This window comes from Chenopodium album, chromosome 14 (assembly GCF_948465745.1).
Source record: "Chenopodium album chromosome 14, dcCheAlbu1.1, whole genome shotgun sequence".
Taxonomy (NCBI): Eukaryota; Viridiplantae; Streptophyta; class Magnoliopsida; order Caryophyllales; family Amaranthaceae; genus Chenopodium; species Chenopodium album.
This window is the reverse complement of record NC_137847.1, coordinates 34,784,708-34,856,796: the sequence shown is the minus strand read 5'-3', so window position 1 is coordinate 34,856,796 and position 72,089 is coordinate 34,784,708. Positions and strand designations below refer to the sequence as shown.

General features: G+C 35.9%; 2 protein-coding genes across 3 annotated transcripts; both read left to right on the top strand.

Moving 5' to 3' along the window:
• The first annotated feature begins 28,510 nt into the window (after positions 1–28,510).
• Positions 28,511–34,486, top strand: LOC145580204 (cytosolic Fe-S cluster assembly factor NBP35-like). Of its 2 annotated transcripts, none has more exons than XM_081637606.1 (4): positions 28,511–28,625; positions 30,966–31,031; positions 31,414–31,515; positions 33,386–34,486. In XM_081637606.1, the coding sequence occupies exons 2-4, from the start codon at positions 30,986–30,988 to the stop codon at positions 34,300–34,302; spliced, it is 1,065 nt and encodes a 354-aa protein (XP_081493732.1). In that variant the 5' UTR covers positions 28,511–28,625; positions 30,966–30,985; the 3' UTR covers positions 34,303–34,486. The 2 variants fall into 2 exon arrangements, with proteins under 2 accessions (XP_081493732.1, XP_081493733.1); XM_081637607.1 differs by lacking the exon at positions 28,511–28,625 and adding an exon at positions 29,436–29,452.
• A 4,693-nt stretch (positions 34,487–39,179) lies between these two features.
• LOC145579166 (phytol kinase 1, chloroplastic-like) lies at positions 39,180–42,456 on the top strand. The gene is made up of 6 exons (XM_081636425.1): positions 39,180–39,573; positions 41,250–41,317; positions 41,421–41,552; positions 41,636–41,751; positions 41,867–41,981; positions 42,104–42,456. The coding sequence occupies exons 1-6, from the start codon at positions 39,274–39,276 to the stop codon at positions 42,282–42,284; spliced, it is 912 nt and encodes a 303-aa protein (XP_081492551.1). The 5' UTR covers positions 39,180–39,273; the 3' UTR covers positions 42,285–42,456.
• Positions 42,457–72,089: the final 29,633 nt, after the last annotated feature.

Below are 72,089 nucleotides of genomic sequence, written 5' to 3'. Positions count from 1 at the left end.
TTAATCCCATTCCTAAACTAATTAGGATTAATTGGAAGCTTCTATAAGTTTCTAAAAGATCTTAATTATCCTTTTTGAAATGATAAGATCAAAGAATTTGAAATTGAATAAAACTCCTCTTTTTGAGATTCCTTGTCCTGTGCGAAATCAGAGATGATCAGATATTATTTTCGTGCCTCATAATCTTGAAATTATCTTTCCAATGAAATATTATAATATTAATTCCGAACTATAACGAAAAAGATATGAAAGAAATACGAAACTCTATCCAAAATTGACACCCTTCCACTATTTCGGCCATATCTTTTATTCTACAAAAAATTTTAATCTAATTCTAATAGAATTGGAAATTAGACTTCAAGATCTTTCCAACGACATATTATATGCCTTATTTGGACTTATGGATCAAAAGATATGAAAAAAACAAAATCCGCAAAAAACTGTCTCAGCGCGAAACGACAACTATGTCGCGCCGCGTAATTTCTGTCATTTCGCGACAGACTCTGTCGCGCGCGACAGCTCTGCGACAGAACCAGTTTTATTCCGATTCAAATTCTAACTCTTTTCTATCGTTTTCGGACTATTTTCTCTATATATAGGGTTGTATTTCCCCGTTTACAATCATCAACAAGCTTGATCATCACCAATCATCTCTCTTCTCTCTCTCTATTCTTTTTCTAAGCCTAGACCTTTTCAAAATACATCATACCTCATTCACAAGTTCTAGACACACCTAGCCAATGTCGAATTTGCCTTCGCCCTTGACGTGAAAGGTTGATAATTTCTGAGGGTTTGGTCCCAAATCTTATTTCAATTCTTTGGTTAGATTTAATATTTAATATTTTCCTTGAAGTTACTAACGTGTGTATTGTTTTGATAGAAAGAGATACGAAGCATTGAAGTAAGTAATTCGATTATTTGCTATTATTTTGATATATAAATCATGTTTATAATTTTATATTAATTCCTAGTATCATATTTAGGATGCTTCCTATTTTCTTCTATCATGTTAGTATCATGTTAGGGATGAAGTTTTGATCTTTATTGTTTAGTGACATGCTAGGATTTATTATTAATCTTGTTAGTATCATGCCTGGGATCTTGCTAATATTGTTATGCTTTATTGAGATTATTATGATGATGATTGTTGTTATTATGTTGCTTGATATATTATTGTTATTGCTTGATCACGCCCTCTCTTGCAAGATTAAAGGGAATTTGTACTTGTAATCACGCTTAATAAGATAATTAATAATCTTGTTTAGGCTAATGTGATTTTAATTCAAGTGATCACCAATAATAGATTTGTTTGTGCATTAATATTCAACCAACATAGATTAAACAGTTTTAGGGTTAATCTAATTATATGTTAGTCAGAGAGCGCACATGAATATGAGAAGAATAAAGTAGAGGCCTATTTTTAAGGCAGGTTCAATCTCTTTTAGGTTGGATTTGTACCTTCATCCCCGAATATCCAGTTATGGTTCCAGACCACTATGGAGTTAGCGATCTCATGGATCGTGAAGGGGTGTAACCTTCACCCTGTGAACGGTTTACAAGTTCCTAAAACTTGTTGACGACTCTTTTTCTCTAGCTTACTTCCCTTTAGACGCCACCATTCTTAAGTGTATGATCACGGTGGGGCTCAAGTGTGGGATGCTTGAAATATTCCCTATACTCATGGTCGAGGAAAGAGGTTCCGATAGCCATAATGAGAAGTATACTTATAACGATTTTTAAATCTCTTAAAATATTCTCATAGGTCGATCTAGTATGGTTCTATACCAATACTTGTGCAAATGATTTATGACAATCATGTCCTTTTAGCACAAGAAACGGTGCTATTAATCAAATTACACACTAATCTCAAGTGGTTATTAATCGTCCATCATTTAAATGTCCCCGATTAGGGATAATTTTTGTTTATAATATTCAATGTTCACTTAATAGGTGTTTCTTTATCCAAGACTGGTCTTGATATATTCTCATAATCGAATGGACTCATAATTTAATTCTAAACCACAATTAAATAGTTTTGTGGAATAATTAGTAATAATTTTTTATTCCACTATGAAACCTTTCAACGTTTTATCTTATGATAAATGATTTTTCCAAATGTTTTAAGAGTAACACTCTTTATAAAACATTTATAGAAATCACACCCATATTTAATATGCTTGATCTCTTTCGTGCAATTGTGAATGATGTCGTTCACTTATTGCATAGGTTTAGTTATTACTTTGCAAATCTTAGCATCTTCATTATTGATCACTTTCATAATAAGACGATAAAATTTGAGAGTGTTATGGATTATCTGTGATTTAGGATTTATTGTCCAAGTGATGGCTTCCACTCATTTTCATGATTGAGATCTTCAACTTGATAACCTAAAATCATCAACGTTCAACAACGAACTTTCCAATTAATATCTTCCTTATTATTGCCTTTAAGGCAACAATATTCTCAATATATATTTTAGTAGACTTCCTGATGATGCTTTGCTTGGGTTTCACACCAAACGACTCACAATGATTTGGGATACCCAATCCACGACGCTTGGGTATCGTGGAAATTTACCTTAAATTTCCGCACATTACACATGGATGCACATCCACGTTACCATTCTCAAGCCACGACGCTTCTTAGCTCGTCCTTATAAATGGCTTCCTTGTTAAGGATCTGATCCTTGTTAAGGTTTGTGCTTGCAACATCAATGCTCAGATTATATTTGTTTCCATGCGTCAAGAACTCATCCTATTACTTAACCAAGTGCTTTGGATATTCTTGATCATAATCTAACGATCCATGACTTAGATTTATTTTGATTGGTACTTTATTCTTCTCATGCTTTAAACATGTAAATTGTGTGACGACTCCATAGCATACATGATGGTATCAATTGCAAAATTATTCTCAATTTTATTCCATTCATGTGACCTTTTAGCTCATCCAATTTCACCAAGTCTTGCTAAACTGTTGCTATGTGATACAGTTGAAAGTCTCTACTAGAGTCTTTCTTGTTTGACTTCGTATTTAGCCTAGCTTAGCCCATACTTCGTTCAAACAGTTACTTAGTTTTATACATATGGGTCGAAAGCCTTTCAAAGTCCTTCAATTCATGTTTAACACGGTTAATTCCTTTACTCGTTCAAACATTTTATTAAGTTTATACAATATATCTTAATTCCCAATATGTACTAATTATCGTCTTTAGCTTGGTCCATTGTCGAAAATACTTTCAAATCTAAGCATTTAGCATTTGATAGTTAATTCACAACAGAGTTCGTAAACTTCTTGTTGGACCTTACAAGATTGACTCTTGCTCCCAATAAACTTCTTATCCATCAGAATTTCTATGTTTCTTCATAAGACAATCCTTTTTATTAACTTTATGAGAAAACACGTTCTGATTCCTTTATGCAATGCTTCCTTCAATCCCATAATGGATTTCTTGAGCTTGCTTTCAAATTTAGCATTATTTAGATTTTCAAAACCCTTAGACTATTTTCATAGTCACTTCCAAAATCCTATTTTAGGAAGGTGGTTTTGGTATCTATTTTGCCATATTTCATATGTGCAATTTTGCTAGAATAATCACGAAAAGACTTGAGTATTCCGATTGGTGAATAGTTTTTTATTAAAATCAACTCCGTGAATTTAATTATATCCTTTTCAACCAATCTAGCGCTATGTATGCATATACATTTCCACATTTGTTAGTTTTCTCTTTGAAATTTATTTGTGATCGATGGGTCTTTCACCCTTCATGCAAATTAAACAAGTTTTAAACATGATTCTCAAACATGGAATCTATTTCGGATTTTATGGCCTCTAAACACTATTCAAAATTTGGATTTGTCGTAGCTATCTTACAAGACATTTATTCCCTTACTAACTAATAGTAAATAGTATGCTTGTAAGTCTTAGGTTTATTTCTAACTTAATAGAAACTTATAGGATTCAATCCAAGCCTTTGGTGAATTCTATACCTATACGGGGTAATTGCATCAAGCACTGAGTTTCAAGGCACTTTCAAAGCCCTTTGATTATGTTGATCTTACTCTAACTTTTCAGAAGTTTTGTGAGTAATGAATTCTCTTTTAAGGCACTTGTAAAGTCCTTTTGAGTATTCTTGATCAATCATTCTTATGAAGCTCTTTTAAGGTCTTCCGAGATTCTCACTTCTAGTTTGTTGCTAATCTCGATGGTCATCGATTTCATTTTCCTCCCACTTGTCGTTTTGGAAATGTGTTACTTTCCAGAAAGACACCACTTAGAGCAACAAAACATTATGTTCTCAATTAGGTTGTGAAGGTAATGCATGTAGTCTCACTTGAATGCTTACAAAGAGACATGTATATTATCTTTGGGTAAAAGTTCGTTGTGAAACAAACAGTTAGCTCCCATTTGAGCTATCTTAGCCTTTAATGAGCCATTAAGCTCCCACTGAGCCACCTAGCTCTTGCTAAGCCGTTGAGCTCCCACTGAGTCACTTGGCTCCCACTGAGCCAGTGAGCTCCCACTGAGGCTAAAAGTTTTAGACATATACTTGAAAAAATGTTTAGAAGTTTTTTTTTTCTATCCATAGCTGAATATGGCGTCCTTTCTTAGCTTCGACATTTTATTTAATGTAACATTAGTCATTTGTGCAAATCTTTACGAACTTTATAGGAAGGGATGTGATCCATCATCGTTCAAGTCATTTTCAAATGACATCGAGGTCTTCGTGAGGACATATTATGATCTCTGCGGAGTTATTTATGAAAATTTCCATTCATAACTTTGAGATGGTCACACTTGGCTCAAGCAAACATCGCTCGATCTAATCTAGACGTTTTGATATATTGACAAGTCGATTCTGTACTTCACTAAACTCTTGAGCTACTTAAGTCAAGTTTGTTCACATTTGATGAATATAGCCATATTCTTTCAAATTCTTTGTGAGACGTTGAAGTAACTGAATCCTCTTTAGCTTTCGAAGTCAATTGTCTATACCAAGAATAATAGCTCTTTGCTTTGTCGGTTTCAACAAGTATGACTTGCTTGTCTTAGAACGATTCTGAATCGATCAACTGTCAAGAGCCTATATAGCCTTGAGTACGTTCTTGTTAATGTGACATTGCTAAAGATGTTCGAAACACAAATCATTCCCATGACTTGAACTTTGTGAGTTTATCATGTTAGTTTATCATGTTAGAGAAATGTTTGTTTATAATCAAGCATTCTTGACTCATGGCTTGGATAACCATGTCATTCAAATAAATTCGCAACTATTGATTTTTACTTTGAATGTGAGTCTTTCCGTGTGTTAACGTATTGTTTGCTAATTATGGAACATAGTAACCATTTATTTGTTCCAGCCTTATCTTAAAAGGTCTTTAAACAAAGCATGTGACCTTACAACTGATGTAGCTCTCTTCGCTTCATTCTAAGCTTGTAAGTCAATAACTTAGTTTATCTTCAACGGTTTGAGGTCACTTTAAAAGTGGAACCCTCAAGCATTATCCGATACTTGTGAAGATAATAAGTTGCTAAATTAACTATTATAACATGAACTCTTTAGTAGAAATGGAATCTTATTCCTTTCCTTTGTTCCTTGTTTTCTATATTTCTTGTCATACTTCATCTCATAATCTTTAAGAACTGTTTCTTTAATTGTTTTGACTTTTATACTTTGTTAGGCATAATTAAGCATCTAGTCCGCCGTATAACAAAGTTCCATCTTTTCCTTTAATTCATACTTGAATTAATATATCAATGAGTTGTACTCACTAGTGTATAAAGAGAAAAGATATGTTGGTTGTCGAGCATTGACAATTTTGAGTTTCCAACTCAATGCTTCATGTTTATCAAAACTACCTAGTATTTTGAATACATGATGTCCAACCGTCCTTATAGACTTAGTTATAAAAGTCATTTATGAGAATTGTATTTTAGAAATGTCTTTCCTTTCTTTGAGAACTATTCTCCAAGATTTCCTTTACCAATCATTGAAAACAATATAATTTGATGATATACCTAGTATTTTGAATACATGATGTCCAACCGTCCTTATAGACCTAGGGTTTCTATGTTGGTTTATTTAAGTGAACTTAATTAATCATCACAACATTCAAAATCCTAGACATGCATCTAACATATTTATTCATATATATAAGCATAAATATATATCGAAAACATAAGTAAATGATGCATTTGGCAACTAGCATGACCCCTTGAGTCTTCAAGGGTCTTGAATTGCAACTTCATGGCTTCGTCTTCCAAGAAACTCCGTCTTCAAGACATAACCAAAAATTGCAAATACTAATATCTATGATTAGGACTTTATCTAAATATTAAGGTACAAAAATACTCAACGGTTCGCAGACCGTATTTAGATTTACAAAAATACATAACGGAACGCAATCCGTATTTCTATCCTAATCGAGCCCCACTAGTTGCCATTTTATAAAACCCGTGAGAGAATATACATTCCATTCATCGATTCACTATATGTGAATGGCCCCATGCATTTTACAACGATAAACAAGTAACAATGCACAAACACGCGTAAACTAGTAACTAACTTAGGTGGTTAATCTGATTAAAACGCCTAATTAAAACTAATCAAAGTTGTTTAACCGATTATGTGATTAAGCGCAATTAAAAATTGAAGCTCCCACTAAATTTCGCATCCAACTTAATTAATCCAATTAATTAAGCCGGTTAACACAAAATTTTGCCAAATTTAAAATTTCCAAGTGCCGCTCAAAACCCAAGGCCTAGCCTCCAAAATTTAATTAAAATAAATAAACATAATTAAATTAAATAAAATTGGCAAAACGCAAAATTAAAATTGAGAGAACTAAAGTGTGTCGGGTTGGCCAAGGCTAGCAACCTCGGCCCTCGTACGCACGCGTGTGCTGGGCACTGTTTAGCAGCTCCAGTCATGTGTGCCGAGGAGCTGTTGGGTGGTGCCTATCAGCCCGCACACCACGGCGCACCAATTCTGCAACTAATATGCTGCTGCCGCACCATGATACTCTCTCGCACATCCCCTTTCTGCACCAAACTGCACCAGCCACGCACACACTATTGCGCGAGAACCGCATGCCCCGAGGCACCACCCCGCAGCCCTTGGCAGCCACATGCGGGCTGCACGAGCAGCCTAGCTGGCCGAGGGGTTTGCGTGGGTTGTGTGCTTCGGTTTGGGTGCTCTTGCCTCTGGATTTTATCCCGATCTTGTGTGGCGTATATAATTAATTCTGAATTAATTTTAGAACTAATATAATGAGAAAAAATGAAAATAAAACAAGTCTAACTTAATTAAATTCATTTAAGTGCACAAAACCAAATTAATTCCAAGAACTAGTCTTTAATAAAATTTGGTTTAACATGATGCAACAAAATGAAAGGGCTATTTCTCACTATTAATTTAACCAACATAAATTAATCATGAGATTTGACAAAATTAAAAGGGATTTGGAATTATGAACATAAATATTCAAATAAAGATTCCAACTTTAACTTGTGAATCCTTGAAAAATTACATCTTCCAATATGAAGATTAATTAATGAAAATTCTATCACAAGTTTGAAACTTTATGATTCCAATCAACTTAATAAATGATTAAATCAAAAAATTTCAATAAACATACGTGGAATTTAGTAACATAAAGTTCCAATCACTTAAAATAATTAAAGATTGAATCTTTAGTACTTAAGAGCCTCAAGATACAAACTTTTCACACTTAAAGAAATATATTTGCAATTATGTGAAATTTTAAGCCAACTATTAAGCACCAATTACAACCAAGTAATTATGCTCAAAAGTAGTATAAAATTGCAGAAGCATAAAGGAAAGAACAAAATGCATAATCACAATTAATATGCCATTAAGATTCAAGGTTTAAAAGATTTAAAAAATTTCGTCAAAACAAAAAAAAATCCCTTGAAATAGGCATTTCTGGGAAGAATTTGGCTTTTTCGCAACCCTACAAGGATCAGAATGTTTCTAGAATATCGATTCCACCTAAAATTCACTAGTATTAGGCGAAAAATCTGGGTTCTGTAGCCAAAATTCTAAATAAAACGAGATTAAAATTAATAAAATCGAGCTACTAATCTAATTAGCAACAACAACCAAAAATTAAGTCCATTTTAAACACCTTGAAAATTTTAGTTACAAAAATAAATGAGCAAGGCTCCGATACTGCTGTTGGGTTTCGGTAAGTCTAACTCACCGCGGAAGAAAACCCGACCCTAAGACCCGCTCACAATTAATATAACTAAATGACATAAATAACAAGAAAGATAGAAAAGCAATCTTACCCTTGTCGCGTGCTTCGCTTACACTCGGAGCTCTTACTTCAAAGCCAAGTCTTGCAAGTGCGGCGACCTCCTACGGTATCCACCCGCAACTCGACCCGATCGGTCTCTTACTCGGAGTTTTGACGAGTCGGACCAATACACTACTCGAGTATTATATGAACTTAAAGGTTTTCTCTCAAGTGGAGATGCCTTTTTGAGTTCTTACTCAAGTGGACAATCCCAAGGTATGCCTTGGCTATTTATAAGGAGTGCTTCCTTGTGAACTCCTCTCATCTTTCAATGTGGGACTTTTTCTCAAAAAGATCCCACATGGAAAGAATGTTGAATTCAATTCCTAGTTAAATAAACCAAGGAATCACTATGTAACAAGTGTCACATGGTTAGGTGAGGACCACTTCCTCACTTGCTCCCCAAGGCAACTCACATCCATTGTCAGCTAACCATGTGGCACCCAACCTTGAGCCCCAAGATGGGTTCGGTTGGGCCTTTACCCTTTGGCCCGCGTCCATGACCCGTCACCCGAGTCCGCGGCCCATTTCCACGTGGCACGCTGCCACTTAGCGCACTGCAAATGTGGCACGCTGCCACATGGCGTGATGCCATGTGCGCTGCCACGTGGCTCGCTTCTATTTGGCGCGCTTCTCTAGCCTTTCGCGTGGTTAGGGTTTTTACTTGTTACTTGAAGCATTTTCCCGTCTCGCCAATTCCTAAATTTTGGCTTGACTTTTGAGATTTGGTTCTGACGCTCTAAGCTCAGAATCCGACGTCTTTATTCATAGTACTCGAGTGACTTATTAATTCCTTTTGGATTAATTCGTCGTGTTGGATCGTTAGTTGCTTGGGTGTGACCCGAAGGGTTCAATCAAGATTAAGCTGTAATATTAATTATATATTAATATTACTAATCGAAAGCGGCCTCCAACTAGGCATTCTGATCACTTGACCTCACTGAATAATTAGCTTTCTAATAATTCCAAACCCTCTATTGGAATAATACACTTGTTCGAAGGACACCATTCCTAACAAGCACAAACTAGATGAACAATTTGGCAAATTCATAGTGATGCTTAAGCAGCTTCATCTTACCCTCCCATTCACCGATGTCATTGACCAAATGCCGAATTATGCAAATTCCTTAAGGACATCTTGAGTGGAAGAAGAACTTGTGATATGGCGAAAACAGTTAGCTTGACCGAGAATTGTAGTGCAATCATTATGAACAAGATGCCGCCGAAGTTGAGGATCCCGGAAACTTTTCTATCCCTTGTGCTATCTATAAGATGCAAATTGATAATGCCTTGTGTGACTTAGGAGCTAGTTTTAGCCTTATTCCATATTCGGTTTATCAAAGACTTGAGTTAGGAGAACTTTCACCTATCAACATTACCTTACAACTAGCCAATAGATCATTTAAGATTCCAAAATGTAAGGTAGAAGATGTTCCTTTGAGGGTAGGAAAGTTTGGAATTTCGATTGATTTGTTGTTCTTGAAATGGATGAGGATTCTAATATTCCTATCATACTTGGTAGACCTTTTCTTGCTACATCGGGTGCCATGATTGATGTTAAAAGTGCTAAGATTTCTCTCAAGGTTGGAGAAGAAGTTATTGAATGTGATTTGAATGAAAGCATGAAATATCCTTCTTCTTCACTTGAAAATTGCATGAGAGTTGAAATCTTGGATGATATTGTGAATTCTATGCATGAGCACTTGCTCACCTCTAATGATCCACTTGAGTGTGTTTTGTTGAACAAGGAAAAGATAGGTAAGCATGGCAAGGAAATGGCTTTCTTTTAAAGAGTCATTTATGAGAGCATGGAAGAGAGAGATGATCACATTTTTATGGGAATTTCAAGCCAAGATGCATTGCAAGTGGCCTTAACCAGGGAAGGTAAAGGTGTTCCAATTGTAGAGCTCAAACCTCTACCATCATACCTTAGGTATGAATTCTTAGGCCCCAATTCTACTTATCCCGTCATTGTTAGTTCCTCCTTGAGTGAGAGTCAAGCTCAAAAGTTATGTGATGTTTTGAGAAGGCACCAAGGTGACTTGGGCTATATAAGCCTGGCTTTATGTTCACATCATATCATTCTTGAGGAGGGCGGCTCACCTAGCATTGAAAGGAAACGGAAACTACACCCTCAAATGAGGGAGGTAGTTAAAAAGGAAATCACTAAGCTATATGATGCGAGAATCATATTCCCCATCTCTAGCTCTAGATGGGTTTCCCCGGTCCACGTTATCCCAAAGAAAGGAGGAATGACCGTTGTAGAGAATGAGATAGGTTAGCTCATTCCTACAAGGACGGTCACGGGATGGCGAATGCGTATAGACTATCGACATCTAAACACATCCACCAAAAAGGATCATTTTCCCCTTTCCTTCATTGATCAAATTCTTGAAAGACTAACAAGGCACAAGTATTATTGCTTTCTTAATGGATATTCCGGATTTTTCCAAATTCCTATTCACCCGGATGACTAAGAGAAAACAATTTTTACTTGTCCATATGGAACTTTTGCCTATAGGAGAATGCCATTTGGGATTTGCAATGCCCCGGCCACTTTCCAATGATGTATGATGAGCATATTTAGAGATATGTTGGAAAAAGAAATGGAGGTGTTCATGGATGATTTTTCGGTAGGTGGTGTTTCATTTGAGGTGTGCCTTGAGAATTTTGAGAAATGTTTGGCTCGATGCGAGAAGGTGAATTTGATTTTAAATTGGGAGAAATTTCATTTCATGGTTGAGGAAGGCATTGTCCTTGTTCACAAGATCTCTCACAAGGGCATAGAGGTGGACAAGGCAAAGATTGAAGTAATTGAGAAGCTTCCACCTCCGGTTAATGTGAAAGGAGTGAGATCTTTCTTGGGGCATGCCGGGTTCTATAGAAGATTCATCAAGGATATCTCTCGTATTGCAAAACCTCTCGATGATCTTCTTCAAAAAGATGTCGTATTTGTGTTTGATGATAGATGCTTGGAGGCTTTTAACAAGTTGAAAAAAGCTTTGATCTCTACTCCCATTGTCCAAGCCCCAAGGTGGGATTTACCTTTTGAATTGATGTGCGACGCTAGTGACACGGCCATTGGAGGAGTTCTAGGTCAATGGGTGGATAAAAAGCTCCATGTCATCTATTACATGTCAAAGACCCTTAATGGAGCTCAAAGGAAATACACAACAACGGGGAAGGAGTTCTTGGCAATTGTGCATGCTTTTGAAAAGTTCCGTTGTTACTTGTTGGGTTCTAAGACTATTGTCTTTACGGATCATGCGGCTCTCAAATATCTCTTTTCCAAAAAGGAATCCAAGCCAAGGTTGATCCGTTGGGTGCTCGAGCTTCAAACTTTTGACATGGAGATTAAAGATAAAAAAAAGGAGCGGAAAATGTTGTGGCGGACCATCTTTCTCGCCTTGAAGATTCCCAAATCCAAGATGATGGTTCTCCAATTGAAGATAAGATGCTTGATGACTCCTTGTATGCCTTAATATGAAGGAGCTTCCATGGTTTGCCGATTTGGTAAACTACCTTGCATGTGGGAAGTTTCCGCCTTCATTCTCCAAAAATGAGAAGAATAAGTTCAAGAGAGAGGCTAGCCACTATTTGTGGGATGATCTCATCTGGTACAAAAGAGGAGTTGATGGCTTACTAAGGCGTTGTGTTCAAAATGAGGAGGTGCCAAGCGTTTTGAAGATGTGTCATTCGGATCCTAGTGGTGGTCATATGGGTGTTTCTAAAACCGCCACTAAGATTTTTCAAAGTGGTTTGTGGTGGCCTCATCTCTTCAAGGATACATGGGGTTTTGTCAAGTCATATGATTAATGTCAACGTACCGGAAACATCTCTAAGCGCAATGAGATGCCTCAACAACCAATCCTTGAGTTGGAAGTATTTAATGTTTGGAGAATTGATTTCATGGGACCGTTTCCTTCTTCTTATGGGAACCAATACATTCTTGTGGCGGTGGATTATGTGTCCAAATGGGTGAGGCCAATGCCTTACCAATAAATGACCACAAGGTGGTGATGAAATTGTTTAAGAAGATCATTTTCCTAAAGGTTCGGTGTTCCCAAGACGGTGATTAGTGACAATGGCTCACATTTGTGCACAATGCTTTTTGGAAGATGTTGAAAAAGCATGGGGTTCATCAACGTTTTGGCCTTCCTTATCATCCTCAAACAAGTGGTCAAGTTGAGGTGTCAAATCGTCAAATCAAGTTAATTCTTAGGAAGATGGTTGCTAGAAATAGAAAAGATTGGGAGGACAAACTTGATGATGCCTTGTGGACATATCGAACCGCATTTAAGACTCCCATTGGCACCACTCTATATCGTCTTGTCTATGGAAAATCTTGTCATCTTCTGGTGGAACTTGAACACCGTGCTCTTTAGACGATCAAGAAAATCAACCTTGATTTAGCAAGTATAGGAGAGCAACGGTGGCTAGATCTCAATGAGTTAGAGGAGCTTCGACTTGATGCATATGATTGTGCTAGCATCTACAAAGCGCGTTTTAAGGAAGCTCATGACAAGATTATCGAGAAAAAGGAGTTTTGTGTTGGTGACAAGGTCCTCCTCTGCAATTCCAAGATGAAGTTGTTCCCCGGAAAACTCATGTCTAGATGGAGTGGTCCTTTCATGGTGCTAGAAGTTTTTCCTAATGGAGTTGTGGAAATTTCTTCAATGGATTCATCATCTCCTTTCAAATTCAATGGTCACCTGCTCAAGAAGTATTACGATGGTATTTTTGTTGGCCTTGTTCATAGAATGACTCTTTATGATCCCCCTTAAGAAGGGGTGGAGAACGTCAAGCTAAAGACGTTAAACAAGTGCTTCTCGGGAGGCAACCCGACAATCTAACTTTCTTTCTATTTTTCTTTTGATTTTATCTTTCTTCTTGATGATTATGGACTAACCAATTTTCTATGTTTGTTGTGACTTTAGGTAGTTTTGAGATTATGGAGGTTAGTTTGCCAACAATCTTGGTAGCAAATTTTGAAGATGAAGTGTCCTTGTGCTTATTGGAAGGTTTGAGTAAGAATTGAGCTTTGGTGGGTTCTAGAATTATGGTTATTGAACCCATTGAAAAGGGGTTTAAAAACTGCCTATGTTCGTGTTTATCATTATCATGGGTGTTGTGCGCATTGGTGTGCGCACCAAATTTGCTTGAGGGCATGTGTAACCCAGAAAGGCGCAGTTGCGCGCGTGGCCTGTGCGGGCGCGCAGTGGGCTAACGCGAGTGGGCCGAGCGCGCACCTCTGCTACATTCCCCCCTAAACGCACCCCTCTATTTTCTCTCTCTCTCTCCTATTTCAGTTTGCTTCATTTTTCATTATAGAGTTCAAGAATTTTCTCAATTTTTGCTGCTATATTTCATCATAAAATCATCATTTTTCAATTTTCTTGGTTGATAATCACTTCAAATACTCAATTTTATGCTTTGAAATTGATTTTCTCTCTCCAAAGTTCAGAATTTGGGTATTGTTGATTGGGGTTTTTGGAACTTGCAAGTTTGGGATTGTTTGCTAGTAGTTGTGCTTTATACTCCATTTCATTTGAATTAAACCATCATTTAAGGTATGAATTCTCTATATCAATTGATTTTCATGATAAATTTCACACCTTGTATTGTGTTGTTAGATTTGAATGTTATGATGTATGCTTTAATGGTGTTTCTACTTTGCCTATTTCATGTCCCCAAATTTTGCATTCATAATGATTATTGGTGAATATATGAACTTGTGATGCTATGGTTTTGCTTGATTGTGCTACTATCTTGCTACCAACATTGTTGGTCTTCACCTTATTTGAAATGGTCATAGTGCTTATGAATGTTGTTCACCCTCTTTGTATGAATGTTTTTGCTCACTCTTTATTCTCAAATGGCTTATGAATCCTTGCTTACATTGTGGTTTGAATGTGCTTACATATTTTTTATGTGCCAAATTATTCATTCTAGCTCAATGATTGTTGTGGATTCATCCATTTTGGTTATGCAACTTGTGGTGAGCACCATATCTTTCTTGTCTTTGTAATATTGTCTTGGCTTGTTTGTGTAGATGGCTCCCCTCCGACGTCTTAAACGAGCCCGTGGCTCTAGTTCATGTGAGGTGGTGCCACCCCCGCCAAATGTGAGTGAGACTTACGGTATTGAATTTGCAAAGAGCGGCCATTGGGAGAAATTTGTCCGGCTTTCTTCACGGAAGCTTCTATCAACAAGGTTTTATGATCGATCAACGACTACAAAGCTTGGTATTAATGAGGATGTGAGGCGTTTGGCCCGGAATCTTGGTTTGGAGGATTTCATTGGCTTAAATGCTCCGACTTACGCCCGTCTCACTTTTGAGTTCCTCTCCTATCTTGAAGTACATGAAGAAAAAGTGGATGGTGAGCCTGTTTGTACATTGAAATTCCAGATGTTTAACAACGACCATTCCATCCCTCTCTCATTCCTTAGCGAGATTTTCAAGCTTCCCGCCCCTTCGGAAGATTCCGAGTATATCTACCCGGCTTTTGAGGTGTTGCAAAACAATCATGATTACAATGAGAGCTGATGGTGGCGGCACATCTCAGTTGAGAGATCTTATCAGCCTCAATACTCCAAGGCAGCCTCGATAATTCACCCGGCCTTGAGATACTTTAATCAGTTGCTCACCTATGCCTTTTTCTCAAAGGAGTCTCTTGGTGCTATCTCGAGGGAAGAACTCAGTTGGTTGTGGCTAGCAGATCATCCTTCTGATGAGATAAGGGTCATTGATTATGGGACCCAGTTGATTGATCGGTTCGTCGACATTCGAGATGGTGTATTCCTCTCCGGTAGCATCCAATTGGGTGGTTTGATCACCATCATTGCCCTTTCTCTCAACAAGAAGTATGAGAAGATGATCTTGTCTCTTGAGCCCATTCGGGATCGTCGGGAGAAGTCCCCCTCTTATCTCCTCAACACATATGCTTTGATCAACCAAAAGTGTTTGGAGCGGACTACTAAAGAGGATTAGTTCATTTAGAAGGTTCTCGGACTACCGATTGGTGCCCTATCCCTCATCCGGAGGCCACCACTCGGTGCTTAGGCACTCCTCTTCCTTAGAGGCCCAACAAATGGCCTATTGATCCTTCTCTCAAGCGAGCTCCTCCGCCCAACCTTCGCATCAACCCTTGTGTTCCCGTTCATACTCTCCCTCAAGATTTGCCCCCAGTGTCTTGGGGAGGTACTCCTATGATCTCTTCCTCTTCATCTTCTTTTTCTAATTTTGATTTGTCTATTATGCATGCAAAGATTGATTCCATTGCCAATGTGTTGACTTTTTCACCTTTAGGAAATGACTTTGTGCTAGGATATATGACTATCATGCTAGACAAATCTATGACTTGTATGTGATGAGAGGGGAAATTGAGCCTTATGTGAATTACCCATACGTCCCGGTACAACAAGGACCCGTACCTTAATGGGTCCCACATGACTCGGACCAAGGGTCTTCTTTGTGTTATCCTTATTGGGAGGGGCCCCTTGTGCCCCCCAATGCAATTAGAGGGACTACTCCGGCCTCCTACGATTATAAGAGGCCCGGAGGTTGTGATTTTACCTATGATCCGGCTAACCCAAACCCCTTCCCTAATCCCGAAACCTTTGGTCGATAGGGGCTCTCTAGTGAGCCAGTTCTTGATGATTGGTCTCTCTATTTTGCTAGGGATAAGGCTCAGAAGGAGGTAAGTTAAGAGGTAAAAGGCCGATGGTGGTCGATGATGTTGTTAGCCATGTCTTTTCTGAGGTCGGTGAGGGGAGTACCCATTCTACCCTTTACCATAGTATCGAGTGATACCATATTGACTACCCTCCCTTTTATGCTTGTTTTGCATTGATGATGTTCTTTTGCCTGCTTGTTGCTAGGTTTTAGCTTGGGGGGCGGGGGGTAGCTCACTTTAGGCTTGGGGGAGTATTCTTATGATTTGTTGTACTACTTTGGTCTACCCTTTGCTTCTATGGTTCATTGCGGTTCTGTCTTTGAGTTTCTGTCTCATTTCTGCTGATGATTTATGATGATGATTTTTGTCTGATGAGGTTATTTTATGATGATGATGATATGAAGTTAGTCTGTTGGTTTATCGTTGTTTTCTTGCTGATTGATTGTTTTCTGGATGGATGAGTTTTCTCTCTGCTAATTCATTCTACTGCTCTAATTCTATGATCATTTTTGCCTCAGTTTCGATGTTTTGAGTTTTTGTTTGGAAGTAACTAACAATTTTTCTTTGTATATATTTCTTTTTATTTCTTATTTGGTGTATTATCCTTGCCTTTGATTTTGGAGCATCATGAAGGTTTATGCTTCTTCTTATTTCTCTTCATTAGCATTGCTTGGAGTACCCAGTGAGATCTTTCTATTTCTTCTTTTCCTTTTTCTTTCTTGTTTGCTTAGAATAGGTTTAGTATAGGAAGAGATGATTGTTCGAGGATGCTTGCCTTGTAACACCTTAGAGTGTTTGGGGTCATTGGCGATGTTGCCGAATGACCACTTGTATGTCGATTGGGTTTTACATGTCTTGCATGCATTCTTGCGCATTTCTTTTTCTTTTTCTTTTCCTTTCCTTTTTATTTCTTTTCATTTTCCCTCTTGTTTTCTATTTTTAAACCAAACATGAAAAAGTCAAAAAGATTTTGAGGCTTTGTTTTCATTTTTTTTTAGTTGTTTAGCTTTTGTATTTAGACATAATACCATCCGAGTCTTTGCATTTGAATGAATAATTTCCTATGTCGTATCGGTGTGCATGTTTTGAGAGTATCTTTGGTTGATTCTAGGATAGGGTATGCTAAGGTAGCGGTTTAGACCTTTTGGGGCCTTGAAGCCGGATTCCATTGGTTTGTGGTAAGAAGGAGTTGCTCCCTTTAGTGGATTTGAAGCTTATAGTAAGTTTTTGCTACAACCATGTGAGGTTTTATTTCTTCTTGCCTTCAATATTTCTTGATTGAGCGGCGCATGGATCTTTGATTATTGTATGCTTTATCTAGATTTGACTTTCATCTCCCGAGATCGCAGCCAAGCCATTTAGGAAGGACAAAGGCATCTTTTCGGGGTGGTAATTTTTACTTTTCTAGGATAGTTTTCTTTTCCTTATTTTGGGTTTACATTTGCTTTCTTGCTAACCATTTGAGCGTTATACCCTTCTTTTCAAGCCACATCTTTAACTTTTGAGCCTTTTGTTTCATTCTTGTTCCCATCATTGGTTTTTGTGAAGCATTTGGTCTCTATTGTTGGAGTTTTGGTGGATGAGTATGATTATTTGGTTCTTTTAATATAAGCAAGTTTAAGTTGTAAATAATTTGTGAATAAAAAGAAAATGCAAAGTTGAAAAAGCCGTCCATATTTAAAAGAGGCGAGGACAATGAAATAATGTGAAAAATTGAAAAAATGAGAAAAACCAAAGCATTTTCAAAAGCATTGACAAAAGTGAAAAAATGTGAAAAATGAAAAAGTTCAAAAATGTTTTGATGTGAGTGTTTTCTCCCTAAGCATTGAGGACAATGCTTTATTTTGGCTTGGGGGGAAAAGTTCTTACGCTTTTTGTATATATGATTGTGATTTTGGCTTTGAATAGGCTTGGGGGTGTTGGTGTTTTTTGTTGGTGATTACTTGGTTTTGGTGTTGAGATTTTGGCCAATCTTTGCTTCACAATTTAGGTATACTACCAAATTTCAAATTTTAGCCTACCTTCACCCTTTTCGCCCTTACATTACAACCCTTTTCAAGACCTTTTGACCTTTGTGCTTGAGTCACAAGTCGGTGGAGGGAGATGTAGGTCAAGCCTATAGAGCGGTATGCAATAGTCGATATGTTGAGTAGCCTTAAACTTCTTTCTTTTCCGGTTCCTTCGAGGAACCATTGAGATGCTCACTAAAGGTAGATTTGAAGCTAGTTGGGAGAATGCGGTAAGATTTGTTGGGATGAAGGTAAATTGTGCTTCATTAATTCTCTATGCTTAGCATATCTTATGTTTCAATCAACCTTGGATATCTTGGAACATGCATACCCTTATTGTATAGAAAGTTTTTTATTCACTTGCATTTGATCATTTGCAAAAGTCCATGTCAAAAGCTACTTGTTTGAATTTTTGATTTTACTTTCTTTTATTGATTTGCCTCATTTTACCTTCAAGAGTTATGGGTCAAACTCTTTGGATACCCTTATGAGACCTCACTCGTCCTCATTGGCGACTTTGGGGTTTAAAGGGCTTGTTGTAGCTAAAAACAACCGTGATTCCTACGAAAGTGAGTCTTAGAGTATATTCTTATCTCTTTCTTCCCTTTTCTTGGTTTGAATAAGTCTTTCATTCTAATTATTCTTGCTTTTGTTTTGCTCGAGGACAAGCAAAAGTCTAGCTTGGGGGAGTTTGATGGGTGTCATTTATGGCACTCATTTAGCTTCTTTTAGGATGATTTTTTATTGCTTTTGTATCTCTTTTATCTCCTTTTCTCTAGTTTTACTTGTAATTTCTCTATTTTTAATTTTCTTTAGTTGTTTCCTTATTTTCTTGTTTTTCTTAGTTTATTTTGCGTTTTCTCATTTACTTGTTTGCTTTTCTTTGATTTTAAGAGAATGGTGATGTTCGAGAAGCTCATTGGCGTTCTCTCGGGGCATACAAAGCCAAGGATGCAACCTGGTTCTTCCTTTTAAAGCTCAAAGGTGTTGGAGTGCAAGAGCCAAATCCTCAAGGCCACGCTCTCATGCCGCGTGAACATTAAAGTCGGTGTTGAACCTACCGTAAAGGCCTCAAGTGACTGCCTCCCCAACATGCATCTTTTGGAACGCACGGGAGCATCATCGAGCGCACGAAGCCTTTCTCCCCTGCTCCCAGGCGCGACAAATAAGACAAGTATTACAAAGTACATGCTTCTTTAATGGATATTGCCAATAAACATGTTTTACGAGTCAAGTGAAGGGCGAGGCGGGTGACATTAAAGTTTAAGTGGGGGCGATTGGGTTTTAATAAACGAAGCTTGGAGGGGTCAAGTTGAGACCTATCAATTTTTGCCCCGACTCTTTTATTCTTGGAAAAAATTTCATTCATTTTTTTTCTTCTCGCAAATAAATTGGTATTTGACTCTTTGAGTGTTTATGTCCTTCATTGCCAAACATGAAGGAAGTAAAAAAATTTAGATATGAATCATAGAAAAAAGCCCCATGAGAAATCAGGAGATGGAGGGATGATTAATCCTTCCATCCCACCCCCCATGTGACTGGGTTCGATTCCTCAGAGCCTCCCATTCCTGTGATAGGGTGGAGGGCCCACCCCGTAGTTTACTGTTTAAAATTAAAAAAAAATGTATTAAAATCCCCTAAATCAACTATCGTCAATTCTCATATTTCATCACCTAAAAAAATCCCAGATTCTAAAACCACCTGATATAATCGACCGAAAAGTGAAACAAGTCGATTGAAGTTTGATTGGAAGATGAAAATGAAGTTGTTTGACTCTTAACATTGGCTTATTTTTATTTCTCTTTTCTACAATTAAACACCTCAAAAGAGAAAAAAAAAAAAAAAAAAAAAAAAAAAAAAGACCTTAAATGTAATTGATTCAAGCTTTAATGTGTGAAAATGCCAAAATGGTACTTGAGAAAATGGAAAGATAGAAGGAAAATTGATACTTTTTTTCTGAAAGGAAAGGAAAATTGATACTTTGTACTCTCTCAGTCCCAGTTTATAGTTCATGTTTGTGTTTTTTCACGATATTTAAGAAGTGAGAGGAGAAAGTAGATGAAATACGTTAAAAAAAGTGAAAAGTACGATTATAAACAAAAGTTAGAGAGTGAAGGCGAAAAAAGTACAATACAAGTGGAAAATGCAAGGGTAATTTAGGAATTACAATAATAAAGTTAAAAAATGAAGGTAAAATGGTATTTATGTTACAAATAATAATGTATGCCCATTATAGCTTGTAACTCTCTCTTTAATATGACTATCTTAAGTGTCTTTGTAACTTCCTTTATAACCTTCATATGCCATTAGTTCACATTGTAACTCTTCATGAATGGACTCTTCATTGTCCATATAGGTTATATTGTTCACATCATATATATATATATATAGATGGCCCACAAAATGGATGTGTTGTAACATTTTGACTGGACACGCTTGACGATGCACGTAAGATATATTACCTATAAAATGGATATATATAAATACCACGTAGGAATTGACGACTACTCCCTCTATCCTAGTTTACTTGTAACATTTTGACTGGACACGCTTAACGATGCACATGTTTGACCGTTGATATATTTTATTATATATTTAAATAAGTTATAAAAAGTTTATATTAAGAAATTATACATTAAAATAGACCCAAGAACATCTTACATGATTACATTGACTTTCATATAATAGCTAAAAAAGATGGTAAAAGTGAGATGTGTGAATAGTGTAAAAAGTCAAACCGTTGCGAGTAATTTGGGACGGAGGGAGTATTTTTCATGACTTTGGGTGTTTAAGCATTTAATTTTCGTTTCATGATTACTTTTCATTAATAATTCGGATTATATTATTTTAGTTTGATGACTATTCTGCTTAGACTACTAAAATGTCTCGTAAATTTGTTAAGAATTGTATAACTCATGATAGCCCCTTCATATGTGATTAAATCATTAACAGTAGTATTATTGTTTTCATATAGTATATGTTTATTGTATGCTATTTAATCTTGTCTTGTTATTTTGTTATTTTGTATAGTGAAAATGTCGAACTTTGCCAAGCTTAAATTTGTGGCCCTTGATATTACCGGAAAGAATTATTTATCATGGGTGTTAGATGCTGAAATACACCTAGATGCTAAAGGGATTGGTGAAACTATTAAGGAGGGTAATAAAGCAACACCTCAAGATAAGGCAAAGGCCATGATATTCCTTCGCCATCACCTCCATGAAGGACTTAAAAATGAATATTTAACTGTAAAAGACCCACAAATCCTTTGGAGTAATCTAAAGGAAAGGTATGACCACCAAAAAACAGTGATACTCCCTAGAGCTCGTTATAAAGGGCTAAATTTGAGATTGCAAGATTTTAAACCTGTTAATGAATATAACTCAGCTATGTTTAAAATAACTTCTCAATTGAAATTATGTGGAGAAAATATTACTGCTGCAGAAATGCTTGAAAAGACATACTCCACTTTCCATGGTAATAATATTGTTCTGCAGACGCAATATAGAGAAAAGGGTTTTCAAAAATATTCTGAATTAATATCTTGTCTTCTTGTGGCTGAGTAAAATAACGAGCTGTTAATGAAAAATCATGAATCACGTCTTATTGGCTCTACTCCATTCCCTGACGAATGTGACAACCCATAACGGGAAAGAAACTAAAAACAGAGACCATTCCAGCAGTAGTGGTTGAGGTAGAGGTTGCGGTCGTGGCCAATGGCGCGGTCACGGTCGTGGGCGTGGTTTTAGTGGATACGGTAGAGGTCGTGGAGGTCATTTTACAAATTCACATTCCCACCAGAAGTGGGAACGTAGAGATGATAAAGAGAAAAGTAAGACCAATGTATGTTACCGTTGTGAAGGAAAAGACCATTGGTCTCGGGTTTGTAGAACTCCAAAGCATCTTGTTGAACTTTACCAAAAATCATTGAAGAAAGGAAAGAAAATTGAGGCAAACCTTTTTCTTGAAGATGGTGAAGGTGATTTTGACTTTGGCAATGCAAACATTTCGAAGTTGGTGATTTTCTTATTTCCCCGGAAGGGAATAATTTTGATTTTGGCAATACAACTCATTTAGAAGTTGCTGATTTCTTCAATGCCCCGGAAGGGAATAATTAAATTTATATTGTTTTGTGTCAGCTTTAAGTATTAGACTTATCTAGTTATTTACTTATGTTAATTTCTATGGTTGTAATAAGGACTTTTGCTTTATGAATTTATGAACTATTTGGGAGTTTTTATTGATTTATTTATTTATCATTTTTATTTTTGTGCTTAATATTTTGACATGTATTTTATTTCGTGAAGAATATGTATATCACTCAAGTTCGGTTTGCTATGAATGGTGAAGAATTATGTCTTGCTGACAATGCAACTACTCATACAATACTTAAAAATAAAAAATATTTCTCTTATTTGATGATGAAAAGGATTAATGTGAGTACCATATCGGGTAGTACAAATATCATTGAAGGCTCCGCAAGAGCCAACATAAAATTGCCTTGGGGAACTAAAATTAAAATAATTGATGCTTTATACTCCCCATTGTCTCGAAGAAATTTATTAAGTTTTAAGGATATTCGCAACAATGGTTATCATATTGAGATAATCAATGAAGAAAATAACGAATTCCTTCAAATCACGAATATAACTCATGGCACAAAACATGTTTTGGAGAAACTCCCCACATTCTCCACTGGTTTGTACTACACAAAAATCAATACTATTGAAACTCATGCTATAGTAAAACCAGAAGTTTACTGATAATTTTGTTGTTTGGCATGACCGGATAGGCCATCCTGGTTCAATAATGATGCGAAAAATAATTACAAATTCATGTGGACATTCTTTGAAGATCCAGCAGATTCTTCATAATAATTTTTCATGTGCTGCTTGCGCAGAAGACAAGTTGATAATTCGCCCATCACTAGCTAAAATTAATTTTGAATCAATTAGTTTTTTGGAACGAATACAAGGAGCTATTTGTGGGCCCATACATCCTCCATGTGGACCATTTAGATATTTTATGGTTTTAATTGATGCATCAACTAGATGGTCACACGTGTCCTTGTTATCAACTCGTAACCTGGCGTTTGCGAGATTACTTGCCCAATTGATTAAGTTACGGGCACATTTTTCAAATACTTCTATTAAGACTATTCGACTTGATAATGCTGGTGAATTTACATCTCAAGCTTTCAATATTGCATGTCCATTAGGATAAATGTTGAACATCCTATAGCACATGTTCATACACTAAACGGCCTGGCAGAGTCATTAATTAAACGTCTTCAGTTAATCGCTAGACCATTGCTTATGAAATCCAATCTCCCAATTTCTTCTTGGGGACATGCTATATTACATGCAGCAGCACTAATTCGCATTAGGCCAACAAGTTATCACAAGTTCTCCCCATTACAATTGGTTTATGGTTAGGAACCAAATATTTCCCATCTAAGAATTTTTGGATGTGCGGCTTATGTTCCAATAGCTCCACCACAACGCTCTAAGATGGGTCCTCAAAGGAGGTTGGGAATGTATGTTGGATTTGAATCCCCGTCAATAATTAAATATCTTGAGCCTACAACAGGGGATTTATTTACGGCTCATTTTGCAGATTGTCATTTTAATGAATCACTTTTCCCAACATTAGGGGGAGAAAAGAGAGAGCTGGAAAAAGAAATTAAATGGAATGAATTATCATTATCCTATCTTGATCCTCGAACTAAACAATGTGAACTGGAAGTTCAAAAGATAATTCATTTACAAAGTTTAGCAAATCAATTGCCAGACTCGTTTGCTGACTCAAAAAGAGTGACCAAGTCACATATTTCAGCTGTAAATGCTCCATTTAAAATAGATGTCCCGGAAGGACAAAATAAATATGCTAATGAGTCTAAACCACGTCAAAAACGTGGAAGACCAATAGGTTCTAAAGATAAGAATCCTTGGAAAAGAAAAGGAGCATTGATTGATGATGGTCAAATTGAAGAAACAATTTCCGAAGAATTTCCAGAAGAGAATTTAGACATGATACAAGAAGAAATTCAAGTACCTGATAATGAAGAAATTTCAACAAATTATATCATGTCTGGAATTACATGGAACCGAAATCAAATCGACGTCGATAATGTTTTTGCATGCAATGTAGCATTAGATGTTATGGATAATAATGAGGATCAGGAACCAAAATCCATTGAAGAATGTAGACAAATAAATGATTGGCCAAAATGAAAAGAAGCAATTGAAGCAGAATTAAAATCTCTTTGAAAAAGAGAAGTATTCGGAACTGTAGTCCGTACACCTGAAAGTGTAAAGCTAGTGGGATATAAATGGGTCTTTATGCGAAAGAGAAATGAAAAGGTTACAGTGAAGTTGTAAGATATAAGGCACGACTAGTTGCACAAGGATTCTCACAAAGACCCGGTATTGATTATGAGGAGACATATTCTCCTGTGGTGGATGCAACTACTTTTAGATTTTTGATTAGTCTGGCAATAAGAGAAGGACTTAACTTACGCTTGATGGATGTAGTCACAGCTTATTTATATGGCCCACTGGATAATGACATTTATATGAAGCTCCCAGAAGGTTTTAAGCTGCCAGAAGCAGCAAAGTCTAGTTCTCAAGAACATTTTTGTATTAAATTGAACAAATCTCTTTATAGATTGAAACAATCTGGGCATATGTGGTATAACCGTCTAAGTGAGTATTTGTTAAAAGAAGGTTATAAGAATGATCCTATTAGCCCATGTATTTTTATAAAGAAATTTGGATCAGGATTTGTTATAATTGCGGTGTATGTTGATGATTTGAATATCATTGGAACTCCTAAAGAGATTTCAGTGACTGTCAATTATTTATTGAAAGAGTTCGAAATGAAAGATCTTGGAAAGACAAAATTTTGCTTGGGGTTACAAATAGTGCACCTAGAGAATGGAATCCTTGTGCATCAATCAACATACATAGGAAAAGTTTTTAAAAGATTTTCTATGGATACAGCACATCCATTGAGCAGCCCTATGGTTGTAAGATCCCTCGATGTAGAGAAGGATATGTTCCGACCTCGGGGAAATGATGAAGAAATTCTTGGTCCTGAAGTACCATACCTTAGTGTAATTGGAGAGCTAATGTACCTTGCAAGTCATACACGACCCGACATATCATTTTTAGTTAATTTATTAGCAAGGTTTAGTTCATGTCCAACCCAAAGGCATTGGAATGGGATTAAACATATACTTCGTTATCTTCAAGGTACTAAGGATATGGGTTTATTTTTCCCAAAGTTGTCCAAAGAAAATTTGATTGGTTTTGCAGATGCAGATTATTTATCTGATCCTCATAATGATCGATCACAAACTAGATATATATGTGTTCACATATGGGGGTACTGCCATTTCTTGGCGTTCCATGAAACAAACTATTGCAGCTACCTCTTCCAATCATTCTGAGATTTTAGCAATTCACAAGGCTAGTCGTGAATGTGTATGGTTAAGGTTGGTAATTGAACATATAAAAGAAGATTGTGGTTTATCATCTGGGAAAGAGGCACCGACAACTCTATATGAGGATAATGCAGCTTGTATGGCTCAATTTAAGGAAGGATACATCAAAGGTGACAGAACAAAGCAAATCTTACCTAAATTTTTCTTCACTCGTGATCTTTAGAAGAATGGAGATATAAATGTATTTCAGATTCGTTCAAGTGAGAATTTAGCAAACTTATTCACTAAGGCTCTTCCGACCGCAACAATTAAAAAGTTAGTTTATCGTATTGGATTGCGTCGTCTCAAAGATCTTCAGTGATATAATAATGAGGGGGAGTAATTGCGCGCTGCATTCTTTTTCCCTTATCTATGGTTTTTTCCCACAAGTTTTTTCCTGGAAAGGTTTTTAATGAGGCAGCATATAAGCGCATTAAATCTCTCTTAGATAATGGGCATCCAAGGGGGAGTGTTACAAATAATAATGTGTGCCCATTATAGCTTGTAACTCTCTCTTTAATATGACTATCTTAAGTGTCTTTTTAACTTCCTTTGTAACCTCCATATGCCATTAGTTCACATTGTAACTCTTCATGAATGGACTCTTCATCGTCCATATAGGTTACATTGTTCACATCATGTATATATATAGATGGCCCATGAAATGGATGTATATAGACAACACAATCACCTATCTACATCTCTCTCTAATATTCTCTTTCCCCTTATTTTATAACAATTTACATACTATCCAAAAATAAAAAGAGGAATATTATTTTGGGTCTCAAAAATAAGAAAACAAGAACTATAATGTGGGACAGAGGGAGTATGTTGTAAAAGTGATTTATTATTAATTTCCAATTATAGGACCCAATCTTGTCAAGGGCCCATAATTGGATGACCTTACGACCGTACTATGACCCACCCCATTTCTTTACTAGACGGAACTGACTCGTTTATAGCTGGGGCGGGTCAAGACTTTTAATGTTACAGAGGGAGTACGTTGTAAAAGAGATTTATTACAGTAAGACTAAACTTTGAGTATTGAAATACAAAATGAGTTCTTTTTTTTACTCAAAAGGTGATACCCAACCACTTCTCAATTTAACAACTCATGTGAATTCTAATTTTCCAATGGTGAGACTCTTTAAAGTATACTAATGTCACTTTCAATTTAAGGTCCACCAAATCCATATTGTAAGTTTTTTTAAAAAAAAAAATAAAAATATAAAGCTTAAATAAATTACAAAATATATTATAATATTGATGAAGGGCCTACACTTTTTGTCAAATGAGACTCAAAGTTGAGTATCTAAACTTAGCAACTTTCTTTTGGAGTGGCTAAATTTAGATACCAACTTAGCCCTTGTTCTTTAGTGCTGCTTTGCTAAGTCCTGCTCTACTCTGCTATATTGAAATCTGCTCTTCTCTGCTTCAATCTACTCTGCTTAAAAAATACTTAATAATAATAATAATAATAATAATAATAATAATAATAATAATAATAATAATAATAATAATAATAATAATAATAATAATAATTAATTAATATTTAATAATAATAATAATAATTAATATTTAATATTTAATAATAATAATAAATAATTAATATTTAATAATGATAATAATAATAGTTAATATTGAATTATATAATAATAATAATAATTTAATAATAATAATAATAAATAATTAATATTTAGTAAATATAATAATAATAATAACAATAATTAATATTTAATAATAATAATAATAGTAATAATAATAATGATTATAATAGTATAATAATAATTATTATTAATAATAATATAAATTGATTTTTTATAATAAAAATTAATATTTAAAGATAATAATAATTATTATTTTTTGATAATAATTATAATAATAATAATATTAATATTTAATAATAATAAAATAATTATAATAATAATTAACATTTAATAATAATATTTAATGATTATAATAATAATGCGATAATAATAATGCGATAATAATAATAATAATAATAATAATAATAATAATAATAATAATGTTGTGCTGGGGATATTTTCGGTGATCACGCAATGTCTTGTGCTAGTATTGTGGGCATTAAATATCGCCATAATGTTGTTCGGGATACCCTTGTTGATGTTTGCTATCGGTTAGGGATTCCAGCTAGAAAGGAGGTGGACATTGGGTTATGCGGAGGGAACGACGGGGCTCTCAGACCTGCAGATGTGTTACTTTATTCTTGGGATCGTGGTCGCGATGTCTGTGTTGACTTGAAATGGTTTTCTCCATTGCCACAGTTTGGGCTTTCTGACTTTGTTCCTGGACGGGTTGCGATTGATACGGCCAATCGAAAGCGGGTCAAGTACGAATCCAGTTGTTGATCTCTTTCTCTTCTCTTGGGGAGTTAGAATAGGAGGTTGTTGCATTGTTGAAGCGGATCCAAAAGTTCTCGAAGACTCTGGACATTGTGGCGCGTGTTGCAGCTCATATCTTTACTAGGATCGGCTTTTCTATAAGTAGAGGAGTAGGGGCTCATATTGTATCTCGGCTTCCTAGTACTTTTCTATGGGTTGTATAATTTTGTATGTTTTTGAGATATAATAATTATTATTATTATAATTATTATTTAATAATAATAATAATAATAATAATAATAATAATGAAATCTACTCTGCTCGGCACGGCTCTGTTCCGCTTCAATCTGCTCTGCTCTGATCTACTGAAATTTGCTTTGCCTAGAAGCTCAAAAGAACAAGGTCTTATTAGTATCCTTTGCAAAAAAATACTCTCTCTCCTAAAAAAAACTCTTTCAAATCTCACCATTAAAGATGGTAATTTCAAATTATATGACCCATCTTGTCAAGGACCCATAATTGGACGACCTCACCACCGTACTATGACCCGCTCCATTCCTTTACTAGACGGATCTGACCAGTTTATAACTGGGGTGGGTCGGGACTTTTAATGGGGCTCCGACCCATTGGTTTGCTCTACTCCGTAATTGTGATATACTATGTCAATCAATAAGAATAAAAATATACCCGATAAACGTATCTGTCTCTCAGTTTTCAATTGAAGCGCACTTGACGTTCTCCATTGAGGCGCCCTCTAATACTTTGTACTTGTATCCTCCATTGAAGCAGCTTCTGAGGTAAGTTGTTGTTGCTTTTTGTAATCATCATACCTATTCCACAACCTAGGGTTTATCTTTGATTTATTTTATTTAATTTAATTGTAGTGCAGTAAGTTTAGGGTTCGAAAATCTCATAACCAGCTATTATGTTGCTAGAAAACTAAATTATGTGACAAATTTGATAATTTAATCAAATATCAATTTGATAAAAATTAAATTTTGTTGCTGATGTATTGCAGAACCCTTTTATGTTAGAATTTAACTATGAAATTACGTATTGACGTTCATTCCTTTAATTAAAACAATATAGATTGAGTTTGATTGATTGGTGAGATATTGAATTAGAAATAATTGATGTAAAGGTCGACTTGATATAGGATTGGTTGGGTCTTCTTACTCTTATACTTGCGAATAAATCGAATATTTTGATTGAGAAAAGGAAATTTTGATTTTAATGTTATGTTTATAACTTTTTACTAGTGGTTGTCTTTTGGAAATTGTGAAAAGGTTTGAATTTTGTAATTATATGCGAAAGTCATTGATGTGCTCTTGTTTCTTTATTCATTTCTAATATGAACCGTAATGGTGACTGAAAGATAGAATCTGATGTTGAAGTGGGTTATTGCTTATTGTATTTCCGTTATTCGCCGGATATTTTTGAGGTAATTATTTTGAATAAAATAAAGTGGTGATACCCAATTTTTGTTGATGTTGGTGTTTTATGTTTTGCTTTGCGTCCATCCCAAATTCTACAGCAAGCTTGGGATAATCATATGGGAAGCAGTTAATATTGGATTGGTGGGATTGAGTACAGCGAATTAAAAATCCACTATACTTAGAAGCAGGTGTTTTCTGTTTGTTTAATAAATAAGTTTTTTGTTAATTTATTTTAAATTTATCAAATTAGACTATATAAGGGTTTGTAGCCTTTTGGTTGGACTAAAATCTTGTGACTGGTTAGGCCTACCTTCAAGTTAATTGTGGATGTAACACTTTCTAATCTAGGGACGCTTCTGCTTAAAGTTGACAGGTTTTGAATTTGGCAATGTGTTGTTGCCTTGTTGATTTTAAAGTAGGAAATCTGTCCTGTTTTTCAGTTGTCCAAAATGTGGAGAACTTTGTCGGTTTATGGTTGAATACCATCATTTTGTCTAAATACTTATTGGTTGGTAACAGGTGTATTACAGTAGGTGTGTGCTCATATTAGATATGTATAAAGATATTTCTGATATTGGTCTAAGGGATATGTCATGCTTATTGTAGCCTTTGGGTTCTCTTGCATCAAAGTTTCAATGGAATGGGTGATGAGCAAACAATCATAAATAAAAAGATAGTATCACTTTTTATTGTAGGCAAGCTCGGAACTTGTTTTATCAATTAGGTGATGTTTAGTTCAACTTATGTAAGCAAATAACTTTTTATTTTTGTTTGCATATCGCTAAATATCTTTAATTTTGTATTTATAATTGTGAAAATCACATTTGAAAAGTAAATATTAATACTAATATAAGTCTAATGACATTTTATTTGATAATATATTTTTTCCTTAAGGGAATGTACAATTAAGGTCCAAATTTAGTCAGTTTAGGAGATTCCTTAGTCATAGTCTTGTCGCGGTATCTATGAAATTATATTTTATTTTATAAAATTTCTTTAGAATTTGCCAGCAAAAAGTTCAATGGTATTGCTTGAAATGTTAACTTTTTCCGATTTCCTTTTTATTTTTTGTTTGTTTCTATTTCAAAATCTTTATTGTATTATTTTAGAGGAAATGTATAAGGGAATCTATTAAGATAAGAATGATATACTTATGGTTTTCATGATTCAGAAAGGTATTATAGTCTTATAGAGTACCTTTGGAAGTGCTTTGGTGGGCTTTAACAAAGAAAGATATCATGTGGATATATATTGATATAATTAGGACTTTTATGCAGTTGTTTGGACTAGAGTAGTAGAGTATTGGAAAGACAAGTGGTTATTTATTGCAATTGGGATACATCATAGTTTTACTCATAGCCCTTTTTATGTCTTAGACTCATAGTTTAGAATAAGACAAACTAGATAGAAGGTTTAAAAGAGTGGCAAAGTTATCAGATTGTGAGGAGTAGACAAAGAGTTAGAGAAGACCAAGAGGAGTTCTTTGTTGGGTTTCCACTTTACACCACCCTCGTTTTCTTGCTCCTTGTGTATTCTCTCGGCTTCTCCAATTTTCACTCTCTCACTTTCTATTTTTCTTGCTTCATATTTCGAGGATGGTTCCTTAATGAGTTATGGCCATACATGTTGGCCAAGCACATATCATTTTGGGACTATGTCTTTTGTTGTTTCTGATGAAATTTATTTGTATTGTAACTACAGAAGTTTTACAGCTGTAAGTAATGGAGAATAGTGGGAACGGTGAAATTCCTGAAGATGCAAATGAACGTAAGTTTCCTCATTTTCTTATCCATTGTTTCTATATATTGGCCTTGTTTAATTTAGCAATGATCTGTTTGGGGTTGGCTGGTCCATTTGATCAGTGTTAATGTTTATACTAAGTTACTAACCAAGCATTTCAATTTTGGCTAAAAAAGCAGGTAAATAAGTTTCTGCAGTTAGTTTATACATTTAGCTACAATTGCCTTTGACAAAATATATACTTTTGGCTGTTAGACTTTATAAGAAAGTAACAGTGATCAAAAAAGGCTGTAGCCTGGTTCCATTTACCATACAAGTCCTGTATTAAACTGTCCTGAAGCTACAATAGTTATTGAGGTTTATATCTTAGTCTACCTGTTAATATTTGTAGTGTCTTTTTTGCTATCAGACTGCCCAGGTACTCAATCTGAAGAAGCTGGAAAGTCAGATGGCTGCCAAGGTTGCCCAAATCAACAAATTTGTGCCACTGCACCCAAAGGCCCTGATCCAGGTAAACATATGCTGTTAGATACTTAGATGCTGGATAAGCGGATTGTTATCGAGATTGATTAGAGTGTTAAACAATCTTGAAATATTTTGTGCTTTGAAATTCAAACACCTGCCACTTGATATTGGAGTGAGGTATAGCTTTTTTGCTCAAATTTTAAAGAGACATGCAGATGTCAAATGGAACATTTTCAATATTTTAGATCTTTATTAAATTATGATGTTAATGTTACAAAAAAAATGAGTATATTTTGTAATTTGAAACTTCGCATTAACCTATATTATTCCATGAAATGGCACATTTTGGGCATTGGTTTTCTTGGAACTACAGTCCACTGGTGTACATTTTGTTTTTATGTTGTGCGCCCTGCACCTGTAGGAGCTTGGGTGACTGCATATTTGAGACATTTGATTTGGCATGAGCTTCTCGCTGGGAAAGAGATGAATAAATACCATGCTTGGCTAGTTTAGTCTCTTTAACATCTTTTGAATGTGACTGATTTGTTTTGTGTTTATTTTTGTCAGAATGCTATGTAGTTGTTTGGGTCACTGGTGTGGACATGGTTTTTTGGATTGAAACTGCATATTGCTTGGTGTGTTTTTACTAATTTTATAGTCTGTTCATCATCTTATGATGCCTTATAGATACATCCAATAACATTGACACTGTACACTCAATATTATAGCTCCTCTACATAAGCCATTGTATATCTGTGTTGTTAATATTGGCTGAATTTTGTATTGATGGTCTACAGATAAGTATAGTATTTTGGTTGGTGCACTGAGTGGGTGGTAGAATATCAAACAATGTACTAATTTGTTAATCTTGTTAGTTGTCAACTTGTCATATGCTTTAGGCTACAACAACCTTTTGTCTGCAAGCTTCCTAATATTCCATGACGTGCTCCTTTGTTTGACCCTTGCCATGCTACTATTGTTTTTGCTCCATTGATGCACTACCTCCTTGTTTGTGCTCATGTCCCTTCACCTTAGGCTTCTTTCATTACTGCTTTAACTTTACATTGAATTGAAATTTGAACATGCCATTGACTTGTTTGCTAGATCTTTATGCATACTACACTATTATGAGACAAATGCCATCTAGCACAATTTTATTTACAGAGGAGTTTAGGCTTTGAACTTGCTATCTACCTTGGTGAATGCTTAAATTTGCAGCCTCTTGCATTACAAGATTTACAACAGACTTTTTAGTCACTTTGCCTATAATTTATGAGCTTTGGGTACTGATCTTGTTCACTTCCCACCCAAATGCTTGTGACATACACCTTAATTGTCAGGTGATCTCTCCATAGGCATTTCTTCCATGACTCTGAGTCTCTGATAGAGGATAAGAATTTTGTTTGACTGGATTTGTCTGTTTCTCCTAGCAGTTGGCCACCATCTAGGCTTTAGTGGGGCTATTGTCATCCAGATTGGGTTCCAGAGAGGCAGAGAACATAGTGGTGGCACATATGAGGACTAAATAAAGGAAAAAAAAAAATTCCCCCCAGACTTGTTTAACTGATTGTATAAATGAGGTTTTATTTACTATCGATGATATTCTTGCTCACTTTACACCATTTTTCAAACTTTTTCAATTGGTTATCTTGCCATGTCCTTTTTTCTTTGTCTGACGAATCCTTATGACAATTCATGTTAGCCGATCCCAAATCATTTTGGTATTAAGGCTTTGTTGTTGTTTTATTAATGATACCCTTGCTCTCTTGTTGTTGGACTAGGTAATGTTATATTAGAAATGTTGGTTCTTTGTGGCCTGTTTTTTTTTTTTTTTTGTTTAATCACTGTGAAATATGGTATGTCCAAATGTTATCATTCCAAGACCTCTATGGTTATGTTTTTCCATCCTTTTGCAGACTTGCTTCCAATAGCAGAGAGAATGGCAACAGTGAAGCACAAAATACTGGTTTTGTCGGGCAAGGGAGGGGTTGGCAAGAGCACATTCTCTGCTCAGCTTTCATTTGCCTTAGCAGCCATGGATTACCAGGTCGGTTTACTTGACATAGACATCTGTGGACCGAGTATACCAAAAATGCTTGGCCTAGAAGGGCAAGACATCCATCAGAGCAATCTTGGATGGTCTCCTTGTTACGTTGAGTCCAACCTTGGTGTCATGTCCATTGGGTTCATGCTTCCTAATCCAGATGAAGCTGTCATCTGGAGGGGCCCTCGCAAGAATGGTCTTATCAAGCAGTTTCTCAAGGATGTGTATTGGGGAGAACTTGATTATCTTGTGGTCGATGCTCCACCGGGCACCTCTGATGAACACATTTCAATTGTTCAATGCCTTCTGGAGACTGGCATAGATGGTGCAATTATTGTCACAACTCCACAGCAAGTATCTTTGATTGATGTACGGAAAGAAGTAAGCTTCTGCAAAAAAGTCGGTATTAAGGTCCTTGGGGTGGTAGAGAACATGAGTGGCTTATGCCAACCATTGAGAGATATTAAATTTTTGAAACAGTCAGGGACTACTGAACAGAGTGATGTCACCGAATGGGCTTTGCAATACATGAAAGAGAGAGCACCCGAGTTACTGAATTTTATGGCATATAGCGAAGTTTTTGACAGTAGTGGTGGTGGTGCCATGAAGATGTGTCAAGAAATGGGGGTCCCTTTTCTAGGTAAAGTGCCATTGGATCCCCAATTATGCAAGGCAGCTGAAGAAGGCAAATCCTGTTTTGAAGATCAGAAATGCACTGCAAGTGCTCCTGCACTAAAGAGCATCATAGAAAAACTTATCCCGAAAAGAGCAGCAGAGAATGGTGTATAGAGTATATCGTTTGTCTGTTCTGATAAGTTAAGGATAGTCGTTTAGTTGAATGGGAGCATATCCATATGAATGCCCCTGACCTTTTCTTTGCTTTGTGTAATTGGTGTGACTATATATGTTTTTACCCTACTTGTATCAATTTTTGCTAATTAAACAAAATCCGACACATTACCTGCTTTGACTATATCTACAGCTATCAATGCTGAGTTTAGTATGTTTGGGAGCGATACAATATTGTGCTCTGCAGCTCAGCTGCTCACGTACATTTATTTTGTATGTTGTAGGTAGGGGCAGGGACGCAGGGCATATACGTTGGCCTAAATTTTAGGAAACGCTTGATAATAGTTGAGGACTTGTTCATAATTGTTTTGCATCTAGAAGCTGTTGGGTTTAATAATCTTATCGAGTTAACTCAGTTAAGTAGTCGCGAGCAACTCAAACTTGACTTGGTCAAAACCCATTCGATTACTTGACTCAACTCAGCTAGATTTGAAACATTGATAATCACGAGTTGAACAAGCTTTAGCTCAAATTGATATGCTCGTGAGCAATTTGATAACACATTTTATTAATACTTCTTTTATTTTACTACCTCCGGTTCAATTTACTCGCAACTTTTGCCATTTTGGGTTGGTTCACATTACTCGCAACTTTCCAATTTCTTTCCTTTTTTAGTAAATTTTTGGGTGGTAATTGACCAATATACCCTTACTTTTTTTATTAAAACAACCTTATTAAATTACAAATCTGATTTCATTAGATTAAACCCCAAGCATAATTAATTAAACCCTCATCCCCTTTAATTTTCTCTCTCCTCCTCCAACCCCATTTTCATGGTGGCTTTGAGGTGTTAAGAGCGACGGGGTTCGTCGGTAAATAATGAAGAGAATGAGTTTTCTCTCTCCTCCTTCCTCGTGGTTTAAGATCAGCGGCGATCGGCGACCTCGTGGTTTAAGATTGGTGGCCTCGTGGGTTTCAAATCGGTGGGTTTCAGATCGGCGACCGCGTGGTTTCATATCGGCGGCCTACTGGGTTATTTCAAATCAGTGGGTTTCTGACCAGGGGGTTTGGTGGGTTGGTTGTGTCGGTGTGCTGGGTTGGTGGTTTCAGTGTTGGTCGACTCATGGTTTCAAATCGCTGGGTTTGATGGGTTAGCTAAGGTCGGTGGTTTGGTGGTTGTTGGGTTCGTAGGTTAGTGGGTTCGGCGGTGCTAGGTTTGGTGGTTGTTGCGTTCGTCGATGCTTGGGTGGCTGGGTTCGGTGGTAGGTGGTAGGTGGTGGTGGTGGTGGCCTGGTGGGTGGTTTCTGTACAGCTAAGTGATGCCGGTGGTGGTGGGTTTCTTTTTTAAAATTTGGTTGAATTTTTTTTTTTTTTTTTTAGTACTTGGATAATACTTAAGTGTATACCCTTATCTTTCAATAAACATGCTTAGGAAATTTTGCCTCGGCCTCCGCAAACCCTCCCAAAGTTGCGAGTAAATTGAACCGGAGGAATTTTTTTTTTTTTTTCAAAACAGCGTTGTTAAAATACACTTAGTAAGAGTTATTTTTCTTATAAAAAAAATTGTTGAGTGATTTTCTAATAATAATGTCCATGATACCTAGAAGAACCTAAATTTTAATGAGAAGATCGAGCTAATCGATTCCACTCGAAACTTTAATGAGCACGAGTCGAGCAAGCTATTATTAACTTTTAGTGAGTCACGAGCACAAGTTGAGCATGTGTAAAAAGTTTTCAAGTCGAGTAAAGTACTAACTCTTAAATGATGGACTCATTCGATGAGCACCCCAATATCAATATCTAGTCCTAATACTGAAATCAAATTAAAACCCACTTGTTAAATCCATGACTCCCTCCATATTTTAATAAGTGTTATATTTTCTTTTTTTGGCAAAAAAACTACATTTAAATATTATATGTCTCTCCTCTCATGGTCCCCACCTAAATCAACTACTACTTTTTTTTTATTATATCTTTCCTCTCACATTCATTATTTTTTAATAAACTATTAACCCCATTATCTTTCTTTTATAACTAGGTTAGGTCCTGTGCTATGCACGGTAAATTTCAATAACTAATTTTAAATTTAACCTATATTAAATTTTTTTGACTTTAGTATGTTATATTCATACCAATTGAATGCTGAAAAACAACAAAAATGATAGAAAAAAATCACAATAAGAATAATCAACATGGCAAGTATTTGTGAAGTATTCATAGAGTATTAATTATTGATTGAAATTCTAATCATAAATTGTTCAAGAATGAAAATAACAATTAATAGTATCATTTGTTGATTTGATATTCGCATTTCATTCTTGTAGTAGCTTCTATTATATAATTAAAATAAATTCAGAAAAAAAAATCATTTAATCTTGTTGTAATAAACATATGTAGTACAGAGTACTTATTATGTCTTTCCTAAAAAAACGTCCATATCAAATTATGTTAAAAATATTATTTTTATAATTTTTTTTGCTTAAATATATAGTTGTCAATATGTTTTAATTTAGAAAGATACTCCCTCCGTTTTTTTTTTATTTTTTTATTTTTTATTTGCATCACTTTTCTTTTATGGGTGTTTTTTTTAAAACGCATTACTTCTATATTTGGTACTTTATACTATATTTTATCATTTCTCTTTTTTACTTAAAACCCCACTCAAATTATTTTATTATGTCTCTCTCTTTTATGGTCCCCACTTAAATAATAAAATTATCTATCTTCTCTCACATACCTTCTCTTTCATGGTCACCATCTTACTTTTCCTATAATAACTAGTTTTGTGTCCCGTGCGATGCCCGGGTCATTTATTGAATTTTATAATTAAACTATTTTATCTAAAATATATTACCTCCGTTTCATATTATTTGCAACAATTAGACATTTTTCCTCTCTACTTTATGTCAAATAGTTGCAAATAATATGAAACGGAGGTAGTATTTGTTATTTGAATTTTCTACTCATGGTTATCACTTGACAATCATATTTGTCCGTTTATGAATATTTTATAGATTAATAATCACTAAACAATTTTAAAAATTTAAAGTAATAATATACAACTAAAAAGAACGGTTGTCTAAAGTTGTGATTTCTTTTATTTTCTCTAAACGTCTAGGGAAGACTGTTTGCATCTTAAGACTTAAGAGAATGGTTATATATAATAACAGGTCTCTTTGATTTTTGTATTTTTTTCCTGTTGAAAGTACCTCTTTGGATCCGCCATTTTTGTAAAAATATTGGTTTTTTTTTTTTTTTTATTGAAAATAAATTCTAAATCAATGTTTTATTGAAAATAAAACTCTAAAACAACTTTTTTTTTTTTATCCTACTAAGGCCTTGTTTAGTTCGCCCTATATTTGCTTATCTGAACTTATCTTATCTAATCTGGTCAGGTCTGATCTGATCTGAATGTTAGATTTGACCAAATTCTGACCAAACTTATTTAATCTGAATGTTAGATTTAACCAAACTTTTTTCTGAAATAAGTAAAAATAAGGTGAACTAAACAAGGCCTAAATCTATTCAAATTTTATTGAAGATAAAACTCTAAAATAACTTTTTAATCCTATTCTATAAAAAAATATATTCAAATAAATCACATGTGTTATACTAAAAATAAATTGCCGCTTACGTGGCGCGACACTTGGCGAAAAGTTAAAACGCCAAGTGTCGCTGTCTCGTGACCTGACTAAAAGTTTAGTTTTATATATTATTTATATGATTTATTCACCCACTCACAATATTTTATTACTTTCCTTAAACTTTGTGCATGCTCAAGTGATGCAAATAAAAAAAACGGATGGAGTACATAAAAACTTCTACTATAATTTGTACGCAATTATTAATTTATATACTACCTCCGTTTATTATTATGTGCAACAAAGGGGTATTATTTGTGAGACATAAAATATTAATTTGTTGCACATAATAATTAACGGAGATAGTATGTAAAACGATTTGTAAAAAAAAAAAAAAATACTAAGGACATACCAGAGATGACACGTGTCATTGCTGCTGTATCTTTTAGTATATAGTTATTGATTTTTTAATAATCCAACTATCCCACTTACCTCATGTTTTATTTATGTCAATTAAATTGCCTAAAATTATGTGTCGGTCAAGGTGTAACACTTAATAAAACACGAAGAGAGTACTGTCTATAATTCCTCTAATTTTCCTTTAAAAAATAATTTTCTTTTTTTACAAAAAAAACCCCTCGGAATCTGACTTTAAACACAATACTCCACTACTCCTTAATGAACTACTTTTAACAAATTCAACCTGAATTTGATCTTGCTCACCAATTTTGGGTAATACCTATCAAGATTTGTACAATTGTTTCGTCTCTTTATTAAAAGCATATTTATAATATTTATTATTCACATAATGAAAAAATATAGACTTATAATAAAGGGACAGAGAGACTAAAGGAGTACTCCATATAAATTAGGCCATGTTCTCTTCACCTTAAAAAAATAATATTAAGTAAAAATAAGTTCAGTTTAGTAAAAATAAGTTCAGTTCTATAAAACTAATTGCAGTTCAGTAAAAATAATTTCAGTTCAGTAAAAATAAGTTCAGTTCAGTAAAATTCAGTTTTCTTAGAGAAGAATTATAATAGAAAATCAGTAAAAATAATTTCAGTTCAGCAAAAATAATTTCATTTCAGTAAAATTAATTTAAGTTCAGTAAAAATAATTTAAGTTCAACAAATATAATTTTGTTTCAATAAAAATAATTTCAATTTAGCAAAAATAAGGCGAAGAGAACGGGACCTTACTCCGTAGTTCGTACAAATGACCGTTACAACTTACGTAGTGCCATTAACCAAATTAAAATTATGTGGTCATTAGTTCATTACCCATTTACCCCCTTATTGCAACATAATTAATCAAACATAAGACGCAATTCAATTATTGGGAAGAACAGCAAAGACCTCCATTACTACTCCAGCCTCCAGGCGCAACAATGGCGATACATCTGAAACTAAACACCCTCCACCATTGTTCACGGTCTTTCGGCACGGCTCAACCGTGTCCTTCCTACTCTAACCTCACATTCTTCCATTTCCGTCGTCATCATTACCCCTTCTCTAAAACAACACTCAAGCATAATTCAGCAGCATCCACAGTAGTTTCCAGGCGCGCGTTACTCTCTTCTGATGCTGCGCTTTTCCAGGATGTTGACGCTACTGTTTTTGTAATCACTGGTGGTTACTCTCTTGTTTCTGTCTTTGATAATCTCACTCACCGCAACATCATCTCTCAGGTTTATTTAGATGCTTTTTTTTTTCTTAATTTCAAGTTAATTGCTCTTTAATTTACAATTTTAAACTGGGGTTTTGGTTTGGTTTGGATTCTTCTGTAATGAGGGTTGTATGTTATATTGGCTCAGAAATCAGAGACGTGCAGAACATTCAAACTTAGGAACTTTTTTTTTTTTTTTTTTTGAATAATTATGATTTTATATTTAGTGGGTGTTAATTATGTGATTCTCTTTGGTTGATTAATGAGCAGAGCAAAGCTCTTGAGTGATAAATTTTACAAAGGAGTAGTAGTTTTCCATTTTGCTTTGGTTACATACAAGAAAAAAAAAAATGGTAATTCGTATAGTTTTTTCATTAATGTTAGGTTATCTTTGGGTAATAATATTACATTTTGGATCAAGGTCTAATGGAAACAACTGCCTGTAATCATACAACTATGACTTCCTAGCCTATATTAGGCACGCCTTCTTCAAATATAAGGCGCCCAAAGAATGTGTATGTTGGCATAATTGTAATGTATTGGAGAAAATTTCCTTGACAAGCATCCTTATAAATTCATGCTGAAACTTTTTGTTAAAATCTTTTGGAATATCGATTTACTAAAGGGTAAAGTTCCATTGATTGTTCTTGCAGTATTGCAGTCCTTTCAAAGATACTAGTATACTAGATTTTTTTACTTTTCAGAAGTTCCATTAAAGGAAAATGTTCTGATAAAACAATTTTGGTTCTTTGCCCTTGTGCATAATATAAGGCACTGCGGCTATTACAATTTAACTTTGTGATTGTGGATACTCCAGGAATAAGTGGTTAGTTCTTTCTTAATTTAGGATGGTTTTGCAGCTTGATGGATTCGAAAGATATGGGGAAAAGAAAACAGCAAACTGATGTGTCTTGGATGAATGTGATAATAACCGACGTTTACAAAAATAACAACATTTGTGTCTTATTAACTATAGTCTCGCTACAAGTTATACAAAATCCTATTCTATTGATACCTTTATTTTGTTGTTCGTCTCAAGCTTCCTACTGTATGGTACAGAAACTGTGTAGGAGAGGCGAAATTCTGTAGGTCCGAGAAAGATTGGTGGTTCTTAATTTCTAGTACCTATATCAAAGATACTTGTCAATGTAGATCATGGATGTGTTATAGACTTTTTGTATGGTTCAGATGATTCAAGTGTCATTAATTTTCCTCTAGAATTACAAGGTATTCAATTCCATCTCACCCTGGCCTCTATTATTTCATCTTTCTCCCTTTGTGTCTGTCATTCTCATAGCCCCACAAGACAAGATTGATGATAATTTGGTCAATTTGTTGATGTAAACTGCAAACAAGCTTGAAGTTATCAATGTGTTAACTTAATAGCTTTGACATCCCTTTGGCTGTTGGTAGTCTTGTCTTTCTAGAACATGGTATGGCCAAGTTATCTATTAATGTGCAATTAATTGGAAGCCTTGTGTGTTACCTTGTAAGTCTTTTTAACCTAAAGCTGAGCTTTAATTGTGTTTTGTTTGTGGGAAGCATGCCTCTTGTACCTGCCTAGGATCTTTAGTTAGGTATTTGATGGCGAACTTGTCCTGTGCATACAAAAAGTAGGTGGTACATTTATTTGCTAATTTTAATAGGAAAACACAAAGGCAATTTGATTCTTAAATTAGTTCCTTGTCTATGGAGCAGAATTTGAGCAGAAAGCTTGTCCATATAATTTCTGGGTTGCTTTTTGTGGCTGCCTGGCCTATTTTCAGGTACTTCTTCTTCATCTTTATCTAGAAAATTGAGGTTTCTTTTTTTTTTTTTTTTTTTTTAAAAAAAAAAAACTTTAAACTCATCAATGTGACTCTAGAATAGTGCCTCAGCAGAAGCTCGGTATTTTGCGTCTCTTGCTCCATTTATAAATGGTTTGAGACTTGTGGTCAATGGACTCTCACTTGCAACAGATGAAGGTCTCATCAAATCTGTTACTCGAGAAGGCAAAGCTGAGTAAGTTTCTCAAATCCTTTAGAAATTTTTTTTGATGACTCTATTGCGTGTCTGTGACATTTTGCTATTTCTCGAAATTGCAGGGAATTACTACGAGGTCCATTATACTATGTTCTGATTCTAGCTTTATCTGCCATTTTCTTCTGGCGTGATTCTCCAGTTGGCCTGTTGTTGTTGGCAATGATGTCTGGTGGTGATGGTAAAGTCCTCAAATTTCCTTACAGATGAGCTGATAATTTGTTTTATTTAGTTTACCTTCCAGCTTCTTTTTTTATTCCCTGCAAAATTTTCTCTATTAACTATGGGAGCCACAGGAATTGCTGATATCATGGGAAGAAAATTCGGTTATTTGAAGTTACCTTATAACCAGAAAAAAAGTTGGGCTGGTAGCATTTCAATGTTTACCTGTGGTTTCTTGATATCTATGGGGTAAAATTGCTCTTTCTTTCTTGACGATTCAAATTAATTGAAATTAAACTTTAATGTGCCAGAGTGAGTTTGTATTTGACCCCAGTGCTTTGATGCATAGCTATCTGTTGTTGATGCCTCAGGATGCTTTACTACTTTTCAGTTCTGGGTTACTTCCAGTTTGATTGGAATCTCACAGCCCAAAGGGTTGCAGTAGTTTCTTTCGTAGCAACAGTTGTTGAATCGCTTCCAACAACAGAGCAAATTGATGATAATATATCAGTCCCTCTCGCAACCCTGGTTACAGCGTACCTCTGTATGTAGCTTATGGTCTAAAAGACTGCTCTTCCCCAACATCTCAAGGAAACTCTCAATGTTGCTTGTCCATCCAAGATCCAACCCTCATTGTCTTTTGTTACCATACTTTAAATTTTGTTGGCGTATCTGAAAGTCTTTATTGATTTTTAGTAATGGCTTTAATGTTTTTATTGATGAATTAGTTGGATACGTAAACATAAATCGATCATAAAGTATCATAAGATGCTTGTGGGGAGCCAACAACGACCTATACCTTTTTTCTTTTCATTCTTATTTTTTTTTTTTTTTTAAAAAGAAACATCTCACTTAATCCGCTTTAAATATCTAATGTCGTATGACTTTTTATTGACACTTTTGACATTTATTTTTTCGGGAGTTTGACTTTTATCCTTTATATGGGGATTTAAATAGGGACCTTTTCTAGTTTGGTGCCCCGTACAACCGTTGGGTTGTTAATAATTCTATAACATAAAATTTTTATCTATATACCAAGTTTTAAAATTTATCATTGATACAAAATTAGTTAGGAATTGATGTGATTTTGTGACGATTTTAAATTATGCAATAGGCATAATGACTAATAATAATATTGGTAAAAATGCTTGATTTAAAAAAAAAAAATAAAAAAAAAAAATAGCAAAGTAAGTTTGAAATATTAGAATTTTTTTAAAATAACCAAAAATAAAGCAAATCAAAAAAATTTCTAAGCTAGTTCAGTTGACCCGAACTTGAAACTTTGTGCTAGTATGAACATATTTTGATCCGTGGCCTGAAGTGACTCGACCCAAAATGACCAGTGACGACCCGATTGATAGTTCTACATAAAGTAATAAAATCTAATATATATATATATATATATATATATATATATATAGGGGAGTTTTTTCCCGAGTTTTTAGAGAGCCACGTAGGATTTAATTTTTTCAGCGAGCCATGTAGGATAATAAATTTTAGTGGTAGCCAATTAAATACGAGATTATTAATTTCTTTTAGAATTAAATAATTTAAATGACATTTAAGTAAAATTGGCTAATGAGATTTCCCAGTTTAAATTAATTAAATGTAAAATATTATCTTTTGATATTAAGAATTTTATTTAAATATATAACAAATTTTAGCACATAAATATATATATATATATATATATATATATATATATATATATATATATATATATATATATATATATATATATATATATATATATATATATATATATATATATATATATATATATATATATATATATATATATATATATAAATTATTTTAAAAAATTCAAACAAACCGTACATTGCACGGGCTTCATCTAGTAATATTAGATTGTGAAGTTTTGTATTTAAATTGATTAGGATATATTATAAATGAATGTTGTACTTTTTTTAACTTCTTTCTTTGCTCCCAAAATAATTATGATATAAATATAAATTTAAATGATAATTTTTGTGAATTATAATCTAATAATTTTTTTTTAAAAAAATTATAATTTAATTTGTACATCTGAAATATTGGTATTTTATTGAAAATAAAACTCTAAACTAACAATTTTATCCTGGTTTCAAAAAAAAAAAAAAAAAACCCTAAAATTCTATCCAAATAGAATTCTAAACTTAACACTTAATTTAATTAAAAATCAAAAATTTCTAAAAAACTTATGGACAAATGTTGACCATACTATTTGTTTTCATAAACTTGTGATGTATATGAACCAAGAGAAGGTATTGAAGTCTCACCAATAGTTTGGTGAGTCAAGCCTTAAAACAACAATCTCAGTTTGTAAATGATACAGAGTATTATATAACCAATAGAGAATATTAATATATTATAGTTTCAATAGAGGATATCATTGAACAAACAAATGATATCATCTATAAATGAGATGATATCATATACTTTGTATAATAGAATCAATAGAGAATTATCCTAGATACAATAGATAATATCATATAACCAATAGAGGATATCATCCAACAAACTAATAGAAGATATCATCCAGCCTACAAATGATATCATATAACCTTTAGAGGATATATATCATCCAATCTATAAATGATATCATCTAGGCAATGAATCATCAATCATTTCGAGGATATAATGAAAATAATACATGATATCATTTAGACAATGGATGATATCATCCAACTTATGAAGGATATCATCCAACTTATAGATGATATCATTCAACTCATTATAGATGATATAAGTTAGACAATAAAATTTATTTTATAAAATAATTAAAAGGTCAATAATGGTTGAACCACCATTGAAAGTCTCGTACAAAGCTCATGGGTATAACATAACATGCTCAATTCTCAACTAAAATACATGCATTTGTTATCAAAAAGCTCACAATTCAACATACATTCACATGGGACAATTAATTTCAACAATTATACATCATACAAGAAAGCCCTAAATCGATTTTTTTGGGCACTTTTTTTTTTTTTTTGAAAAATTCGAGAATCTCAAACAATTATCTAACTAATTCAAGCATAAATCATGGACAAATATAATTAAAAAATCTTTATTAGGTCTGAACATCAGAGAGGCAACTGCTAATAAAGAATCAACAGCAACAAATTCGGTCAAAATGGTTGAATTATACTCAAAGACCACTCAAACGAAGAGATTGCTACCATGAACAACATGGATAGATCCAAACGACGTCATTGAGATAGTAGAAATTGAATCTCAGCCATTTAATGGGTTGAATTAAAATTGGTTGGAGAGAGAATTGATTACATTGGCTCAATTCCATAGAATTGGGGTTCGGATATTAAGTCTCGAAATTTTGGGATTTCATCCACCTTTGCATAGCTTATGATTTCAGCACTATTGTCGTAGCAGTGGTAGTTCAGATTGACCAAGTATTGGGTGAGGCCCCGCCCAATAGTGATGAACCAATGGCTAGCCAGTGGCAGATACAGGATTTTATTGGGTGCTGGATCACCGTCACCGTCATCCATTAACTACATACCTATCGATGTAAGAGGTGAATTTTAATTTGTGGAGGATGATTTTGTGATGGAGGAGGGTGATTTTATGGAGGAGGATGAATTTTGGACTAAAAAACTTGTCGTTATATCACACTTTTTTTTTCTTTCATTTTGAAAATTAAGTCACAATTTCAATAATAATTACTGATATTAATTAATTAATATCGCTCATATAATGAATATATGTTACCGTTATGGATCGCACTAAATAGTTAGGATTAGGTTAATTAAAGTATAATTGTGTTAAAAATTAGACGTAGTATAGATTAAGGAAAAAAAGGTAAAACTAATCACACACTGATCCCTAACTAGAGTAAAAATAGAAAATACTAATAATCCTATATATAAAGTGAAAGGGGGTTTTTGGTAATAAATTTCACTTTCTGAATCTATTGGAAGTAGCGACAAACCAATGAACCACCAATGTACGTGTGTAATTAAATGCTTTCATTTTGCTATATACCTTAGCGCTTTTATATATATATATATATATATATATATATATATATATATATATATATATATATATATATATATATATATATATATAATTTTTTCCCTAGGTCACGTGACTCACCGTGACCATAGCTGGATCCGCCAATGTGACTAACTACATTAAAGTATTAAGAGATTAAAAACACAAGGTTTGCAAATTGTTTATATTTTTGTATGGTTTGCACGAAACAAGTCCCAAAACAATGACATCAAAAGTTTGATGATTCAATACAAGTACAAAATATAAAGTTACTACCAAATGGTGGAAATACTATTTCACAACTTGAGTATGTAAGGGTAATAGCTAGGTTGTTTGATGTGTGCGGTAACAAGTACTAGTACAAAATCTGATATCGCTTTTGCAATAGGCAAGTTGAGTTGACACAGTAGTAATCTTAGTTTGTCACATTTGACAAGTTATATGTCATGTACTTGACGTATTTAATATAAAGAAAACCATATATTAGTGTAAGGATTGTGTGCCCATCGTAGGAGATCCTTCTTCTTAAATGCCCATGTCCCTTCAAAAGCCTAAAACTTTACACTTGTTAGGGTGTATTAGAATTTGAATTTCTGACTGTTTAGAGGACCTTGAATTAGAATTGATTCTATCATTACGCTTTTTTTGTAAGAAACAAGTAGGAATCACCAATGAGTTTTAGAAAAACTTATAAACCTCGTTCATGCCTTTCTCCCAAGTAGAGTTCAAGGGATATTTAGCACAAATCGTAAGTTTACCTATGCCCAAATTGGTCTACGTGTACCAGAAATGAGTTCGGGAGCAAGGGTACTAAAATAACGTTTCCTTTAGGGGGGAATCGCTATCCTAGCCCTAGTACGACCTCTACTAGCTCTTCTTTTTTCACAATTTCATTACCAAACAATACATGCAACGTGATACCTAAAACTAAGTTAGTTGATTTTATTTACAAGCATCAATCACGTAGGAATTACATTGCAAAGGTTGTTATTCTTATTTAATCAATATTCGTGAAAAGAACGAAAAAATAAACAAGATTCGCCTTAACTTAGGTGATCAATCAACAATTAATTATTCAATTCTATTCTTTATTTAACACAAGATACTATGTGTATTTAATTAATTAAAAGTTCGTTTAAAATGATCAAACAACACTAATTAATTAATTAAAGATTATTTAAACAAGAAAACAAAGGTGATTGATTTAAGTGCTCGGGAATTTACCACTTCTCCTTGTTAGATCTTCATTTAGAACACTTATGGACCCCTTCTTGTTCAGGAACCTCCACCGTAGTAACAAGTATTAAGGGGGGGTGAGTGTTTAGGACAAGAGGGTTAAGAGTACACAAGTTCACAAAGTTTCTGCCAGAGTTTTAGGTTAATTTTTGTCTGTTTCAGCCTTGTATTAAACCTCTATTTATAGGAATGGATGTATTTAGGGTTTCACGTATTCTGCCGCAACAGGTGTCGCGCGCACCTAAATGGGTTGCGAGCGACAACCCAGCGCAAGTGGTTTAGATGGCTGCTAGGAGCAGCGCAACTGAATGTCTTGCGCGCGGTATTATGGTAAGATTCGATTTTATATTTTTATGAAATTCTGAATCTTCCGCAAGCGCATCACTAGAGGTTGCGCTGGGTGTCACTCGCAACCTTGTGAGTTGTGCGCGCCAGACCAGCGCGACTCATTGAGTTGCACACGGATTTCTCTGCGGCAGCATTGATTTTTAACCTAGGCGCCTCTAAATCCGGCATAATTAGGTTTTAACCACGGGCTTAAGCCTAATTATGATCGGGCTTAGTTGACTTGGACCTTAATTCATTTTGTTTTGGGTTTAGCTAGTTATTTTGCATTTTTGTGACTTAATTAGTTGTCCATAAGCATTTCTCATGTTGATCCAACACAAAGATGGCTTTATTTATCGTCATAGCACTTCCTGTTTGGACAGGAGGCCAAAAGTAGATGTCTATAGTTAGCCCCTACTTTTATCGAGTCTAGAATAGACGAGGATCAAAGTAGACAAGGAAATAAATCCGAGACTCATTCTGCGAAGTTCCCTAAGAACAGAGAATCTTTCAGTAATGTTAAGGATGTCGAAACGATCCTTGATTCGCTAAGTGTTTTAAGACAAGTAGCTATTAAGGCTAGAAAAAAGTATTTTCTAGTCGTTACGCGCTTAAGAATCTAGATTGATCCTTTGCAAATGTAGACCGCTTTTATAAGTAAAGGCTGTCCTGGGTGATGTCTATCATGAGAAGATATCGATTTAAAAAGAGTAAAGAGGATGATATCCTCTCAATTATGGCATCTTTGATCTAAAGTCCCTCGATATGTCATTGAAACTTTAGTTTGATTTTAACAAGTTAAAAAGATGATAAAAAGAAAGGTGTTTCGACATTCGTAGCCTAACACGTGAATAAAGTTCTTGACACTCGCTTGTCAAAATGCAGTATTCGGTGTCCACAAGATAGAAATACATGTCTCAGGACTAGAGGCATATATCCAAATCCAGTGAGAGAGAAAAAAATCGACAACTCTCTCAGCAGTTTTGTCCACAAGATGAAAACACGTGTCTAAGGACCGAGGGCACGTGCCTAAATAGATGCGACATCGCACGTCGCTCTTTATACAGGGGGTGGATGGACACCCTAACTGTCCGGTAAGCCAGTAAGCTCACTAACTACCGTATTTGCTTCCAGTCGAGAAGTGTCTGTTCTCGATTGGTTCGGCGCGCCAGTCGACTCGTTTTAGCTAACGCCTACAGAAAGACAGAAACTCTACCGTTTTAGTTACGAGAGGTAGATCACGTTGCTGGGAAGAGGTGAAATTTTACGCAACACCTATGGCATACAATGTTCGCTGTATGTTAACGCTATCCTTTTTGCTGTGGACGCCTGGAGACACCTAAAAATGTCTCCCCGAAACCAAACCGATGATGAACAATCTTTCACCACCATTATTGGTCGGGTTGAGTATTTAATCCCAGGAGTGCTTAAAATCCATGTTAAATCAAACTCAGTTCACAAAATAGTCAATGGATCAGTCCTAATGTTTAGTTAAAGCATAATCCAATTTATATTTTGGCCCGAACTTTTTTTTATTCATTTCATATTATTTATTAATCTAGCCCAATTAATGAATAATAAACCTATAGCTAAATAGCCCGAAATTGTGAAACGACACTTAAAAATGCTGAGCGTAATTAGGTTAAAATGAATTTAGACGCAAAAATGGAAAAAAGTCTACTGTGTCACGGCATCACGTTCCGTGCCACGGTGGAATTTGCCACGTCATGGCATATTTTGCCGTGTCCCGGTACACATGCTGTGACATGAGAATCTTCCGCGTTTTCTCCGCGTTCGTACCTACACGCGTTTTATCATTTTAGGCAGATATTTCCTGCGTCACGGTACATTATCCCGTGTCACGAAAGATTTTGTCGTGTCGCGGAAAACCGCTGACGTGTCATGGCACCCAAATTTAGGGTTTTATCATTTTAGGGTTCCGTGTTTTCCCTCTACTCATTTTCCCTATAAATGCCCCCCTCATTTCTGCAGTTCGGGGCATCAATTAATTCTCTTTTCTCTCTTCTATGCTCTAGCCTAAACACTAGCTTACCCTATTCTTCCAAAATACTTCCTTTAAGCACTGCAAGGTGTCCGTACTTTACCCGAGGTTCCATCCTTAAACCAAGGCGTGAAAGGTAGAACTGTTTGAGGGTTTAGCCCCAAATCAACTCTATTTAATTTAATTTTAATTATTGTTTTATTGATTTTTCTTGAAGTTACTACTTCGTTTATTGTTTTATAGTTGCAAGCAAACAAAAACAAAGTAAGGAATCATGTTCCTTTTATTTCTATTATTTTTCTAACGATTTTTATCATGTTTGTCATATATTAATTGTTGGATTATTGTTGAATTGCTTCCAATATTAATGTTTATTCTATTATATTTTCTGATCACTATATTGCATGTTTAAAGGGAATATGTAATTGAAAATCATGCCTAATAAGATAATTTGGACAACCGGGTTTAGTTTCCTTTTTAATCTTGTTGTTTAATCAAGTGATCACGAATATTTTAGAATTATATGTTGCATTAATATTAAACCAATTTAGCATAATAATAGTTTGGAGTGAATTGAATTTTTGTTTGTATGCCTTTGAGATCGCAGGGATCACTTTTCACTATAAGAATCGAGTAGAGGCCAATACGGGCGAATGTGACTCCATGACTCACTTCGTACCATCATCCCCGATCCTCCTTTCATGGTTTCGAATCATATGGAGTTAGTAATCTCATGGATTATGAATGGGGTGTAACCTTCACGGGTCAATCGTTGTTGCCTATCGTTGTCCCTTTATTCGTGGTTGCCATTTATGATCCGTGAACGGTTTACAAGTTCCTTAAAAACTTGTTGGCGGCTCCCTACTTTATTTGTCCCTAATCGTATACGTCAATATTCCACTTCCTATAAGTGTCAAGCATATTCACACATGCTTAACGTAGGCGCACTTCAAACGGCGCCTACAACGCCAAAAAGAAAGAAAAGAACGTGACATTTCTAAAGTCAGTACAGTAAAATGACAAACCTGTCTATGAGAGCTTTTACATAAAGCACCACTACAGAATGTCTTAAGACACGCTCACGAAAACGTCCAAAATGTATGCTTAGGGCAGGCACAAAACACGGCGTGCATGTAGGATGATGTAAAAAAACTATCAAAGAAGAAAATAAACTACAAGATGCAATGCAAATAAAAGATTTCAATAATTTGCGCGCCATTACGTCTAATAACGAGCAAAAATAGTTATAAATAAATCAAACGGATCAAAATCAGAGTACCGGTCTATTAGTGAACAGTATCCGCGCGCAACTCAGTGGGTCGCGCTGGCCAGGAGCGCACATCGTTCTGAGTTGCGTTGGGCTGTCACGCGCAACTGATTGAGTTGCGCACGACATTTAAATCAGCAAAAAGAAAGTCGCTGAGCGCGATTTTTCGTTTCGCTCTCTCTCTCTCCTTCCTTCGCCATTTTCGTTTCTTTCTCTCTAAAAAGCTCGAAATTTTTTGTTTTTTGAAGCTAAAGGAAGTCGATCTCGCCCCTATTCATATTTTCCATAATCCAATATAAGTTTTTACTAGTTTTGTTCTATTTTTTGGCTGAATTGGGGAATTTTCGAACCGCAAAACCCCAATTTTGAATTTGGGGGTTTTCGATTTACTCCATAATTCTTGAAATTGTTTGTTCCATGTTGTCATGCTATGTTTAAGGAGTGATTTGCAACAAATTTCATGAAAAATGATTGAGTATTGAACCTTGTATGAGCATTTCTTTGTTTAAGTTCGTTATTGGCATATTTCTTCGAATTTTGGCTCGAATTTTGTTGTTTTGCTTGCTCATTTTGTAACTTGTTGATTATGAAGTGAATTATAGCATTAGAACTACAATAACTTTCATGAATCATGTTTCAAAAATTTTGAATCCGAAAAATGGCGCGAAGTATATAGTTTAGCTTGTTTTTGCCATGTTCGAACCTTAAGATTGTTTGGTAGACGATAATTATGCTTATGTTATTATTATTCGTCTAAAGATAGTTGGTTCTTTGAGATTTAGAAATATAATCTCTAGAATACTTTAGTTAAAACTGGTATAGGATGGCTTTCGTGGGTGTTAAAAGCCCCCATTTACTGAGTTTCACTACAGGTATCGTAGCCCCCAAGCATGGGTGGCATTCGATTTTCGCGTTTTTCCCTTTTGGCAGCCGTTATGCTGCCAAAATGAGTCTAGAACACGTATACTAGTCTTTTTAGGGAAAAAAAAACTAATAAGGACTTTTATCCGTTATAGCATGGATTCCCCTTCATTCGTCGACGCTGAGGAGGACTTAGGAGGACCCGGACCTGACGAGGCAGTTCGCCCTCGAAAAAGGGTGACACGTCCTCGTAAGGAGGTTTAGCAGCGACGCGTCGGAGCTGATCGACGTCGCCATGAGGATGTGGTCTGGGAAGCTCCTCCCAACTAGGACCCTCAGGTCCTTAAGTGGGACCTAGACCATCACGTTTCGATTCGGAGTTGGTGCAGCATAGTGAGTTCTTTTGCGTCTCCGTTTTGTTTTATATCATCATTTCTTTCTTTTTGAAAAGCCATAACCGTATTTTTTCTCATGTTTCTTTTTAGAGCGAGCCTAGCATGCGTTTGTACGGCTTGAGTGACTTGAGAGGCCGCTTCGAGAGTTTACACGACGTGGTAAATGAGGTGGTGGAGCTTTCGGGGATCAGCCTCTAGCTGGCGGCACTTCGGGACCTATCAAGTCAGCCTGCATCGTCGGCTTTCCTTCGTGGGTTGTTGGAGTTTTGGTGGGATTCCACCAACACTTTTCATTTCCCATGGGGAGAGATGACGGTTACCCCTTTCGACTTTTCTATGATCACAGGTTTTTCTTTTGGAGGTGAGCCTGTGGTTATGGAGGTCGTGAAGGGGTCAGACGAGAGGCTGCATGATCTTGTGGGGGACCGTCTTGCGGCGGCCCTTCATGTGTATGCGCAGTCTTGTCCGTACTCGGTTCTTGCCGACGAGCTGTCGGTTAATGAGGTTGATCGGCAGTGTACACCTGAGCAGCTGGCTCGGATTTACATTGCCCATGTTCTTTCCGTCACTATTCTAAGTGATCGGGGAGAACGTTTCGCTATCGGATTACTCATTTCCTTAGTGATTTGGGGTAAGTGGGTAACTTGAGCTGGGCGGAGGTGTCGTATGCCCGTGTGCTTATAGCTATGGGCAAGGAGACCCGGGTGATGGATTCCGCGACAGCTGCTGATGTGCCTCGGATCTCCATTTCGTGGCATGGTCGTATCCTCGAGGTGCGTATCTTAATTTTTTGTATTTTTTCATCATCATTTCGGCTTTTGATTAATCGTATTCTTTTTCTTTAGGCTTGGGGGTACTCGTACCTGCCTTTTCTAGCCCACAGGATACTTGGGGAGGCTCGTTTTCCTATTGGCCATCGTCTGGTCATGATTAGGAAGAAACGAGCGACTTCAGCCGGCGACTTTCGCTGGAGGATTCTTTCGGCGACTCGTGGGTCGGTGAGTATTTTGACAACACACATGTTCATATGTACGCATATTTTTTGAATGATTTTCTTATGTGGTTGTGTTTTGTAGATCGACCTCCGTCCTTGGAGTTTGATCGTTAGGGTCCCTGAGGCTATCCGGGCAGGTATGGTTCGCTACCGTTTCTAGGCCCTTTATCAAGGACTTCCTGTGCTCCAGAGGATGGACGCTTGGTTCTTAGGTGAGCGCGTTTCTGGCAGTCTTCGTCTGAGGAGCCTTTGGTTCCTGCGGATCCTCTGATCCGGATGCTGCGTCTGGACCTCTGTTTACCGAGGATCGAGCTCAGGCGATCCTTGGTTATCCAGCAGAGCAGCTGGTGATGCCGGTGCATCTTACCTGACGTTCGTCACATCCAGGCTAGCTTCTTTTCCAGCTTTTGTTCCGGTTAATATTTTTTCTTTGTTTATTTTTCGGAACCTTGACTCCTGTTATCATATTTTCAGCGAGTCGAGCTGGGTGGTTGGGTGCCTCCCACGGCGGAGATCACGTATACCGATGCTTTTGGATCGGTAATTTGTGAGATTCTTCTAGCGGTGGAGGATGAGGACATATCGTTCGTACCGGAGACAGTTGAGTCGGTATGTTTATTCTGTACATGTATATTTCTTTTTTTTTTTTATATATATCATATACATTTGTTTTATAACTGTCCTTTATATTTACTTTTTGGAACAGGTTCCGCGGGAGACCGTGAAAGGCATGGTGAGGAATATGCGTGCTTTCCAAGCTGCTTATCGGAGAGTCCTCGTGGCTTTGTCATGCCATGATCATCGGATGATCAGGTAAGTTTGTTTGCCATCTTTTTTTTTGTTCAAAGTTATTACACATTTCGTGTATTAATCTTTGTTTTGGATTTTGCAGGATGTACAACAGCCTTCCGAGAGTCGCCGAGCATCCTGACTTCCTCTTTTATATATATATATATATATTTTTTGCTTATGGAAAATGTACATATACACATTTTTTTTATTTTTATTGTTGTACATATGACACATATTTTGTATCTGTCATATTTTTTCCATAAGTGTTAATAAGTGAAAAAGAAAAAATTTCCAAGGGAGGGAAAGGGTTCCCGACTTACTCAGCCTCGAAAAAAGAACCAAAAAAGAAAAGGAAAGGAAAAAAAGGAAAAGAAAACCAAAGGGGAAAGAAAAAAGGTAAAAGGAAAAATAAAATAATAAAAAAAAGAACTTATAAGAAAAAAGAAAAAAGGAAGTTAGGAAAAAAAAGAAAAGAAAAAGAAAAAAATAAAATAAAAAGGATGAAGAAGGGAAACAAAACTAACAAAGGCAAGCGTATGGATTAGTCATAAGATTTCGTTGACATTCCGTTATTTGATAGTCCGAAATACGGAAATAAACCAACCAACATGTCGCGACAAAACAGGGGGTGCGCAACTGGATGGGTTGCGCACGGCTGCCGTGCGCATGTAAATTGGTTACACGCGGTTGGCGCGCGCAACTAGTGAGATGCGCGCGCCACCTGTGGGTGAACTTCCCTTTGGGCGAAAATTGTCAAAAAAATTACCCCGTTTGGGTCTATTTAAACGTGGTTTCGTGTAGGCTTTTGATCATCTCACATTCATTCGCTAGTAATATTATCAAGAAAATTATTTCTCTCTTTTCTACTCGTTCTCTTTTTTCTTTTTGAACAATGGTAAAAACCTTTGAGCAACGTTTGGAACAATGGGTCACTTCCCTTTCAACCGAGGATAAATTAGCTTTTAAAATATACCACCTTGACCCCCTATTAAGCTATATGCAACTTAATATAAATTTTGATTTTATCCATGCTGCAGTTAATCATTGGGACTCGAACCACCATCTTTTCCTCTTTAAAGGGGATGAAATTGTCCCATTACTTGGGGAGTTTGAAGCTCTACTAGGCTTCCCTGAAAATACTCTCCCCGTGACATATGCCTTTACCTTGTCAGATTCCAAACCTGTTTTTCAACGATTTTTTTGGCTTGAATGACAATGATATGGCCAAAATTGGGACAGAAGAAGGCATAAATTTAATTCAATTTATTGAACACTTCGTTGCTCCTCGTGACAACTTGACTAATATGTTTTTGTCTTGTTGTCAATTGTTTACTTAGGACAGTTAAAGAATACGGAGATTATTTTATAGTGTTCATAGTGGAGCAAATAGAGGGGTGTCATTCACCCGCTCTCTTAGCTCTGGCGGAAACTGTTATGTGCTTGAATCGCCTTAGAGGAAACTAACGAGAACGGTATCACGGGAAGTCCACTCCTATTACACGTACGATTTTTCTTTTGTCATACATCAACGCAATCTTAAAAGTTGTGCTGGTCTAACTACCGCAATCTTCTGAGATGCGCTCGGGTGGTGCGCGTGACTGATTGTCATGCGCGCACCACCTGCTGGTGTAATGTCGCAAATTAATTTTCCTTTTCTTTTTTTTTCTTCAGATTTGGCTCATGTAGCGTTTGCGAATCGTTGATCAACCACAAAATCTTGAGGCCAACGGAGTGAGAACATTCCCTGGTTGTCGCATTCTCTACAAACATAAGAATGAGGAAGAATGGACGTCTTTTTTCTGTCTTGGGGTTCCTAACATACGCTTTGTGATTCCTTGGTGGAACATAAATAGTATGGTTGGGAATAGTTTTAATTGTCCCTACATTAGGCTTTTAGGCCTCTCTAGCACTACTTATATCTTTCCTTGCAGGGTGATGAGACAGTATGGGATGAAACAAATTATTCCCCCACAGGATTGTGATGCCCCTAAGGATGTGAAATTTAAATTTGAACGAATTCCCCGTTGGATGGAATATTGGTCTAGTCTTTTGAAGTGGGTGATGCAAAATCCCACGGCGAGCATAGTACTATCTTCCTTTTACAAGGCTTGGATGAACGTGATGGACAAAGGAGAGTTAAATAAGGCTCGATCGCAAAATCAAGCCGCTTCGGCTCGCAATTCACCCAAGCCTTCAATGCATTCGGCCACTACTACTCCTCCTAATGGCAAAAACAAAGGAGTGAGAAGAAAGTTAGACTTGTCCTCATCACCTAAGGCTCGTTCAAGGGAACCCAAAAGAAAGCCTCCTCCTAAACCCGCGCAACAAGGCGTGAAGATTAAGGAACCTTCACCAAATCCTCACAAGAAGGCTCCAACAAATACGACAAGGGAAAGAGAATTGAAAAGGCCCCTATTCCTAAGTTGAAGAATAATGTTTGGGTCAAAAAGAAGGCCAAGGGGAAAGCTCTAAGGTTGTCGAAAGTACGGAAACTACTCCTCTGTCAACTGTGACGATTGAAGACATAGTAAAACCTTAGAGTGTTACACAATATTAGTAGTTTAAATAATTTTTTTTGAATAAAGTGTAATTACTACTATGATTTTTGTTTTTTTTAATTACTTATTATCTAGTTCTATAATGTCTTTTGAATTTTGATTGGAATAAAAATGAACTCTTCTTATTATTTTTTTTTATATGACCAAATCATAAAGATTGCCTACTTATTCGTATTACGAAATCAGGTTTTCGCGTAGTTCTTTGCAAAAAAGATATATATATATTGTAATTTTTCTTTAATCCTACTTGTAGAAATTAAAAGAAAAATTAATTAAACTTTGTTTAATAACTTAAATCAAGGTTTAATTTTGTTGTTTCATAATGTTTTAAAAAAAAAACCGCCCTTATTTTATCGCTTGTAAAAATCAAAATTTTATTCAAGTGTAAAATTCTAGGTTCATAGTTCGTCATCAGGTGGCGCGCGCAACGTTCAAGGTTGTGCGTGCCTATCGCGCACAACTGATTTTGTTGCGCGTGACATCCGCGCGCAACTGATCTAGTTGCGCGCGACACCTGTGCTACGAGTGTTTAAATCTTTCTTTTTAAAAATCATTATTACCCCCCCAAGTGTGAAGAGTTTTTTTCGTGATGTTCGAAAAAATTTGAACACTTTGAACGGTATACTATTATTTTTTTAATTCTCCCCCTCAAGTGTTATGAGCTTTACCGTGTGATTCGGTAAAGTGCATAACACTTAGAATCTTTAATTAAATGTTAATAGACATGATTATTAATTATGAATGAACGAGTTTATCCGGATTTTTATATATAATAATTTTTAAGTTTATCAATGCTTATTAATTGACGGATTTCATCGCCACCAATATCTATTAATCGAACGGCTCCTCCTGATAGAATTTCAATTACGCGGTACGGTCCTATCCAATTAGGTTTGAATTTCCCTCTTGGTTCGGTTGGTGGACCCCTAACCTATTTTAATACAAAGTCACCTTCTTTAATATTACGAGGTCGTACCCTTTTGTTAAAGTGTCGCGCGATGCGTCGTTGGTAGACTTGTACATGATGCAAAGCTTTTAATCGTCGCTCATCGAGGAATGAAAGCTCTTCATACCTTGCTTGTACCCATTCAGCTTCCGGTAGCTTACTTTCGAGTACGATGCGTAGGGATGGTATTTCTAGTTCAGTTCAACTGGTTGAACTACGTCCACGCTGAAAACTAAGGAGTATAGAGTTACTCCTATTGATGTTCGTATGGATGTTCTATAACCTCATAGGGCGAAGTGTAGTTTGTTCGGCTAGTCCTTATAGTTTTCTGTCATTTTCTTAATAATGACTGTTATGTTTTTATTTGCCGATTCTACTGCTCCGTTCATTTGGGGCCTATATGGAGACGAGTGATGATGTTTTACTTTATAACGAGCCAAGAGGGTCTCAACTTCTGCTTTGAATTGAGATCCCTGGTCACTAATTAGTTCATGTGGAACTCCATATCTAAAAAATATGTTTCGTTCGAGAAACTTTACGACATGTTTAGAAGTGATATTAACGTAAGAAGCGGCCTCGATCCACTTAGTAAAGTAATCGATGGCTACTAGTACGTACTCGTGTCCTCCTGCTCATGTTGGAGAAACTTTTCCAATTATGTCAATTCCCCAAGTCGAGAAAGGCCAAGGAGAAGTGAGGTTATATAGTTCGGATGGTGAAAGATGTTGTAGATTAGCAAACATTTGGCACTCTGGACATTTCTTAACGTTGACGTATTGTATGCAATCATGTTCCATTGTGGACCAAAAGCACCCTTGTCGAGAGATCATTTTAGCAAGAATTTTTCCATTCATGTGAGGTCCACAAACACCTTTGTGAGTATTCTCCATAAGGCGTGTGGATTCCGGGTGGTCTATACATAATAAGCTTTGACCATTGGGTCCTTTTTTGAATAATTGACCATTTAATAAACCATATTGGGCTATGAGTGTTCTTAAAGCTCGTTGGTCTTTCGATGAAGTATTTGCAGAATATGTGGCATGAGTAATGTATTGGAGGATATGATCATACCAAGGACTTTCTCCTTCGATGTCATTTATTTCCTCTATTGCGTTGCAATAAGCTGGTTCGTCTCTTTTATCAACGCACAATGGCATCATATTTAAGTGATCTGGAATGTTGATCATTGAGGCTAATTTTGATAGTGCATCGGCAAATTGATTCTCATCCCTTGGGAGGTATTTGAAATCAATATAATCAAAATGCTCGATGAGTTGCTCTAGGTGTGCTTGGTATAATATCATTGTGGAGTTCTTAATTTTCTATTTTTTCAGTATATGATATATTATCAACCTGGAATCTCCATATACCTCTAATTTTTTCACACCTATGCTAGCTGCTGCTTCTAGTCCAATAATGCACACTTCACATTCCGCGGCATCATTAGTAACCTCAAAGTCTAGTTTGACAGAGATTGGAGTATGTGCTCCCTTTGGATTTATGAGTAACACTCCCACACCACATCCTTTTTGATTGGATGCACCGTCGAACTACATTACCCAATCGTCATTTTGTGTCATGAGAATCTCTTCATCCAAAAGATGAGTAGTTTCTGCATGACTTGTTTGAATAGGATGTTGAGCCAAAAAATTCGATATTACTTTTCCTTTTATTGATTTTTCAGGAATATATTTTAGTTCTAATTCGGCTAACATTACCAACCATTTGGATATTCTTCCTTGTATGGGTGGTTGATCAAACAAATACTCTATCGGATTTTGTTGTGAAATCACATGAGTGGTGTGGGGTAGCATATAATGTCGTAGTTTTTTAGTTTCCCACACTAATGCTAAACTTGTATTTTCCAAGGTGCTATATTTGGTTTCATATTGGATGAATTTTTTGCGTATATAATATATTGCACGCTCGACTTTTTCTACCTCTTGTGCTAACATGGCTCATGTGGCTGTTTCTGTGACGGTGATGTATAGGCTAAGAGGTAGTTTGGGTACTGGTGGTGCTAAAACTGGTGGACTTTTGAGATAATCTTTGATTTTCCAAAGGCCTCTTGGCATTGATCGTCCCATTCATGTTTTTCCTCTTTTTTCAATTTTTTAAATATTGGCTCACAAGTCATCGTCAAGTTATTAATAAATCGACTAATGTATTGTAGTTTGCCAAGGAATCCCCTAATTTCTTTTTCTGTTTGAGGGGAGGCATATTAACAATTGCCTTTATTTTAGAGGGATTGATCTCAATGCCATGTGTGCTAACTACGTATCCGAGTAACATGCCAGAAGTCACTCCGAAGGCGCATTTTTGTGGATTCAATCACATTTTATATGCTTTTATGTGTCCCATTCTATGTTTGGACTTCACAATCCTGTCATCCACATATACTTGAGTAATAAAGCATGTCTTTTCTTCGTCTTCTTTTGCCATTAGGATTTGGTTGTAACCTGGGTATCCATCCATAAAGGATAACATTGCATGTTCAGCCATGTTATCTACCAATATGTCGATTTGTGGTAGAGGAAAATCGTCTTTAGGGCTAGCCTTGTTGAGGTTCCTAAAGTTGACACACATGCGAACTCGTCCATCCTTTTTAGGGACTAGGACAGTGTTTGCTACCCATTCTGGGTAATTACATATGCGAATAAAACCTGCGTCTAATTGCTTTTGTACTTCTTCTTTTATTTTCAAAGCGACGTTAAGTTTCATTCGTCGAAGTTTTTGTTTTACTGGTTTAGAGGTAGGGTTCAAGGGAATGGTATGTTCCGCAATTTCCCTATCTATTCCAGGCATGTCCTTGTATGACCAAGTGATTGAGCGTCGATATGAGGATCGATAACTCTTCCGGATTCAAGGTTAAGCCAATTTTGACTTCCTTTTTGTTTTCATTAGTTCCTATATTAATTGTTTTAGTTTCTTCAATTACAAGATTCTTTTGTTCTCGTTCATTCATTAATTCAACCAGTTTGTTAATGTTATCATCTTCATTAGATTGATTATTATAGCATTCAAAAGATTCAAGAGAAGGCATATACTCGGAAATAGAGCTCATATTATTGAAATAAAAAGAAAGTACATCAAGAGGAGAATCCTTTTTGGGATCCTCATCCTTAAAACTAGAAAATAAAGACTCACTAATGGCCACAAGGCCTAAATTTTCAGCTTCCTTAAAATCTAGACTGGACTCATCATCAGATTCTTCAAACATCTCCCCTTTGCCTATGGTGTTCTCCAGCTTGTCACCTTTATGGCTAATCCACTTGAAAGTCTTCCTCCACCCATGCTAGAAAGTTTCATTGAAAGGGGTGATCAACAAGGATGGGTCAAAAGATTCAACTTGGATGGCATTTTGATTAGTCATTGTAGCAACATGGTTTTGCTCTAGTCCAAACAGCAAGTTAAATGCTTGCCTATCATAGCACCCTGGAATTGGGCGTTTTGATTGAACGATTCTGAAATCGTCATTCAAGAAGTAGCAATCGTGGAATATTTCGAATCCAGGCTTCTTGGTACCTTTTAGAACTAATGATTCTGGAAAGTCATAGCATGGGTAATATTCTCCTTCCCTAATTAATTGACTGTTGAGGGTTTAATTGTAGGATGGGAGTAAAGAGATTATCCCTTTCTTAATATTGTCTCTACATGATTTGATCTTAGCATCGTGAGACTCGAGTTCTTCTTTGGTTGGCTTATTTCCCAATCCAAAAGAAAAGCTTTTCTTTGGGATAGGAAGTAAAAGAGATTTCTTTATTCCTATTCCCAAAGGCATCCCAGGAAAGTAACTACTCTTGAACAAGGTGTTGTTTACTATTGGGGTGGAATATCGATCAAGCTTGAATGGTTCATCCAGGCTTTCCTCAATTTCCAGTGTGCAAATTGTCTCCGCGGCGAATCCCCACATGTCCTCTTCATCATTATCGTGGTTTATTTCAAGAAGTAATTGATCGTTTATTGCTATTTTAAGAGGAGAAGCATGTATAGACATAGGAAGACCTTGATAGTTTAACCTAATCATTTGATGGAGCGAGGATGGTATTGCTCCAAGCTCATTTATCCAAGGACGTCCAAGAAGAAGGTTGAATGTAGGTTTAATGTCCATAACATGAAATTCAACCATCTTTTGTATTGGGCCTGCGGTAAATGGTAGCTTGACAGTTCCACACACCGATCTCCTTGAATTGTCATAGGCCCTAATGCTTTGTGTTGTTAATTGAAAGTCTTTTCTGGATTAAGGCCTAAGTATTTCGCAGGTCGTAATGGTGTAGGGAATATTTCAAGCATCCCACACTTGAGCCCCACTGTGATCATACACTTAAGTATGGTGGCGTCAAAAGGGAAGGAAGGTAGAACAAAAGAGTCGCCAACAAGTTTTAGGAACTTGTAAACCGTTCACAGGGTGAAGGTTACACCCCTTCACGATCCATGAGATCGCTAATTCCATGGTGGTCTGGAACCATGACTGGATATTCGGGGATGAAGGTACAAATCCAACCTAAAAGAGATTGAACCTGCCCTAAAAATAGGCCTTTACTTTATTCTTCTCATATTCATGTGCGCTTTTTGATTAACATACAATCAATATATTAATCCTAAACCTGTTTAATCTAGTTGGTTGAATTTTAATGCACAAACAAATCTATTGTTGGCGATCACTTGAAATAAAAATCACATTAGCCTAAATAAAATTATTAATTATCTTATTAAGCGTGATTACAAGTACAAATTCCCTTTAATCTTGCAAGAGAGGGCGTGATCGAGCAATAACAATAATAATATCAAGCAACATATCGAATATTAACAAATCATAATCATAATAATAATCTCAAAGCATAATAATAACATTAGCAATATCCTACGCATGATACTAATAAGATTAATAACAAATCCAAGCATGTCACTAAACATTAAAGATCAAATATTTAGTCCTAACATGATACTAACATGATAGAAGAAATAGGAAGCAACTTAAACATGATACTAGAAAGCAATAAAAAACATCCTAACCTGATACTAGGAATTAAAATAATATAAACATACTTTCTAAAGATATAGAGTAATAAAACAGCTTACTTTGTTGTCTCGTATCTCTTTCCTCAGAAATTGTCAACCTTTCACGTCTAGGGCGAAGGCAACTTCAAACTTGGCTAGGTGTGTCTAGAACTCGTGAATGCGGTATTGCGTTTGTAAAAAGGCTAGGCTAGAAAGAGGGAGAAAGAACAAGCTATGCTTAAGAGAGATAAGAGAATTAGAATTGTTGATGATTGTTGATGAATAGAAACGGGGAAATACGACCCTATTTATAAGGAAAAAGGTCCCGAAACGATAAAAAAAGATCGAATTTGATTCGAAGTAAAACTGCTCCCATCGCGGCGCGACAGCTCCATCGCGATGGGATGGCTCTATCGTTTCGTGATGGTTCACGTGTTAACTCAAAGCCGTACAGAGTCCTTAATCTAATTAAATTAGACTAATTAACGTCCGTACTTATCTTTTAAAATCAGATTTAATTCTTTTAAAAACACTTGTTTTATTAAATTCTTTATTTTCTAAAAGATATAATTATTAATCCTAATCCCACTAGAATTCAAAATAACCTTCTAGATTATTCTAGAGGATTAAAATCAATCCTAATGATTTTAGGAATATTAATTAATGGGCCCTCCACTTAATCATTGGGCCATATAAAACCATTTCAATCCCAATTTAGTATTTTGGCCATAACTTCCTCATTATTCATCGGAATTGGGCTTATAATATATCGTTGGAAAGGTATTTTCGAGCCCAACCCAACTACACTATTATTGGACCCTTATCATGGATCAAACTAAAATTGGCTGGACATTTTCCATAAATAGAGTAAGAAAAGAAATATTTTTGAATACAGAAAGAAGTATTTTTATTTAAAACTACCACATCACAAGACTTTTCACATTTCACTTTGTTCGATAATTAAATGACGTGAAAGTTATTCATCAATGGGTTTGATTTTTAGGGAGACACAATCAGGTGTCTACAGAAGCCCCTACTTTGACTGAGTTTGGAGAAACGTAAGTTTCGAAAACAAAAGTCAAAGTAGCGATAGGGATGGAGAATGATTCAGAACTATCTGTGATCCTAAATCATTCTTGTAATGTTGATACGTGCAAACTAGCGTTAGTTTAAACAGATAAAAGAGTTAGAAACGCGTATCTTGCACCGCGAGCACACGTCACTAGAGTAACCGCATTTTGTTGTATTTATTGTGACGAATTCCACAGTGCCTCGTGAACGTCATCTGAAGGTAAAAGTTGCCTCACTATCTTCATCTGTTCGTGACAATCTTCCACATTACCTCGGGAACACCGTCGAAGGCCGCTGCTTGTAGCTATCTTCAGGGTTGTGGCAGTACCTGACAGGCTAAAGTCGTATCACCTAATTAAAAGTAATTCCCAAAACCACTAACTAATAATAGATAGGGAAGTAGGGTCGAATCCACAGGGAAATGAGTCTTTCTATTCCTAATTAATTATTATAATCTAAATTATTAAGTAACCAAAAGTTGTTAATTAAAGGAACTATACTATGAAGAATATGAGTAGGGAGAAATCAAAGGATAAAAGACCTAGGGCATAGGTTCACCAATAAATAATATTCCAGGGTAAAACATAACAATCAATCATCAATACATCAATTAATCAGATCATAACAGGCTTTCACTACGTATTACAATCACAGAGTTAATTTACCGGTATTAAATCTCATCTCTCGAATCTCGACCTAACCATTTATAAATTAGTCTGCCTATTGAAACTAAGCCCAAACATCAATTCTCATCTCTCGAATCTCGACTCAATATTGCTAAACTCATACGAATTAAATCTGGCCAAATCTAACCGCATAACATTAAATCAATCAATAGGAAATTAATCAAGCATTGACAATTAACAATAATAAATTACCCCTTCATATTATTTATGGATCCCCATAACCCTAGAAAGAAAACTACTCACACATAATTAAATATAAACTAAACAAAGCAATTAAATAAGTCATGATGAAAGAGAGAGAATAAATAACTGAGATTAAAGGAGAAGAAATCGTTACCAAAGTTGAAGGAAACAAGAGATGGAATTAAACAAAGAGTTGTAGAGAGAGAAAATAATACTAGAGTTTAAGAGGAGAGAGAGAGAAAAGTTAGAGAGAGAAAAGAGAGAGAGAGTAAGGGAAGGGAGAAAAGAATACTAAACTCGCTTAACAAAAGCGTATCTTTACTAAGCTCAAAAATCCTAAGTTAAAACAACTTAAACAACGCTTAAACTTCTCCTCAGAAACACGCGGCCGATCGGGCGAGGCACCGCCTGATCGGGCGCGCCTTCGGGCAGAGACCCTTGCACCGGGCGGTGACACTTCGGGCTACTTGAACTCCTTGTTTAGGCTTGTAACTCGGCCTAAACCAAATATCCTCCTTGGGGATTTAATCATTCGGTCCAATGCCTCATCTTCTCATAAGTCAAGCCCTTAATCACCGGTTCGATGACTCTAACCGATCTTGGGCTACGAAAGATGGCCGTGCTCCTCCAATGCTCGTAGTCGCTTCATAAAATCCCGGAAAAATTCTCAAAGAGTGCAATTCCCTATAAAACTCAACCAAAATTACGAAAACACTAGAAAACACATATTAGTAATAAAAGTGGCTCTAAAGAGCCAAAATCACTACTAATTAAGACCAAGGGACGGGGGTAAAATACTATATAAAATAGACATATCAGTACCTTGCCATGGCAGTACCTCGTTGTTATAGACAATCTCCTCTATACCTTGGGACAACGTCGAAGACTGCTGCTTGTAGCCATATTTAGTTTTGTTGTGACAATCTTCCACACCTTAGGGAAGATCGTCGAAATATTCTAGATCACGAGCTATTTTCTTGAATCAAGGTGACAACCTTCACAATCATAGAGAATGTCGTCGAAGACCACCTCATCATGAACCGTTCTTCTCAAATCTGGGTGACAACTTCCACAATCATAGCGAACATCGTCGAAGATTGTCCATCTCGTGCTATCCTCTCAAATCAAGTGAGAACCCCCACAATCTTAGCGAAAGCCGTCGAAGATCGCCCATCTCGTGCTATCTTCTCAAATCAAGTGACAACTTCCACAATCTTAGCGAAAGCTATCGAAGATCGCCCATCTTGTGCTATCTTCTCAAATCTAGGTGACAACCCCCACAATCTTAGCGAAAGCCCAGAAGATCACCGATCTCGTGCTATCTTCTCAAATCAAGTGATAACTTCCATAATCTTAGCGAAAGCTATCTAAGACCGCTTTATCTCAAACCGCTCTTCTCAAATCAAAGCATGAGACCCTTTAATCTTAGAGCCTCCTTTTGAGTCTTCATATTTTCTTGTCTTTACTCTTAGAAGTAATTGACCTTTCCATCTTTGGAAAGTTTATCTTAAGAATCATATCTAAGTTTCTTAAAGTCTTCAAATTAATTTTGTTGAAATCTTCCATCCTAAGAATTCTTTATGATCATCCTAATCACTAATCAATTTTCAATCTACTTCATTTGATCGTCATCTGGCCGATCATCAATCAAGTTGGTATCGCGCTGACTACTAATCAAAGTGTTCATTCAATATGTAATCAAAGTATGATCGTCATCAGGCCGATCATTAATCAAAACTGTAATCGGGCCGATTACCAATCAAATATCTATCAGTTGCTCAAATGCTCATCAAAAGGCTCAAATGGATTAGTCACAGGCTAACCAATTCAAATTGTGAGACCGTCGAAGGCTGACATGGGAAAATCAGAGCCATCGCACAGCGACAGGTCTATTGCGCAACAAAAGGTATATCGCGCTGCGTCAGGGTGTTTCGTGCTGCGTCAGGAAGCTTCATGCTGCGCCAAGGTGCATCGTGCTGCGCCAAGGTGCATCGTGCTGCGTTGTTTATTTTGCAATGCGCTTGAATCCAAGTCAGAGCTTCTTTTGCTCGTTCAGCTTTGGACTTAGTGTACCTGCATCTATATTTTGGACTATAGGACTTTGCTCATGTTTTTCTTAGGGTTAACCTAAGGCTTGGTGCTATTCAACCCATTGTGTAAACTCGACTTAATGTGTTTTGACACATACAACTCAGCATGACTCAAGGTGCAAGACTCCACCCGATGTGATATGACACGACATGACTTAATGTACATGACTCGTGTGTGCATTGTATTGTGATGTGCTTGACCCAAAATGCAGAAAAGCAAAAATTTTCCGTCACTTTTGTGGAGGGTACCGACTTTCTCTCGAAAAAGAAAGACGTGAAAAGGAAGAAGTGAAGTGTTTGAGGGTGCATGTTGAATGAGCTTAATCAAGTGTATGTGCTGATATTATATCTCATGGTGCAAGGATTGTAACATCCTAGGCTATCTCAATTGTTGACTCGATGATGAAAGTATTTAGGTAACTTAGGCACGGAGGCTAAGCTCTTCATACTTTGTAATGCAATGAGTGATCTTGATATGACAAGGCATGCTTCAACATCGTGTTAAGATTTCATGACCATGGGTTCCTAAAGGAAAGTTTATTTGGTCATGTATCTGTGATGTGTGTGAAATTGACACTACGTCTAAGCTGCAAAGGCTAAGGGTGTGGAAATATATTGAAAAGAGTCAAATAATGGTGACTCTTAGGCTGGGTAGGCTAATGATGTAAGGATCAAGCCCCCAAGTCTAGCTCTAAATGGATAGGGATGAGCATTGGAGATCCTTTGATATGATCATGTGTGAATATAAATATGAATCTGAATGCATTTTTATTACGCCGCACCTCAGTGTAAGGTTGCCTACATATCCGTTAGGAATCAGGTCGAACGTAGCTCTAGCCGAACCTCGCACAAGTCTGTATAAATTTCAAAGAGGTCTTTTAAGGGTTGTCACGTGGTTAGGCTAAAGGTTGAAGAAGAAGGAGATAAAGGCTCAAGACCCTAAATAAGCCCCCAAGGTGTGCAACCTTGCATTTAAACCTTTGCATTTGTATGCTTGAGGTTTTTTTTATTTTTTTTTTAATTTTTTTTTTACTTTTACTCTCTTTTGTTTATATTTTCGCTCTCTCTTTTTTGCTTTTGCATTTTTTTATTTTGGTAAGTGTAGGCAATCCCGATCATGCAGTGTATCACTCACTTGGCATTCATGTTTCTCAGGCACGGTACCGAGCACTAAATAACAGACGCAATATGAGACGTGTTCATATCAGAGAGATGTTCATATCAATGACATTGGAACACTTGCCCTTTTGTACACTTTTATTGCTATTTTTTGCTTTTTTTTTTTAATTTTTTTATTTTTGTAAAATCACTCAAGCTTTTTGGCTTTATAAATTGCACACCATCCCGTCCCAATGTTAGGTAGATGTGGGTTGAAGAAAGAAAGGTTTATCGTGAGACGAGGCTCAAAGTGTTTTATCAAGAAAGGATTTATATGTGAAGGGTGAAGATGATATGATATGGCTACAAGGGGTGCCTCAAATCATTTGTATACCTTGTGCTTAGTCCGACGTGGATTTTTTTTTTTTTTTTTTTTTTTTTTTTTTTTTTTTTGTGACTGCAATGCAATGATCATATGCAAAGAAATAAATGCTCATTTTATTAAAAGGGAAAAAGAAAAAATCTACAAAATAAATCTTAGGAAAACAAAAGGTGCCTATGCTAGACTTATTGGGGAAAGGAGGAATAAAAAAGAATAAAGAGGTCATGACATTTTGTCGTTGAAGCCCGCCTTGTGTCTTGTGCTTTATCATCACTCGGTCTTCTTACCAGCTAGAGGTATAGGAAGCTTGTTGTTATCAATCAAATATTGGATGACCTCTTTTAGCTTCCAACAGCTCTCAGTAGTATGACCCCTACCTTGATGGTACTTGCAGTGTGCGTCTTGGTTCCAATTAGGCAACGTCTTTTCAGGTGCGGGATCTTGAATAGGTCCAATGGGAGTAATGAGTCCCTTGGCATGGAGTCGATCGAAAGCGATATCATAGCTCATCCCAGTAGGGGTGAACTCTTTCCTTAGTTGCTTTTTGGGTCCTTGATTATCCATGGCTAAGACTTCATTGAGGTCAAAGGTACTAACATTGTTACTAGAGTAGGTGTTTTCGAAAGAAGAAGGATTGTCGTTCTTCTTTCCTTTCCAGCCACTGTTGTTACTATTGTTAGTAGCTTTTTGTTTTGCAAGGTCGTCCTCGATTTCAATACCTATGTCATAGACAGCCTTGAAAGTATTCAAGTTGTGTTGGTATTTCAAATGTTTCGAATACTTCTCTTGGAGGTTCTTGATGAACATCCTTACAAACTCTTTTTAGTAGGGACTTCAACCATCTTAGCGGAAGTCTCCCTCCACTTGTTGAAGTAAGAAGTAAATCCTTCGTTCTCCTTTTGCTTCAACATTTCAAGTTCTCTATGGTCAGTTTCAACCTGAACGTTACACTTGTATCTATCTATGAAAGAGTTTATTATGGCATCCTGTAGACACCTAATTGTGTCTCCCCAAAACCAAACCCAGTGTTGAGTACCTTTCGCGTCATTTGATTATTCGAACGAAGTGAAAGTGTGAAAAGTCTTGTAATGCGGTTGTTTTTATTAAAAATAACTCTTCTTTCTGTTTTCGAAAATGAACTTTATTTATGAAAATGTCCAGTCCAATTTAGTTTGGTCCATGATAAGGGTCCAATAGTAATGCAGTTGGATGGGGTTTGAAAAGACTTTTCCAACGATATATTCTAAACCCAATTCCGATGAATAGTGAGGAAGTTATGGCCAAAATACTAAATTGGGCCTAAAATGGTTTTATAGCCCAATGATCTAGTGGAGGGTCCATTAATTAATATTCCTAAAATTATTAGGATTGATTTTAATCTTCTAGAATAATCTAGAAGGTTGTTTTGAGTTCTAATAGGATTAGGAATAATAATTATATCTTTTATGAAAATAAGAATTCTATTTGGATTAAAACAAGTGTTTTTAAAGAGATTAAATTTGATTTTCAAAGATAAGTACGGACGTTGTTGATCGAATTTAATTAGATTAAGGATTCTGTACAGGTTTTTAGAAAATGCGTGATTTTCACAGAGGTAGTTTTATTCCTAATAGGATTCGGTCTTTTTCTGATCGTTTCCGAGCTATTTTCTCTATAAGTAGGGTCGTATTTCCCCGTTTTTATTCATCAACGATCATTATTAATCTTATTTCTCTTCTCTCTCAAGTTAGAAGCTTATTCTTTCTCCCTCTTTCTAAGCCTCCCTTTTTCAAATAAAAATACCGCATTCATGAGTTCTACACACTTAGCCAAGCTCGAAGTTGCCTTCTCCCTAGACGTGAAAGGTTGATAATTTCTGAGGGTTTGGTCCCAAATCCCTATTTCAATTATTTAAATTAATTGTTTGATTTAATATTTTCCTTGAAGTTACTAACGTGTGTATTTTGTTATTAGAAAGAGGTACGAGGCAACAAAGTAAGTTTTTTTAATCGCTCTATATCTTTAGAAATCATGTTCTTTATATTATATTAATTCCTAGTATCATGTTAGGATGCTTTTAGGGCTAAAGATTTGATTTTTATTGTTTAGTGACATGTTAGGATTTGTTATTAATCTTGTTAGTATCATGCCTAGGATCTTGCTAATATATTTCTATGCTTTATTGAGATTATTATTATGATGATTGTTAATATTATCATGTTGCTTGATATATTTATTGTTATTGCTTGATCACGTCCTTTCTTGCAAGTTTAAAGGAAATTTGTACTTGTAATCACGCTTAATAAGATTATTAATAATCTCGTTTAGGTTAATATGATTATAATTCAAGTGATCGCCAATAATAGTTTTGTTTGTGCATTAATATTCAACCAACATAGATTAAATATGCTTAGGGTTAATAGATTGATTGTATGTTAGTCAGAAAGCGCACATGAATATGAGAAGAATAAAGTAAAGGCCTATTTTTAGGGCAGGATCAATTTCTTTTAGGTTGGATTTGTATCTTCATCTCCGAATATCCATTCATGGTTCCAGACCACTATGGAGTTAGCGATCTCATGGATCATGAAGAGGTGTAACCTTCACCTTATGAACAGTTTACAAGTTCCTAAAACTTGTTGGCAACTCTTTTACTCTAGCTTCCTTCCCTTTGGACGCCACCATACTTAAGTGTTTGATCACAGTGGGGCTCAAGTGTGGGATGCTTGAAATATTCCTTACACATCCCAAGAAGAGGTTTTCTCTTTTTCAAGGGAAAATAACCATTGTTGACAAACGGTTTCTAAAGATAATGAAAACAGTGAATGGAAAACCTTCCTATCAATCCCTTTAATATTCATTATTGTTTCAAAAGCTCTTAAGTGGAAGTAAGGATTGTCAGTTGGCTTGAATCTAGGGATGTCATTGGCATTGAATTTCTATGGAATAAGTTCTTTGTCAACTAAGACCCCTTGTGAGCTAATCCCCTAGAACTTATAGTCATTGGAGAGCTTGCTCAAGCTTTCCTCCATTCGCTCCTTCTGTTGTTGTTTTGCAGGGTCATTGACTTGAAGAGCAATAGTCTTGATCATCTCAGTTAAACTAGCAAGTTTTTGCCTAAGTTCATTGACTTCTTCCTGAGTTGCCATTTTCTTCTTAGCTTTTCTCTTTTGTCGAATCGGTTTATCAAATAGTATACTTGAATGAAAGTGTTGTCTTTGATTAAATGCCCTTCCTTCCTTAACCAAGTGCTGTGGAAAGGGAAGTTATGGATGTTTATTATTAAATATTTGACTCAAACTCAATTCAACATGCATAGATGGGAAGAGATCATGGAAGAATGGGAGGAATGACATGTATGGAGAAAGCATGTGGAGCGTGGAAACATGATGTAGATGGAGAGATATGGAAAAATTAGGAATAGAGTGGACCCCAACTCAAATGACGAAAAGAGCGACTCATGCATGGACCTAAGATATGGTCATGGTGTGAAAAGAGTATATACAAAGTGTGTGAATACTTGTGAGTGTTAGTAATATGTTCAAGACTCGTGTCATGACCATGGGACTCGACTATGTGACTAGACTCAAACAAAGACTAAGTACAACTTATGTTGTCAATAAATTGGTTAATTAGACTCAGCGTGAAGACTCAGGCAGAAAGCTGGACCGTCGCCGAAGAAAAGGAACTGTCGCTAAATGCCAGTGACCATCGCGGCGCGACAATGACATCGCGTCGCGACAGACACTTTCGTGTCATGCCACAAGTCAAACGTTCGCGTCATTACGATGCGTCGGTCTGGGCCTGTTTCTAGTGTTTTACCTTTAAAGGGAAAATCCTAAAGTCGTACTAGGTTAGATTAATCAATTTATTAGATTTTAATTATCCATATTAATTAATTAATTAATCAAGCAAAGTCTTATATAGTCATTAGTTTGTTTATTTAAACTCATACACAACTCAAACAAACGATTAGCGTAAATATGCACAAGCAAAGATGCACAAGTAGTCAAGTAAGCACGATATGATGCAATGAGTTTGCAATCTAACCATGGCTCTAGTTCTCTAAAGTTCAAGGATAAGGGTTAGTCAAAGAGGTTCCATGGTTATGAGTCCGGATGCATCGTGCGGAAGCCTTACCTTTGGAAGGGTTGGCGTGTATGGATGGGACCCCGCAAGTTAAACTTGCATCCATGGTTTGGTGAATTCACAAACTCGGATGTACCCTTCGTTGCAATGAGCGTTCGATTGGGTAGATGGAGCGTGAATTCCCAGAGGGTTATGGCCATATGTAGAACACATATGAGTTCAGAAAAGTGGGAAAAACTCAATCAGGAAGTAAAATCGAGCAAATAGTACTAGAACTAGTCGAAACAAGAACGCAGATTTCTTGCTCGGTATTGGAAGAACATGGCGCGAGACAACAGGGACCATCGTGAGACGATAGCCTTATCGCGTCGCGACAGAGCCAT

Excerpts from the sequence above, each read along its gene's own strand:
- LOC145580204 (XM_081637606.1), top strand. The coding sequence starts at position 30,986 with ATGGAGAATAGTGGGAACGGTGAAATTCCTGAAGATGCAAATGAAC. Across the intron at positions 31,032-31,413 it reads TCCTGAAGATGCAAATGAAC|ACTGCCCAGGTACTCAATCT; the intron begins GTAAGTTTCCTC and ends TTTTGCTATCAG. Across the intron at positions 31,516-33,385 it reads ACCCAAAGGCCCTGATCCAG|ACTTGCTTCCAATAGCAGAG; the intron begins GTAAACATATGC and ends ATCCTTTTGCAG.
- LOC145579166 (XM_081636425.1), top strand. The coding sequence starts at position 39,274 with ATGGCGATACATCTGAAACTAAACACCCTCCACCATTGTTCACGGTCT. Across the intron at positions 39,574-41,249 it reads ACCGCAACATCATCTCTCAG|AATTTGAGCAGAAAGCTTGT; the intron begins GTTTATTTAGAT and ends TCTATGGAGCAG. Across the intron at positions 41,752-41,866 it reads AATGATGTCTGGTGGTGATG|GAATTGCTGATATCATGGGA; the intron begins GTAAAGTCCTCA and ends TGGGAGCCACAG.